This window comes from Cervus elaphus, chromosome 32 (assembly GCF_910594005.1).
Source record: "Cervus elaphus chromosome 32, mCerEla1.1, whole genome shotgun sequence".
Taxonomy (NCBI): domain Eukaryota; kingdom Metazoa; phylum Chordata; class Mammalia; order Artiodactyla; family Cervidae; genus Cervus; species Cervus elaphus.
In genome coordinates, this window is record NC_057846.1 from 32098770 (window position 1) to 32160026 (window position 61257).

Genomic DNA, 61257 nt, shown 5'->3' on the forward strand with positions numbered 1-61257 from the left:
TGCTTTTCCGGGCGCCTGATGACCTTAGCTAGCGATCAGAAGTTGTTTTGTGAAGTTTGCTCTGCCCTCAGTTATTCTTTTGATGAATTTGTAGGAGAGAAAGTGGTCTCCCCGTCCTACTCCTCCGCCATCTTGGCTCCTCCCTCTCTACATGGAAACAATCTAAATGTCCTTAAACATGTGAATGAATAAAGAAGATGTGGTACATACAAACAATGGAATGTTACTTAGCCATAAGAAATAAATGAAATAATGCCATATTTTCAGCAACATGGATGGACCTAGAGATTATCATACTAAGTGAAGTCAGAAGGAGACAGACAAATGCCATATGATATCACTTACATGGGGAAACTAAAATATGACACAAATGAACTTATCTACAAAACATACAGACGCACAGACATAGAGAACAAACTTGTAGTTGCCGAGGTGGGGGTGGGTGGGTAGGGAGAGGGGTGGATTGGGAGTTTGGGGTTGGGAGATGCAAACTATTATATAGAGAATGGACAGACAAGGCCCTACTGTATAGCACAGGGAACTCAATATAATGACAAAATATAAAGACAAAAAAGACAAAATATAATGGTAAAGAATATGAAAAAGAATGTATATAAAAGTATAACTTAAACGCTTTGCTTCATAGGCAAAAATTAACACAACACTGTAAATCAACTACAATAAAATAAAAAATAAAAAGCAGTTATTTTAATAGGAAGTTATCATTTACCACAAATTGTTACAGAAGTTAAAACAGTACACAGTGAAATATATAAACAGTTTTTATTGAGATGTTTCAGCTTCCTTATGTCAAGTTAGTCAGTTTGTAAAGACGTTAACAATTCCTGTAGGAAAAGAGACTTGAAATTAGAGAATATGCGTTACATTAAAACAAAGCAAAAACACAGAGATGGTTGAGCTACACAGAAGTGAGCAGAGATTGCAGGATTGGGGGGCGGGGGACATAAATTTTAGGGGTAATGTTAACTAACCCTAATTACACCTCATTTCACCCCAAGTAGTATTGAGCCCCTTTTGGAAGTCTACCAAAAACTGAATTTCTTGATTACATGTATGTTTCAGTTTGGTGTGAACAACTTGAGACTAAACAGAATCAGCAATCAAAAAAGTTACTGAGCATTCATTTGGTCTACATAATAACATCATTTTCCAATAACAAAAAGCTCTTTAAGTTAACTTTCACTCTGCCAGGAGTTTTTGGTAAGGGCATTCTGTGACTGGATCTCACCACCTGTTTTCCTCAAAGACACTTCCCAGACATACCTGTTCATCATAAGCCTCATTGACAAAAGTCTCACTATTCATTAGATTCTCCTCTTCTTGGTCATTTTCTTTATGGCAGGTCAAATTTCTTGATGATGCTGTACTGTTTCTAGAAATCAGAAAAAGTCAAAAGAGTTATTCCTTAAGGTAGAAGCTGGGAATGGGGCATGGTTCGAAGACGTTAACTTGTCCCCTATGAAAAGTTATTGTTATGGGAACGAGGTTGTGTTTTTATTGTCTCTATAACAAAGAACTGACCTAGAATGGCCAACACTTGAGTCAGTTATGATTTGTTACTAGGCAATCACTGAACTTCCAAAATGTATCTTCTCAGTTGAGAGAAAACTAGGAAATTAGTCAGTGAGAATTGGAAAACAGGTAAGTAGCAACTGGACATAGATGAGTTAAGAAAGCAGGTTAATGTAGAAGATAGACCCGATTGACAGTCAAAAGCACAAAGGAAGCACCTCAGTTCATCTTAACATTAACCAGTGTTACTTTAGGCAAAGATATACCATTTCTCCTGGCCTTTTATCCAGTCTGTAAAGTGAAGGCTGTCCAGAGGAGATGTTACTTTAAAGGGTTTTAGTTATCTCCATAATGTTTCTAGATATGTATTCTGTACTGTTGCAGGTACTGTGTGTTAGTCACTCAGTAAAGTCTGACTCTGTGCAACTACATGGACTGTAGCCCATCAGGCTCCTCTTCTGTCCGTGGGATTCCCAGGCAAGATTACTAGAGTGGGTTGCCATTCCCTTCTCCACGGGATCTTCCCGACCCAGAATTGAACCTGGGTTGCCTGAATTGCTGGCTGATTCTTTACCATCTGAACCACCAGGGAAGCCCCAGTGTTTCTTGATATATAGGCTGCTTAATATCCCTTCCCAATATGTTTCATCAGTTCCCTTCAGTTACTATATCTTCCTAAAGCTTATTTTGTCATCATTCTTAATCATTTGGGTCATTCTTTTTTGTTTCTTTTGTCTCTTTAATCCAGTGACTCTTGCTCTTAGATAAAACTTTATGCTTTTGCCTTAAATCTCTCTTATGAGCTTATCACACTTCTTGTCATGGGCTATGTTTTGTCCCCCGAAAATTCATATATTGACATCTAACCCCTAGTACCTCCAAATGTGACCATTTTAGGAATAGGGTCCTCAAAGTGGTAATTTATGTTAAAAGGAGGTCATTAGGGTGGGGTCCTAATCCAACAGGACTAGTGTCCTTATAAGAAGAGGAAGATTAGGGCATCAACATGTACAGAGGGAAGACTACATGAAGACACAGGAGAAGTCTGTATCTACAATCCAAGGAGAAAAGCAACCCTCTGCCTCAGAAGAAGCCAACCATACTGACACATTGATTTCAGACCTCCAGCTCCAGGACTGTGAGAAAATAAATTTCTGTTGTCTAAGACACCCACTAGGGGGTGTTTGTTATAGCAGCACTAGCAAACTAATACACCCAAGAAATTTTCCCTCCAAACAGTCATTGGCACTGACTCTGCCTCACTGGGGGCTTCCCAGGTGGCGCTAGTGGTAAAGAACTTGCTTGCCAATGCAGGAGATACAGGTTTGATCCCTGGGTAAGGAAGATCCCTTGGAGAAGGAAATGGCAACCCACTCCAGTATTCTTGTCTGGGAAATCCTATGGACAGAGGAGACTGGTGGGCTACAGTCCATGGGGTCACAAAGGGTCAGACACAACTTAACGATTCAGCATGCATGCACACACACTTCCTCATTAGAGAGGACTCTCCTCACTTTATCCCTGAGACTATGCCCCTGACTGCCCCTTACATTACAGTTTGCTACAGGTCTCACACAAAGATGGTCCCAATTATGATTTTTCTAGGTCATCTAACAGATAAGGCTGCTTCATTGCACAAATCTTTTCTCAGAGAACAAATTTCTACAGTGGATTCATACCTCTGATCTCATTAATCTTGTTTTAGTTTTATTTAACAAGCTGCCTTTAGAATAAAATTCTCCCACGAGGACAAAAGTGGCTGCTCACCGCTTTAACTTGTGTTCTCTTCTGAAATATACAAATGCTCCCAGAATGACCAGAACAACCAGTAGGGCTATGGTTAGGCTGAGGGCGATGTGGCCAGGGGCAGGTCCCTGGGCTGCTTCTTCACAGAAGTCTCCGCCGTAGCCCATCAGACAGTTGCATTTTCTCAGCTCTCCTTGCATCGTACAGATTCCCCTCCCATTGCAGAAATCGCTGCTACAGAGCAGAAGTTTTTCCCTGTGTGAATCCTTGGGCTGACCTCCTTCCTTGGTTTCTGGAGCCTTGCTCTCTAGAGCAGGAATCGGAGGGGTTAGCATCTTTCTGACAGGGTAATTCATTCCTTCTGGACCTGGAGATCTAGTCTTGGTGGACCTGGCACCCTGGAGCGGTTGGACAGCTTTTGGTGTTGGTCTCTTTCCAGACTCTGACGTCTTAGGTGTTGGTGTTGAATGGGTTGTATCTGGAGAAGTACCTGCAAAAACAGTAGGTGTGAGTACGAGTGTATATGCAGGTTTGTTATTGCCAATTAGTAACTATTTCAGAAGAACAAGAATTCCAGTGAACTTAACTGGATAAGTTTGAATTTTTGAAATCACAATCACTACCATTACTTTGGGCTTCCCTGGTGGCTCAGATGATAAAAAATCCACCTGCAATGCAGGAGACTTGGGTTCGATCTCTGGGTTGGGACGATCCCCTGGAGGAGGGCATGACAATCCACTTCAGTATTCTTACCTGGAGAATCCCCATGGACAGAGGGGCCTAAGAGGCTACAGTCCACGGGGTCGCAAAGAGTTGGACATGACTAAGCGACTAAGTACAGCACAGCACCATACTTTTGACAAAACAAAAAACTATCAAAAGCTGATTTAAAAAATACATATCTAAAGGCACTTAAAATATTTGGTTTCAGGACCGGTGTAGTCTATCATACCAATCCATTTTCAAATGATGGTATGCAGAATTTTAGCCAAGGTAGATGCCACCAGTTTCAAAAGTGTTCTCTCTATAAGGATGAGTGTAGTAGATCAAAATAGTATATATCTAGACTATAAGGATTAAGTTTATCTGTAAATATTTCACATTTTTTTGAGTCCAAGTAAACTGTAGGTTTAGCAAGATGTACAAGTTGCAAATATTGAACCAAATTTGGTGGCAGTGTGGGAGGGACACTCATAAAGCAGGGAGCAGACAACAGGGTTCTATCCAAAGAGCAATCCAAGAGCTAAGTTTATGTTTAAGGCATTTCACCATGTTCTCTGTCATTGTTGACACACGTGTTACTCCTCAAATGGAAGACCAAAGTACCAGGAGTGAAAAGAGAAGAATTAGCAATAAAAATGCGTCTTGCTTCTGTCCTAAGCTGGCCTCACAGGAGCATTTCCAATCCTGGGCATTTGGGGTCCTTGATAGCAGGTTACATCCAAGGGAATTCAGCTTAATTTTATATACCCAGTACCATTTCCCTCAAAAAAGTTTTATATGTAGTCAGGGTGAAATCATCAAGAAGCAAAGTCAGCTCTTGGGCCCAGCACATCAGGAATGGGAGGGCAAAAGAAGGTTAGGTTAGATTTTAAACCAGAAACCTAACCTAACCTCAAGGTGGTAAAGGTGATAAATTTCTCACTCATTTACCCCCATCCTTGAGTCATTGCCAACACAGGACTAGCAACAAAAGCACCCTTAATTGCTGAAAAATAGAATCAACGATGGGAATCAAAATCCCTTATCTTTCCCATTTAAGATGAAGTGTTTAGAGGTAATAAACAGTCTTCCAGCCAGTCAGGTTTTATAGAAATAAGAATTTACATTGAGAAGTCAGTGAGAACTCTTCACTGTAAGGCTTCTTTTCTTTTTCTCTTCCTTTGCTGGTTATGACTAAGCCCACTGTCTCTTTGATTCTACCGTGAAGGGGACTTAGATACCAATGGAGCTATAGCTGATGATTCTAGCAGAATTAGGTATTATGATTACTCATCTGTCTGGCCATGAAAACACCTTCCCATGAAGGCATGATTTGGAACAATATTTCTATAACAACCTCCTACAGCTAGCATTTAAGAATTAACTTGACAGTGTTATAATAATGTGACAGCTTTCTATATGTCCTCTTTAATTCCTTAATAACTCTGAGCTAGAATATGCTCTTTCCACATTCAAAAGGGGGAACCAGGAGAAGTCAACTAGTTTGCCAACCTCTTACTTTCCAGGTGATGCTATTGTGATCAGTTTCCATGGGCTGAATCGGATCTGGGTTGGATGAGTGCTCTTTCAGGCAACATACACTGTCGAGCCCCATGGAGTGAACTATCATATGGCCTACTCTAAAATCGAATCGAGGGGACATTAGCTTTTTACAAAGAGTCCCCATAATCTAGATACAATTGCCCATAGTTAGTTTCATATTGTTCAGTTTAAGGAGTACACAGTGAGAAGGAAGTAACAGTTTAAAGGATAAAATCTTGAGGAACACTGTGGAATTAAATATTATTAAAGGTAAATCACCAAGGTGACCAATGGTGGGTCTTGGGTAGGAGTTACTCACAGTCCATTTCATCAGATCCATCCAGACAGTCAGCATGACCATCACAAACCTGTGTGGCGGAAATGCATTTCTGACCATCCTTACAGGACTGTGATGGTGCAGAGCATTGGACAGCTTCAAGGCACTTCTTTATGTCATCCAAGTAGTACCCACTGGGACATTTACAAGTCTGTCCTTCTGGCTTTGGTAAACAGATATGGCTACATCCTCCGTTGTCTTTTGAGCAATGGTTACTACCTGTGGATCCCCACCCCCCAAAAAATATTGATTTAGACTATTTCAGAAGGCTCTTCTGTAAACTTTTTGCAAATAGACTATCAGGTAGAGGACCCATTTTTTTTCCCCTAGAGTAGATGGCTTTTCAGTTTAATTCCTTTTAGACAACTGAGAACCAAGTGATTGGTGATTCTTCTTCATGGATAAGGATGGCTTTAGAATATCAGGAGTTCACATCTGTAACTGTAATTAAGCTAAACATGAGTTTATATTGATGTCTCCAACTCTAATCTATTACTATATGGATCATTCTAGCTTCCTTTGCTTGCTTATCTGTAAATTCTCAATAGTGAGAAAACTGTCTCCTATCACCTGCTATCTATTTACTTCATTGCTCAATTCCAGTAAACATATATAGTGGTATCAGAATTGTTAGTCTGTACCCCAGTGGGAAACAAATTTATCAATGAGAGTACAGGGCTTATATACAGTTTGTTTTGCTTCAGTGTTAGAGACTCCACTCATTTCCAGAGTTACTTTGCTTAGCACCTTTTCTATCTTTTCAGTAACGTCATTTCATACATTTGTAGAACAATTAGATTGTTTTGTCACAGTTTGTGTTCCATCCTAGAATCCCCTGACCTTCTAAATGATTTCTTAAAATTTGCATGTCTTAAGGTTTACTCTTTGTGCTGTGAAGTTCCATGGGTAAATGCATAATTTAATGTATCCACAATTACATAATCATACAGAATGCAAGCCTTAAAAATATCCTCTGTGCTTCACCTATTCAACTTCCCTTTTCCCCCCTCCTTCCTGGAAAACACTGATCTTTTTTTACAGGGTCTATAATTACACTATTCCAGAATGTCACATAAGTATATAGCCTTTTCAGACTGGCTTCTTTCACTTTGTATTATGCACTTAAATTTAATCCATGTTTCCTGGTTTGAGAGCTTGTTTCTTTTTTGTGGCTGGCTAATATTCCATTTGTACCACAGCTTGTCTGTCCATTCATACCACAGCTTGTTTATCCATTCACTTATTTAGGAACATCCTGATTGTCTTCAGTTTTTTGTGATTGTGAATAAATTTGCAATAAACATACACATGCACAAAACAAAACAAGCCAATAGTTCATATAAAGGGGCAGTTTAAGAAAAATTGAGGTAAACTTGGCTCATCGAAAATCTCCTATAAGTTCTCCTTTCCCTTCACATCATGTAGCCAAGATCTTAACCAGAAGGGCCTTAGAAATAAAGCTCTCTTTAGATGAGAGCTCAAAGGCTGTGGTCTCTCTCATCCCTCTAAGAGTCACAGATACAGAGAACAGATTGGTGGGCGCAAGAGGTGGGGGTTGGACGGTGGGGAACAAGAGTCTGATTAAGTCAGCCACGTATATCTTCCCATAGTTCTCCAAGGCTTCTATCTCAAGCTTTGACTTCTGGTGAGGCTTTATCTCTTGGCATATTCCAGGAATTCTGGAATAGATTATGGATATAATGAAGATAAAGTGTACTTCAGAAATGACAGGGACCCTCAATTAGGCATTTGTGTCTATAAGAAAGATAGAGAAACACATGCAAGCACCCTCAAGTTGATATTTGAAAGATAAGTTAACATCAAAAGTAGATGTAAGTGACAATGAGTAGAATGAAGACCAGTTTCACTCTAGAACTGAAAGGGGATTTTGGTTATATCGCAGCTGTAATTCAGTCTTCAATAAGAGAACTTAAAATAGGACCCAAGTATACCAAACCCAAGCCCAATATCCTTACCACCATGTGTCTCCTAGCTACGCAACAGGACTAGCTATTAACAGAAGCAGACCATACATAACTGCATGAAGATAACAGAGTTATATAGATCTACAGGAATGTGTCAGAGAAATATTTTAATGGGAAACACAGAGATATTCCAAGGAGATACTATAGGATGGAACAACTCCTTCACAAGGAAATTCAGTAGACTTCAGTGTTGTTATAATCACTGCAAGGTTGCTTACCCTGTTGGCTAAGTTTACTATAAACTTTTAAATCCACAATCTTCTGGTCTACTTGGAACCACCGGTTTTCTGAAAGTTCTGCTTTGCTGTACCAAACTTTACTGATCTGGGCTAAAACAAAAGGCAGTGGACAATCATTAACAAAAGTGAAATTTATCTTACAATTTCCTGGGCAAAGAACACTGCTCAGTATGAAAACTGTCACTCATCTGCAAAAACTCCAGTTTAATAACAAGAGTTTTACAGAAGAGACATGCATTTTTCTAAACCTAGTTCCTGGGAAGAAACTTAAAGATCAGTAAAAGCAGTTTTATGCTTTTGCTGAAAATAAAGTCCAGTGAACTTATGTCCAGCATGTTCATATACATCTGCATACACAGTGAGAAAAGTAGGATATGATACATGAAAATTCGGCTCAAGCAATTGATGGGTAATGATTTTAGGCATTCTTCCAGAACAGCATTTCTAAAAATGGCTTATTTGTAACAAGAGTCACCAGGGGATCTTAAATGGCAAAGGTCTCACCACATACCTAACAGTTTAGCATCTTTGCGGTAGGATCTGATAACTTATTTTTGCAGTTCTCATGAGGCCAGCCCAACTGGTCAAGGGACCAGCACTGGGAAATACAAAAAGACAGATTTACTTTAAACAGCCTTTTCCAGTTTTACCAGACCTAGACTCTAGTCAGAAATAACATACTAGAAAGAGTACTGTGGTTTAGACAATCTCTTTGAATACTAGAAATATCCAGCAAGTATAGAATGCTCTAGAAGTCACCTAATACTTTCATGTGTACTCAGTCGATCGGGATAGGTACACTTCCCTCATGTTACAGGTAAGGTATTATAGCTACTAACTGACAAAGCCACCTGGTCCCAATTCCTGGCCCAGTTCTCTCTGTGCCATACCCTGGTGTCCTCCAAAGCCAAAAGCCTCCTACAAAAGCCAGAAATTTCAGGCAGAATGAGATAAAGCACATTCACATGTAAAGAAAAACCAAATAAGTAAAAGCTCCCCCAAATCACAGAGTCACTGTTGACATTTATACATGTTAAATTAGGGAAACTGCTTAGCTATTCCTCCGCAAGAAACACATTGCCAAAGATCAGTACTAAGCAGTAGCACATTCACTTTAGATATCCAGGCATAAATTCAGCTCACAAAGACAATCGGATGTAGAATTAAGACCTACCATCATCGACGGTGGTCCAGAACATCATGCCTTGGCCATATGTAAACAGGTTAAGGCCCTGAATTCCTCTGCGGTCTACTCTGTATCTAGAGCCGTCTTGTTGAATACTTTCTATGAGTCCTCTCCCTAGAAGGAGAGGTTCAGTTAATTTCTGTTTGGAGCCCAAACAGCTGTACTCCATCCTGGGGCTCTTTATGTCCTGTCCTGCCTCCCCTCCAGAAGGATACATGCATTTCCTGAAAACTAGTTCTTATTCATTCTAAGAGTACTACACAAAGATTTGCTCATGCATATTTGTTAGGTTCTTGATTTCGCCCCTTCACCAAGAGGCAACTGCATGACTCTCTGGGCTAATATATGCTGCCCAGGATGGGGACTGATTGTATTTGTTTAGAAAGTGGTGCAGAAAATGTAAACTCAGACCTAAAAGCCATTTGAAGTTACAGCTGAAGACCAGAAACCATCACTATTTCTCTGGCCAAGGTCCCTCACCCTCACACTTAGGGTGGAGAAGATAACTGCTCACCAGGATCGGCCCAGTACAGACGAGTCCCTGCATCTGAAAAGCTCAGGCCCACAGGGACCTGGGGTTTCCGCCAGAGCACCTTCCTCCTGCTGCCGTCCATGGAGGCGCATTCGATGCTGGAGCCATGCCTACCATCATCCTGGGGACCCAGGTCCACAAAACACATGACTGCAGTCGGCGGGTGGAGCACGACAGAGGTCGGGCGGTGGAGACTTCCGCTGAGCAAGACGGTGGAGTACTGGCCTCGGGGGGAGGCTATGTTGATGTGAGCATTCTCACTGCCAATCCAGTATATGTTTCCACTCAACCAGTCCACAGCAAGGTCAGTCACCGTGCCCGCCACGGATATGATTTTCCTCCAAGAGAGCTTTCCAGAGTCTTTGAGCCTCAGTAGCCAGATATCACCCGTATTCCACTCTGTCAGGTAGAGCACCTTCTCCTGGACGACGTAGTCCATTGATGCAAGCTGGTTGACATTGGTAAAGGGAAGAATCCTATGTCCTGGTAAAGTTGCTTGTCCTCGTGAAGCATCTAGATTTTTCAGATAGATCTGTGGGGAAAAGTTAATGGAATGACACCAGTTGAGACTTGTCAAATTCTTCATCTTGAATTTGAATTCATGTTCAGATACATACATTCAGATTTTCACACAGTCTATTGCCTAAAAGCAAATTGCATTTCTCTCCCTTCCTGGAGTTTCAGGCCCTTAAAATTCCTTGAATTCATATGCTTGAAATATTTACTCCTCTGTGAAAGGCCTCCCCCCTTAACTTTTTAAATTTATTTTTACTGAGATAAAACTGACATACAATACTCCGTAAGTTTAAGTTGTACAATGTGTGAATTTGATACACTTATATATATGAAAGGCCCTCCTCTTTAAATGAGACTTCAGTCTGAATATCTTACTGAAACTGAAGTTGGTCTTCCAACCCCAAAATTTGCTTTGTCATTTTAAAATGCCAAAGTCATCAAGTCCTCTGGATATGAGAAGTTAGGGGTGACTTGCTTGTTAGTACCTTTTCTCCTCCTATGATTTAAGAAAAGTGTCCTCACAAAATGTACTTACCTCTCAGGCTAGAACCCAGACAAGTTGCTTGTATTTGGAATCACTCTCCATCATCAGCTAGGTGCCTGGACAATTTGACTGAGTTAAACACTATGTCAGATCCCTAGCCTCACTATGTTCTGAGGTGCTAAGTGTTTCTTAAGGAATCTGAGTATGAGTGGTCTTCATTTCATAGCTACTTTTTTTTTTTTTTTTGGTCATCATAGCTCCCAATACATAGTGAATATTCAAATTTAAATTGTATTTGAAGAATATTCCAAAGGGAAGAAATTCAAGGAATTCAAATTACCCAAAGTCTGAAATAGACTGTGGCCCAAGCATGTGACAGAATAGCATAATACCTGCATGATAACTGTGGGCAACCCAAGGAACAGAAATGCAGATTCCTTGAGGGGAACACAGTTGACACCATCTTCTGCAAGCAGGAGTCCAGCTGGACAGCGACAGCTTCCCTTAGATTGTGGGCTCAGAAGGCACAAGTGAGAACATCCAGTATCCAGACAAGGATTTGAAGACCTGGGCTGTAGCACTTCATGCATTACCTGGAAGAAAACACCTAGATGTCACTACATGTTGTTGCATCCTTAAAAACAGCAAGTAACTCAACCCTGCCTTTCAATCACTATAGATGGAAGTCCCTGCAGTTTGTCCTTGGGCAGCTCATACACATAGCCTTCCCAGGGAGGATCAGAGGATATTCTGAAGCATCGACTATAGACCTTTAGTCCGTAAGGCTGTTCCAAACGCTTGATGAGGACAGCCCGGTTCTTGCCAGTCATCTTTTTCATGCGTTGTACTGTTCTCGTCTTCATTTCAGACCAGAAGACTTCATCCTCGAACACAGCCACTGAGAAGGGGCTCTTGATTTGTGTTAGCTGCAACATCTAAAATGGTGATGGTGAGGTTCCTGGGATGAGTTTTACACAAGGCACACGACATTTCACACAAGCCTATTACCAAAAGAACACTTACGCTAATACCAGTACCATCTAGGTTGGCAGAGCCAATGCAGTGAAATTTGTCATCAGACCAGAATATCTTCCAACTCAATTGGTCGAGAACTATGCTAGTTGGCCAGCCAAGACCTTGACTGAGGAGTAGTTTTCTGCTGCTCCCATCCATTCCAGCTTGTTCTATTTGAGGCTGTCCTCCAATTTCAGACCAGTACATTAGCCTATGTGGATAAAAGTCAGCTTTAAGATAAAGAATTAGCTCGCAGAAAATAACACCAGTTCATTCCTCAAAACTCTGATTTACAGCCCAATTATTTCTTTCCTTCAAACTTGGTCTATGCCTTAAACATAATTTGTGAAGTAGTAAAAGAAGGTTTTCTTTGAAATTTTATGGTGATTGTTCATTATTTAGGGATATAATATCTATTATGACCACTGTATAAGAAGTCTAAAAAATACATTAGACCCTAGCCTGGAAAACATCCAGGGAAACTGCCAGTCTTTTCTGGGCTAGAAAGTCCACTAGTTCCATGGGCAATGGGTGCTTCAGATCACATTCTTGGTCATAACCCATTAGATCCGTTGGAAAACTCCTGCCAGTCTCCTGAGGACCATGTTACCAGATTCCTGGTTGGAGGTATTGAAAAGATGAGAAAAAAAGAGGGAAGATATCTGACCTAGGTCACCTCTGGATCCTGAGTTTTGCTCTATCTTATTCTTACATTTGATACACACATGGCCATCCCAATTAGGGCTTTGCCTGGACAAGTAGGAAATGCTGCCTCTAAGCTCCTGGCCCTTTGCAGAGAGAAAGGGCTCTGGACAGAAGAGCTCAACCCCCACACCCAACTCCTCTGCCCCCATCACCACCCCCAAATCATATTACTATAAATTAAACACCAGCTCTAGTTCCATTCTCCCCCTCCTGCCATTTTAAAGCCATACAAATTCTCGACTCAGAGGTACCTCTGTTTTAGCCAAAGAAAGTATAGGTGGGCTACCATGTGAGCAAGCCTACATCTCACTTTTCTAAAATAAAGGTCTTTTTGCAGGAGCTTTCACAACTACTATGTGTATGGTTGACTCACATCATAAGATCCAAAGTCAAGTCAAATAAGATTTCTATTCACTCATTCTGTGTTGAGGGAACACAACCAAAGGAGAACTAAAGAGGAACAGACCTGACAGACTTGACCAGGCATTGTGACACCCGGACTCACCCATTTAGGGGATCTAAAGCCAAAGACCGTGGTTGGTTCAAATCATTGTCCAGGACAACCGTGTACTCAGATTTTCCTTTCCAAATTGCCGTCAACTGAATTGCCAAAATCTGACCAGCTGTCCCATCTGTCCAATAGAGATTCCTCCCGATCCAGTCAACCGCTATGCAGTCTGCCTTTATCCCTGAGGAGAGGAAACTATTCATCATGTGTACTTAAATTACAGCTTTTCAGAACGTTGAAGTTCACAGGCCTCAGACTTGCATGCCACGTTAGTTCATTTTCCAACTGATATATGCATCTCTATCAGAGCAGTCTTTTAAATGCTCCAAAATACTATTTGCAGAACAAGATGACCATTATGAGTAATGGTCACTGGCTGATAGTTTGACTGACTCTGTATCAACAGAGATGGCAACTTCTCATTTCTAGCTAACTATTGGTGATAGCAAGACTTGACCACTTGTAGTTAAGGAGATATAAACCAATGTTTAGAAAGTTCATGGCCACTCATCCTATCTTTCATGCTATGTGTAATTAGTAAGGGCAAGATGAGAGCCTCTTATAAGGGGACAAACCTTTCACCATAGTCCCTTTCTTCTTCATGTCCATGCTTATCCACTGAATACTTTGGGCCCCGAGATCAGTCCAGAAGACTTTCTGATCCACTAAGTCATAGTCAATAGAGAAAATAATCAGGTTCTTGTCTGTAGTTGCCAGAATATCTTCTTTCAAGCTCCGCATCCCATAGAGGAGTAGCTTAAACTGGATTGCCACAAGCAGGACTGGTTCAGTACCTGTCAAAAAAGAACTGCTTTCAACATGGTCTTAAGGAGTTTGAATTGTGAGCCCAACACTGGCTAAGGAATCAGAGGACAAAGTAGTTTTTGCTTTCTCATTGACAGGGCTGTGGTACCAGCTCACTGGCATCTAAGTAGTTCTTCCCTTGATGTAATGGTTAAGCTAAAACATGGTTTGAAGACACTTAGAATAAAGGCATAATTAGCCTAAATTGAAAACCACATTTATAAGTAAATATTTGGTGTTAGGTGGACAGGAAAGAAGGGCTTGTCTGGTCTTTAGATATTTATTCGAACTTCAGGTAAGGCTGACCCATGGTTACAGAGGTTTAATTTATGGGTTTGTTATAATAATGCCTTATTTGTAGATACTTTCAGACTCAAATTCAAGGTATAAAATACAAAGTATAAACAGGAGGCTTTGGAACTGTGCTTGTCTTGTTCTGAAGACAAATAAAGCAGGCAGGAACACTTAAGGCCTGAGAAAGAGATTTGCATTGGTATTCCTGGATGTCCTAGGACCTCAAGCTCTCAACCTACAGTTGAGATATTCCCAGCTCCACTTACCTGTTGCTTTACAGGTATGGCCATCAGGCTCCAGTGAGTAGCCAGGATGACAGGTGCAGGTGTAGGAGCCTTTCGTGTTGACACAGGTCTGACTGCAAGGGTGACCACCCAGCCTCCGGCATTCATCCACATCCTCGCAGATCTGGCCACTGCTTTTCAGCTCAAAGCCTCGCTCACAAGCACATACCTGACAGAGGTTGGAAAACATGAAGACTTTCTAAAGGCAAGGTACACAGTTGATAAAAAAGACCTCAGCCTTGATATAAAAAGCACATGGCGATATGCTCCATGTCAGCAACTCAAACTGTGCTTTGAACCAACTTCATTCTGAATGCAGTCACTCTCTCCATCTCCTGCCGCTCACCCCACACCCTTGCCACCCCCAGGGGTCCTAGGTTAACAAAGGTGTCCAGTTCAGCCCAGGCCACCTAGGACCCCATCAGAATCTGTAAGTGAAGAGACCCCTAGACTTCACTGAACTGGCTGTCTGCCAACAGGACCAGACATCAGCATGGTTTTCTTCCCCTTGCCTGTCAGAATCAAGTTCACCATGTTCAGCCAACCAATAATGCCAGACCAGAACACGGACAGTTCTTGACTGAAGGGCAAGTCATATTCTAAATACTCACACAGAAAGGACTTCCTCACAGGCAGGTACTTCGTTTCCTGAGCTGCGGCATGGCGGGGAGTTACCTGACTCTTGGGACAAATCCCCCCAAACCTACTGCCTCACCGTGAATGTCGCAGTAGGGGACTTTCTGGAGCTGGGTGGCAGGGTTCCAGAAGACGGGAGAGGGGAAAGAGACTAGACAGGACTCAGCAGAAAGCCTCCAGCACGGGGACGTGGGAGGAGGGCTCCGGGCAGCTCCCCCGTGGACGACCCGGCGTGGGGAGCAGACAGCCCGGCTGAGGGTGACCGCCTCGCCCCACACCGCGTCTCCCAGCAGCCGGAGCAGAGAAGCAGAAAGCACTCACAGGTCCGTGTGGGGACGGGTAGCAGGCGTGGAAACACTGTCCCTGGAGGCAGGCGGACGACGAGCACTGCCCGCCCTCGTCGGCGCCATCGGCACAGTCTGGCTTCCCGTCACACACCAGGCTGAGGTCCAGGCAGGCGGAGGGCTGACACTGGAACTCGGAGCTCCCACACTTCTCCGGGGGGCCTGGAGAACGACCTTCTGCCTTTAGAGTCAAACCCTCCGCCGCACACCCCTCCCACAGCAAGGCTCTCTCGCCTACAATCCAGACACCTCCATCCCGGCAGAGGGATGGATTTCGGGCCCCGTAGCATTTGCCCAGTGAGCTGGGTTCCCCCGCAGCCGCGCCCCTCCGAGGCCGGCGGCCCCCGCGCCCTGCGCTTACATCCCGTCTCGTCGCTGCCGTCCCCACAGTCACGCTGCCCATCACAGCGCCAGGGCTCGGGCACGCACTGCTCCCCGCTGGCACACGGCCACTGCCTGGAGCCACAGCGCAGCTCCTTGGGGTCACAGTCCTGAGGAGACAGTGAGCGACTCCGTCAACAACACCCAGGTTCAGGGCCCAGGAAGGGGCGTGGGTTATGAGAGAACCCTCAAGTCCCCTCTGCAGTGAGGCCAGAGATGTGGGTGATAAGCAACGCCTTCCTCAGCTGGAGTTTAGCCGAGGAATTGTGGGTGATACCAACGTGGATGGGAAAGTGGGAAGGAGATGCCTTATTCTGTAAACTGACCAGCCAGGAAGTCTTAATTCATTTAACCTACCGCTTGTTTAAAAACAACTAGATACAATATGATGATCGTGTACCTAGTTTGTTTCACTTTTTCTATTTCATATTCAATGGCCCCATTTCATTTAGTTTATGTTTTTCAATTTCTCTTTTCTCTTTTTTTTTAAACATTCTTTCTCAAGACTTTATCAAGCATAGTAGAAAAGCTTTTGTATACATATATATATATAGTATGTATAAAAGTGAAAGTGCTAGTTGCTCAGTCTGGTTGTGTCTGACTCTTTGTGACCCCATGGACTGTAGCCCGCCAGGCTCCTCTGTCCATGGAATTTTCCAGGCAAGAATACTGGAGTGGGTTGCCATTTCCTTCTCCAGGGGATCTTCCTGACCCAGGGATCGAATTTGAGTCTTCTGCATTGCAGGCAGATTCTTTACTGTCTGAGCCATTTTATATATATATATAAATATATTTTAGAAAATATATATTTTATATATATATATATTTTAGAAAACTTATGAATTTTTGCCTAACTAAAAAATTCATGACATTTTGATTCCACTTGTTTGACTTAATATGAATAGAATGCTGTATTTCTAATGGAAAAAACAGATATGCAACAAGCAACAAAGATTAACTATATAGCACAGGGAACTGTAGTCAATATCTTATAATAACCTATAATGGAAAATAATCTCAAAAATAATATATGGGTATATGTATAACTGAATCACCTTGCTTTGCATCTGAAACACTGTAAGTCAACCATACTTCAATAAAATATATATATTAAGAAAAAACTATATAAAAAAAAACCCATGACTGATTCACATTGATATATGGCAGAAACCAATACAACACTGTAAAGCAATCATCCTCCAATTAAAAATAAAAAAATTTTTGAAAAGCATAAGCAAAAGAATCTGCTCTAGAAACTCTTCTTTGAATTCCCACCATTTCTAACGCACACTCCAGCATTTGTACCTATTCTGACTGGGATTCTCAGAACTGGTGCAGGGAGAAGGATATTTCAGATCTGTGCCCCTATGATACAGCAGCACCTTGAGATACAGTTTCAGCCCAGCAGACACTACCCATTCTATTGATGAGAAAACAGAACATCACAGCAGAGCTGCTTTCTTAAGGTCAAATGTGAGCAATAGGTTCAAAATTGGGCTGCATCTCGCACAATGCAGAAGCAACGGTGTATGTCATGGGAACTGGTTAGGCAGAGCTTCAAAGCATCTCTCTAAACAAGACAGTCAAACTATGACCATCAAGACCTAACATTTGCAAAGCTCCTCCAATAAAGATCTTACAAGTTTGACTTTCAACCAGAGGATCTTAACACTTTGGAGACTTTGATGCAGTTACAAGTGGCTTTCTGGGCAAAGATTGTGGGAGACCTCTGTTCGTACATTTTCCCAAGTTTTCTAGTGAGGAAGTACATGTTACTGTTGTGATTAGAAGTCTACTGTGTTTTTTTTTTTTTTTGAACGGAAGTGTGGGCTACCTTCTCGTCAGTTCCATCTTTGCAGTCTAAGTCATGGTCACATATCCACTCTGCCAACACACACTCCCCGCTCCTCGGGCACTTCACCTCCCCTGATGGGCATGGCAGGGGCCAGGCAGGACAGCCCTCTTCATCCGAGTGGTCCAGGCAATCCCGGTTCCCATCGCAACGCAGGGAAGAAGATACACATTGGCCATTCTCACATTTAAATTCAGATGGGCTGCATTTTTCGTGAACTGAAAAACAAAGCTTTAGGTAACAACTCAGCCAGATGGAGAAGAAGCAATCTGATGGCAAATAAAATGGTTTGAAGACTCCCAGTCTTCTCCTGTCACCTTAGGAATTAAGCCCCAGCTTAATTAGGGCAGGAAGGTGGGTTAGGGCAGGAAGGTGGTTCATACAGACTGTTAGGGCAGAAAAGGTCTATCAGCTAGCCCAGAAAATCCTCCTTTCCTGGAGGACGAGAGCTGGGGGACAGGGACGGGAAGACACGTAGGAGGATGCTCGGACAGGCAGGGGAGCGAGATTCCTGCCTGGGACCCTAATGTGAGTTGCCTGCAACACACCTTTCCAACCGGGGCTGAAAAGGCACCATTTTGACCTTAAGTTTCCATTCTCAGACTAAAAGAAGTATCCTTTTGGTAATCCTTTTTGTTGTCCGCCAAGTCGTGTCTGATTCTTTGTGACCCCCATGGATTGTAATCCACCAGGTTCCTCTGTCCATGGAATTTTCCAGGCAAGAATACTAGAGTGGGTTGCCATTTCCTCCTCTCAGGGATCCCCCCAACCCAAGGATCAAACCTGCATCTCCTGCATTGGCAGGCTGATTCTTTACCACTAAGCCATCAGGGATGTCTTGCAGTCATTTAGGACCATGTTTTTCATGGTTTTTTTTTTTAACTTTCTAGTGATTTTTCTATTTAAAATGACTCCAAATGTAGTGCTGAAGTGCTGTTTGGTGCTCCTAAGGGTAAGGAGTCTACAGTGTATCTTATGGGAAAATATACATGCATTCAATAAGCTCTGTTCAGCATGAGTTTCGGTACTGCCAGGTATTACTGAGTCAACAATACATGTTAAGTCATCTTTAAACAGAAACACATATTTTAAAAAGGTTCTATATTGATCAGTTGACAAAAATCTGACCAGAGACTCTAAGAAACCTCACCCTGTATATTTTCCAGGAGCAGTGATCCAATATCCTCTAATTCAGTGTTCATGGCAGCTTTATAGAATGTAACTCCCACAAATAAGGAGAACTGACTACAATGTAGTTGGAAAAACTCCAAATAACTTCCATGGAACTTACTACATCCTTGTTCGTCTTTTCCATCAGAACAGTCGGGGTGGCCATCACACAGCCAGCTCTTGGGGATACAGCGGGTCTTGTTGTCACAGCGCAGAGAGCAGTCTTCAACGGGCTTCCAGCAGCCCAGCTCATCGGAGCCGTCCAAGCACTGCTGGGCTCCGTCACAGTGATATTTCTCCTCGATGCACTTGTTTCCATCCATACACTGGAAGACCCCTTCCATGGAACAAGTCAAAAGCAAGGCCCATATATGTTCATCAAACTGAAGTTTTATTACTGGATTAAACTCACCCTCATTCTGGAGTTCGAGGGGTAGTTAGACTGATCTTATTTGAGTTGTGTGTGCATGCTAAGTTGCTTCAGTCATATCTGCCTCTTTGTGACCCTATGGACTGCAGCCCGCCTGTCTTCTCAATCCATGAGATTCTCCAGGCAAGAATACTGGAGTGAGTTGCCATACACTCCTCCAAGGGATCTTCTCAACCCAGGGATTGATTGAACCCACGTCTCTTATGTCTCCTGCATTGGCAGGGGGATTCTTTACTACTAGTGCCACCTAGAAAGCCCGTTGAGTTCTAGATATACATATTTTTAAATTTTTTATTTATTTGACTGTGCCGGGTTTTAGTTGTAGCACATTGGATCTTTAATCTTTGTTGAGGCAAGAGGAATCTTTAACTGCATCATGCTAATTCTCAGTTGTGGCATGTGGGATCTAGTTCCCTGACCAGAGATTGAACCCGAATCTTCTGCATTGGAAGGTGGAGGCTTAACCACTGGACCACCAGAGAAGTCCCCTGACTTCTATATCTTAACTGATCCATAAGTGAGCTTTAATAAAGTGCTAGGGTTAATTAAGCTGAACTAGGTCCTTGAAATACTAAGGCTTCATATTGGTTTGGTTACTTTAACAACTTGTTAAAATATGACCAAGTCAGTTATAAGTGGTCCATTTAGGTCACTCTGTGCCAATATAAAGGCAGCTATTGGAGTACTTAGGCAAATTTGAGGAAGCAAGGAAACATAGTCAAATTATACCTGGTAAAACACTGGGACTTAAATGTGATAAAATGAGCAATCAGACAGTCTGTGTCTGACAGGCTATGTAATCTATGAAAATTTATAGGGAAAGCAAGTGTGATTATAATGAACACTCCGGCAATTCATCGCATGCACCCGAGGCAGAATTAGCACACCTGGGACAAGAGACCAGGAGGTGGTGACACACCTGGTCTGTTGCAGAAGCGGGAGCAGTTCTCTTCATCCGAGCCGTCCCCGCAGTCCTGCTTGCCATCACAGAGGTACCCCCGGGAGATGCACTCCAGCCCATCCCGACAGGGCACAGAGGATCGGGTGCAGAGGACAGGGGCTGGCGGGGGTGGGGGAGGAGGGCTGGGGGCTGCCTCTCCTTTGACCTCAGGATCTAGAATCACCAATGTGTCAGCAGGTCAGTCCATCAGGTGTCAGCAGTGGAGACAGGCTTCTACCACCCGGCTCCCCAAAAACCCGCGTCATGGCCAGGTAGCTATGTCTGTCTACCTTGTAGAAAGAAAGAGTAAAGACCCTGGATCTTTAGACCATGTATGTGGTGTGTTGGCCCATTATCTCATGGTTTTGAGTTGGGGGAAATTGTTTTTTCCTTTCAGGCCTATAAATTTAATTTTTTCCACTACCCGATGCTATATTCTAGGCATGCAGAATAAAGTAAGTTTCTGAAGAAGGGACTTCAGTTTCACAGTGAGATGTCTGAGTTAGGCACTTCCAGAAGTTACCAGTTAGTATTCTTCAGCACCTGTCACAGAAACCTAACGGGTATGCTAGAAGAATAATCAAAACTGGATTTTTTTTTAAACCAAGAGTTAACCTCCTGTTAACATATTTTACCACCTAGGAAACATATGCCTACATCTAATACTTCTTAACCTTGAAAAATCAAGTCAAACCAGTGAATCAGAAAACAATAGTTAAGACTGCAGGGGGAGATGAAAGACCTCTAGGGGGCAGGTACATGGGAGAAGGAACATGTCTGGGCATCTCTGTTTCTACTCTTCCTTGGAGTTTTCAGCTGCTTCCGCCAAGGAAGCTCCCTAAATCCTGTGATAAGACTTTTTCTTCTGCCTCAAGATCTGAAATCAGATTTTTTGGCAAGGTTTATATGAAAATAGTTAAACCAGCTTTAAGCAGATTAATCTGAATGATCAAGGCACAGCTTTAACAGAAGAGCTGCTTCCCCTGGTAACCAGGACCCAGAGCAGCTTCACAGAAGATCCCCTGCAAGATGTCACTGCTATGAGAAAGGGGATTCCTCAGTTTAATTAAAAAAAAAAAAAAAGCCAGCTTGGGAAGCCAGCTTGGGAAACTGGTTTGCATGCATCGGTGCTCTGTTGTGTCCCATTCTTTGCGACCCCATGGACTGTAGCCCACCACGCTCCACTGTTCGTGGAATTTTCCAGGCCACAATACAAGAATGGATTGTCATTTCTTTCTCCAAGGGATCCTCCCGACTCAGGAATTAAACTTGGGTCTCACAAATTGGTAGGCAGATTCTTTATTGCTGTGCCCCCTGGGAAGCCCGGGAAACCTGTTTAGAGCAAGTTAAATAGATCTCTTTACTGCCAAACTAAGAGCTTCAACATGCTAACGTGAAAGATGATTCCCAAAAGGGGCTAGGGTGTGCACCCTCCTTGGGGTATTACTCGGGAACTGGTGTTGTTTAGCAACTTTGAGAAATGTGTTAGATTCTTACTTGAACAAGCTTCAGTACAAGGACAAGTTCGGCAGAAGGCGTGCTGAACACTGAGGAGAGCAGGGTAACATGGATCTCTAAGAAAACCCCCCAGGGGAAGACTTGCCTGGAACCTCCAGGTTCTCGGCCAAGATGATCATCTTCTGGATGTAGGCCTCTTTTGACACTGGGAAAGGCTCTGGCTTCCTCCTGTTCCACAGCACGAGAGCGGTTCTGTTCAGAGTCAGCAGGTAGGGCTCATGGGCCGCAATCATGCCATCACTCCAAGTCTCATTCAAAGTGTAGGTTCTATTTTTTAGGAGACTCAGACTTTGCAACCCTAAGAAAGAGTCAAGTCTTTATAAGCTGATACAGAACAAGTAACCTGTGACAGCAAGGAGGCAAGGGCACCATTGGATTGAAAGTTTCAATGACCTCGCACTGAAAATATGCACAGATTTGTCTATGAAGTTTTGTAAGTTTTAGTTCTATAGTTAAAGATAATCCAAAGAAGTGTTTAAAGCTCCAGAAAAGTGAGGGGTACTGCATGGAAACATCAGATGTGACTTGACCACCAGTCCTACAACCCCAGTCATTAGCACAGTGCCATCAGGTCATCCTTGAGACTTCTGGGTGAGGAGATTATCATATTCAGCTACAAAGGTGTAATATGTACCTGCTGTCAAGTTATAACCAAAGTATCTGTATTTTGTTTATAATGGAAGTTTCATTCCATTACTTCTACTTACAGAAGTAGAAACAAATAGCTTTTTGCAATGTTAAAAATTAAGTACACTATTTCTGAAGTTTTCTATCTCTTCAATCATAAATTTAGACTCATAGATGAGAATAGTTTGAGATCAGTGACTTGTGCCCAAGCTTTAACTATGAAAATCAGAGTTTGACGCTATATCTAATTAGTTCTAAAAATGGTGTCATTACTACTAAAAAGAAGACTCTCATTCAGCCCCTCAAGCCTCTTCCAACCTCACTGGTTATGCAGCACTTACCTAACCCTTTGGTGGTCCAGAGGATGCTGGAAGAGCCGAGATCTAAGGTCACGTGGGTGTCTGCCGTCCAAGTGCCTCTCCAGACTGTCTGTATGCTTTTGCCCTCAAGGGTCATACTTTGCAAGGGTTCCCCACTCTCCACCCAGTAGAGCAGCCTCCTCGGCCAGTCGAGAAGGAGATGCAGTATAACGCTGCCCGTTTTGTACAGGGTATGGGTGTCTGGGCCAGCAAGTCTCGTCCTCTGAATAGCACTCCTGTCACAGGGCAGCCAGTACAAGTTCCCAGTTGGAATGTCCACATTTGCTGAGCAGACTGTAAGGAGGACAAGTCGCTCCCATTAGGAAGGACATTCAAATGTGTTCTCATTCTGTCTTAAACTCTGGGCCAGGGATGAAGTCAGACAGCTGCAGGATGCAAAGATCATGCCCTAGAAACCTACACACCTTGTTTGCATGAGGGTCCCATCATGCCTACTCTGGTTTCTTGTCTGTCAGTATGAGCTCCCCTGATCCTTGACAACCTCTAGGCAAGGTAGACACTTACTGCATTTTATAAGTTGGATAGCTAGGTGGAAGACTGGCAACTTCCTAAGAACACACTGGCCCCATGGGGTAGTGTTTCTCTGGACCTCACTGGGCTCTGCCCTCTGCAGAAAATACATGCTTTCCTCTGGAGTCAGATGTAACCACAAAAATCCCACATGCGAGCATCACAGAATGCCCTCAGAGTGACTCTACACCAGTTCTTAAAAACGTGCACTCTTTCCTAAAGTGGAATTTTGAAGCCCTCCCATTTTTGATTCAGAACTTAATTTGTTTTTTCTAGCCTCAAGTTTCAGTCTGAAGACAAGATTAACACACCCAAGAGAAAACAACACAGATGTCAGTACAGTTCAGTTCAATTCAGTCGCTCAGGCATGTCCGGCTGTTTGCGACCCCATGGCCTCTAGCACGCCAGGCACCCCTGTCCATCGCCAACTCCCAGAGTTTACTCAAACTCATGTCCATTGAGTTGGAATCCATGTTCCTGAGATACTCTTCAGATCAGTGGCTGATGTCTTGATCCTTATAGAACTGGAATTGCTTCAGGCAATGTTTCTTTCCTTTGTTTAGGACACCCAGTTTATGTTACAGAATTGCTTGGTGTGTGGGGGGACACATACTGGTGTCACAGGCACTGAGGTGTAGTAAAGGGCTTCCCAGGTGGCACAGTGGTAAAGAATCCACCTGCCGATGAGGAGACACAAGAGACGTGTACACGCTGATATAAAAATAAGGTGAAAGCTGCAGACCCAAGAGTTGTAAGGAGGCCCTGAGATCCTGCAAACTGGCCTTGGGAGCAGAGGTCAAGCTGATTACTACCCAGAAAAGGCCTGCCTGGCTTTGTCAAGCTTTCCAGTTAACTGTGTAGGAAAAACATCTGTGTGTCTCCTTTGTGTATTTATGTGCTCAGCCACTCAGTCATGTCTGACTCTTTGTGACCCCACAGCCTGTGGCCTGCCAGGCTCCTCTGTCCATGGGATTTCCAAGGCAAGAATACGGGAGTGGGTTGCCATCTGGGGGGTCTTCCCAGGAGATCTTTACAACCCAGGGATGGCACTCACGTCTCTTGTGCCTCCTGCATTGGCAGGTGCATTCTTTAACACTGTGCCACCTTTACTATACCTCAATACTTGTAATACCAGACATGTGCTTCTTCCCCACCCCACCCCCCCCACCAAGCAATTCTGCAACAAAAACTGGGTGTCCTAAACAAAGAAAATAAAAATTGTCTGATGTCATTCCAGTTCCGTAAGGATTAAGACATCAGCCACTGATCTGAAGGGTGTCTTGGGAACATGGATTCCAATACAGCACTTCATATAGTAAAGCAGTTCCTTGGCACTTAGAATACCCACAGTACAGGCATTCAGAAATCAGATTACTCACCCTGGAACTCACCTCTCAGTTTTCTTTTATAAAGCAGATATTTTCATTTAGGCTGAGTACAGGGAGCTAAGGGTGGGGTATGCCATGTAGGAGTGTGGGAGGGGAGAGAAAGTATATATTATCAAATTAAAAAAATATCTTGCTGGTTCTCTCTGAAATCTGCATTGCAAATTGCTTCTAAATTAGTGTAAGAAAAATCTGCAATGCAAAGTTGAAGTATTTAAGGTCTGTTTCCATCCTATCCAGATGTAAGGCCAGAAAAGTAGAATTTTAAAACCCTTATCGCTGACCTCAGTATTTCCCAAATCATGGTAGCCTTTTAAGAGTCTACACACCCTTCATAAGAACAAGGGTAAATCACAGACACTTAATATTTAAATTAGTTAAGAACCACTCTTTGGTATTAAGCTTGATTCAGATCAGAGACAGGTAGGGGTTTGGAGATGTTTGGGAGCCTACTTAAATCTAGAGCCAGAGAATAAAGGAAAAAATTCAAAATAACCAACCCAAGCTACCTGTATGTTCTGTCCAAATCTCTTGCTTGTCCCCCAGGTAGCCAGTTGAGCGAAACAGATGTCCCTGGCTATCTGTCCAGTAGATGAGGTTTCTTTTCCAGTCAATATCCAGCAAGTAGATGTTCCTTGGATGCTCTTGAACTAGGCTTCTCTCTATAGCAGTTCCCATAAAACCAACTTTCAACAAGTAGAGACGTTTGCCAGAGGAAAACACTAGTTTTAACTCTACCGAAGAAAAAGAGAGATGTACTGTTGGAGCATTTGTCAGGGACCCCCACGTTCCCCTCTGAAATAACACTGCTCTCTCAAGTTGAGTTTCCCCAAGAATTCTAGGATCTTATAAAGTTTGCTTCTGAAGCACATATACACAACATGAATGCCTTGGCTTCCTTAGAGAGGGAAGTCATTTGGGCAAATGAAAGCGCTGCTCAGCTTCCCCAAGGCACCAAGTCCTCTAAATTTCTGCAAAAAGATTAACATAGAATCCTGAGGATTAGGGCCTCAGCGTTGCTGTTTGATTCAGTAAGGTCATCAAATCCTTGCCTGTAGCACACACATTTCAACACAAAGAATTTTAAGCTAGGCTGCCTATCTAAAGAAAAGTTACCTGGGTGCTTAACTGTGTATATAAGGTTCAGAAACATTTTAAGCTAAAGACTTGTGTTTGGCGCAACGGCTTATTACACCATAATCATGCTCCATGGCTACCTATTGTGAATTGCCTTCTACAAAGGCAGTTAGAGCATCAACATATTTATATCATTTATTCTTCTTACAACCTCACTGTTCTATAGGAAAAATTCAAGGAGTTGGGCAGTGATGTTCAACCAATTATGTAGCCCTTATAGTTTCAGAGATGGAACAGTGACATGAGGAATTATGTTAACAATGTTAACGTAGACACTCTGCTTACAAGCATGAGTCAGTACATACTATAGTCATAAGACTGTAGAGGGTTTCTTTCTTATACCAACTTAGTCATTAGTCTTTCATGTAAAACTGAGTAGTATAAGCTATTTTTTCTTGTTTTAAAAGTTACTGAACCCAAATATCCATTGATAGATGAATGGATAAACAAAATGTAGTATCTACATACAATGGAATATTATCCCACCTTAAAAAGGAAATTCTGTCACGTGTTATAACATAGACAAACTTTGAAGATATGATGTTAAGTCAAAAAAGCCAGTCACAAAATGACAAATACTGTACCATTTTACTTAGATGTGGTACCTGGAGTAGTCAGATTCACAGAGACAGGAAGTAGAATGGTGATTGCCAGGGGTAGGGGGAGAGGGGAATGAGGAGTTATTGTTTAACAGGAATAGAATTTCAGTTTGGGGAGATGAAAAAGTTCTGGAGACCAAGGGGGGCTGATGGTTGCCCAAAAATATGAATATACTTAATGCCACTGAATACTACACTTACAAATAAAGTGGTACAATTTGTTATGTCTATTTTAACACAATAAAAAACCTAATCAAGGTCTTTAGACAACAAAACTTGTGCTTTCAGGACAAAAGTGATTAATTCAAAAATAGAAGTGATATTATTTCCAGACCTACCACAGAATGTGGCTTCTTGAGCCAAACCCACTTCACCCAGCATCCTTACCACTACACGTGCCGGAAGGTAAAAGAAACATCCCCTCTGGACAAACACACTTATAGCCCTTGGGATGGACGGGGGACAGGAGACACAAGTGGCTGCAAGAACCTGGAACATATGCTGGGTATTTACCTGTTTTAAAGTAAAAACAGATGGATTTATCCAAACCAATTCAAAACTTAAGACTCAAAGGAGTGAAGGCATTTTTGCTTTAAAAGGAATCCCAATATATTTGTCACCCTCTAAGTTAGGCATGCTGACTTTAAGCTCCTGGGGTCCCCTGTCTTTCAGATGGTGACAATGACCTCTCTACAGTAAGCTCAGGCTAAGAAAGCTTCAACTAACAGTATCTTCCCCCTCCAAGTTAAGGCAAAATAACTGTCTAGCTTGCTGATAGGAAGTAAATAGTGGTTGCAGTTCTCCACTTTGATTAGTTACTTGGACCAAGAAGAAGTATAATCTGAGTTGAAGCTGACAATTTCAGATTAACAAGCTTTTAACTCCTAGTCAACAAACATGTGACTTCCCCCTATAAGCAGGATGCCAAGCTTGGTTCAATTTTCTGTTATCAATTGACGTGTCAGTGAGAAAGCTACTCTGGTCCTTTGGTGAACAGCGCAACCCCCGTTTTGTGTATTAAAACTCAGATGTTTTGTGTATTAAAACTCTGGTTGCTAAAAAACAAACAAACAAAAAAAAAACTCTGGTTGCTATGTTAGATAAAAGCCAGGTATGTGCCTGGAACAAATTTTCCAGCAGATAGTTTCATTCTGTTCATCTTACTCAAAAGTCCTGGGTTACGTCTGGAACGATACCCAGAACATTTCCCCGGCCCCAAAATAGCAAGTTCCAACAACAGATGGAGGTAGTAATTTAGGGGGGGTTTCCATTTAGTGCGAGTTCTGATTCATAAGTGTTTTGAAAGCAAGTGATGAGACTTACTTTTAGGCTGTTGGGATTGGTGGAGTACCAAGAAGGCAGATATGGAAGCGTTTAGCAGCACCACTCTCTCCTTTGTGGTGTGGGGTGAAGTGTGAAACAGCTGTAGTTTATTTGCCCAGAAGAAAGAGTTCTCAAATACGGCCAGTCCCACTGGATCATCCTCTTCCCGGAAGACCTTCGGAAAGGTGTGCCTCCCAGAGCCGTCCACATTCACCGTCTCTATGGACTGAAAGGGTGACAGGGTCTCTTGAGAGCGAGGCAGCAAGAGGGGTGACCACCTCAGTGCACCTCAGTTTCTTGGACACCAATTAAACATGTTTTGATATCAATTTGATAGAGATGAAGTGATCTTGGGATCCGCAGAGGCTAATGCCAAAGGCAGAGGATTGAGCTGCTTCTTATATCAATTAGGGTCATAAATCTTGTGCAAGTAGCTACTATAACATAGTGTCTGCATCAGACATTGTACCAAATCCTTCTACTACATTCCCCAACCACCTCCCGAGGCAGGCATTCTCTCTCTTTCCAGAGAGGGCAAGAAGAGCTCAAACAGGCACCCTAGGTAACCAGAAATCACAGCTGGAAGAAATAGGCTTAAATATATGACTCCCAAGCCTGTGCTTTCAGCCCCCATGTCCAACTGGTCTTTTAGTTTGATGGTTTCAAAAATAAGATAACATGACCTGTAATATGAAAACCTAGAAATGTGGGCAGAAGACACTAAGGTACTTAAGTAACTGCATGTTTGTTTGTTTTTTTGCCACCTTAAAACATTTTATATCCCAGGTACCATACAGAACATGACCTAGACAACCAGGAGATTCCAATGCTGGGTTTGACTGTAGAGAGCTTAAGAAAGTCACACAGAGTCTCCCAACCTGCGCTGATACAGTCCAATTCCATCTGAAGACGCCGTGCTTTTCTCGGTTTTCACAGCCAGAAGCTACTTCACTGAGTTAATGCAACACATAAGAGAGCTCTGTCCTCAAAAGAACCCTTGACCCCTACTAAACAGGTTTACCTTTTCCTCCTGACCCATCCATGGTACCTCTTTATATTCACTGATCCAGTAGAGTCTGCTAGCCACTTGGTCCAGCGTCAGCCCTGTGGGCTCCTCCATGTTGACCACCGCCAGCACCTTCCTATCAGAGCCATCCATCCCTGCCATTTCGATAGTCCTCAGGCCTTTCCCACCTCGATTTACCCAATACAAGTACCTGAGAACAGCAGAGACACAAGGGTTAGAGAATCCACTCCAGGGCATGTATACGATTCTAACCAGCCAGGCTGCCCCGGTGGCTCACACAGACCTCTTATCATTCCACTGGTCAGAATGCTGGAGATTTCTGCTCTCAGACTCAGTAGACTTTGAAAAGTTTGGCTCTATGGTATTCAATTTAGACTTCAAAATAAAGAATTTTTTGGAGCAAATGAGACCTAGGTCGAAAAGGTTGACCTGTTCTCTTATCAACTTAAATACCTAAGACAACCAATGATTTGGGATATATTCCGAAGAAAGCGCGACTTACTTCTTTGCAGGAAACACGATGAGTTGCTCTGGCACAAGATCCTTTTCCAAGATTCTGACGTAGCCTCTGCCATCACTTAAACCAGCACAGATGACCCTGGCAAAGCTGCTAGCCCAATACAACTGCCCCGTGAACCAGTCCAAAGAGATACTGTTGATGGTTTTAAGTTCTGGGGATTACAAGAGACAGTGTTATGTTTCTGTGTTCTCCTACACCCGTCTCACCTTGAAAAAAGAGACTCCAACAAAATTTTTCCGCACCTTCTGATCTCAAGCCAACAGGACACAGGGAATGAATGAGAGCTTCTGCTGTGTGAGGTATTCCCAATATACAGTGGGCAGTAAGGAAAGACAAAGGTCTTAGGAGAAGTATAACCAAGACATCCAGGAGAATGTGACCTCAGTTTGGGACAATGTTCACTATCTAAGTTTTTGATATTTTTTTCTGGGAATGCTGTGATGAATGCTACCTCTTAACTGCCAGCAGAGGATTTCTGTGCATCCAGGACTCTGCTAAGCACTTCTTCCCCTTAATCCCCATACTTACCCAATGAGACTGTTACCCAATGCTGTTATCTTCATCTTTTACATGGTGGTTCAAAGGAGTTAACAACCTGCTCAGGATCATACGCCAAGTGATGGAGCTGAGACTAACCTTGGCCTGAGCCCACATCTCTATACCTTGCATACTGCTTAACAATCTCATCTCAGGTTATGCTCTACGAAACTCCTACAGAATCAAGCTACATAGACTTAAATGAAGATATTATGTACTCTCATGATTCATGACAAGTGAGTCACAGAAGATGTCCGGATGAACATATATTTCTCACACAACGTTTAAGTAGCTTAAAGAAGCTAGGGCTCTTAATATCAAGAAATATACCTGGATAGAGAGGAGCAGGGTTTGGCTTCCCAAGCACAAACACATTTAAGATTTCATCCACCCAGAAGTACATGCTTCTCTCTAGATCATATGCAACAGAAGTAGGCCTTGATTTTACAGGTACCAGTGTCTCATAGATGCCTGTTCCTCGATCCAGGATACCAAGTTCTCTATCTGCTGCAATAAGAATTTTAACAGCAGCATCTGCAATAGAAGTAGAAGGTGACTCATGACTATGAAACTTTCTTTCACACCATTCTCCTTAACTAAAGATGTTGGCTAGTGGCCCATACCAAAACCTACTTATGTCTAAAGTCTGGACTAAGGTGGATCTAGAGGAGACCTGGTTGACCACCTGAAGCCTCAATTCCTCCTCTGAACTCTAGCACATTGAAATGAATCTTTGGAACTTTTCTGCCTGATTTCAGATTCAGCCCCTCACCCCTAGACAGAGGTCCTCTCTCCAGGCCTTATAGACAACAGTCAAATATAATAAAGTGACCCATCGTGGAAGTGGTACAGGACAAAGTAAGATCATCAATTGCACCTACAAGATCATCTACAGCACCTAGCTGTAGATCCTACAAAAAAACTAAATCATTTTAAAGACAAGCATGTGTGCTAACTCACTTCAGTCATGTCTGACTCTTTGTGACCCAGGGGAATGTAGCCCACCAGGCTCCTCTGTCCATGGGATTCTCCAGGCAAGAATACTGGAGTGGGTTGCCATGCCCTCCCCCAGGGGGGTTTTCCAACCCAGAGATGGAACCCATGTCCCATGTCTCTTGTGTCTCCTCCTCTTTACCACTAGTGCCACCTGGAAAGCCCAATCATTTTAAAGACACATGATAGCAACTGACACTCAAAACTGATCAACTAACATTATAATAGCAGTTCTCTATGGAAAGAGTGGCGTCATCTCTAATACCAGGCCCTGAAGTGAATTGTCTATATCACTCTTACCTAAATGCTGCCAAGGATAGGACAGGGGCTCTGCTTTGCTTCCGGTACTGAAACTCACCTGTAACACGACAGTCAGTGCCATTGTGGAGCTGGTAACCTCGAACACACCCACAGGAGTAAGAGCCGCGTGTGTTATGACATAGCTGGCCACAGGGGCTGTATGCCATTGAGCACTCATCCACATCTGATGACAGAGAGTTGGAAATTAGCGAAGACTGAGGAACGATCTCAAGTATTTTTGTTCTTTGGGGCCACTTTTCAGATGCTCATGGAGCATGCATTAAGTGGAGACGACTGTGTGGGTCCTGGGATAGAAAATCCCCATGTCCATAGGATTCCCCTGTATGTGAGTGCCTTGCAGCAGAACCATCAATACAGGGACCCTAGATGTGCGTCCCTGTTACTCTAGCAGCATTCCCAGGGACATGACCCATCTCAAGCCAACCAGAGCCCAATTTAGAATGAGCTGCAAGGATGTGCAGAAATCCAAACCCATGTGCATTGCTAATGGGAATGTCAAATGGCGCAGCCTCTGTGGAAAAGTTTGATGGTTTCTCAAAAAGTTAAACACAGAATTTACCATGGGACATAGCAGTTCCCCTAGTGTTGTATACCCAAGAATATTGAAAGCAGGGACTCAGTGAACGCTTGCACACCATTGTTTACAACAGCATTGTCCACAGTAGCCAAAGGGTGGAAATGACCCAACTGTGCATCAACATATGCATGGATAAACAAAATGTGACACACGGTCGTCTCTTGGTATCCACAGGGATTGGTTCCAGGACCCCCAGAGAATACCAAAATCCATGTCTCTTGTATAAAATAGTTTGGTATTGGCATATAACCTATGCACATGCTCTCATATACTTTAAGTCATCTCTGGAGTACTCATAATCCCTAATACAATGTAAATAGTTGCTAGCAGACAGCAAATTCAAGTTTTGCTTTTGGAACTTTCTAGAATCCCACTCCCCACACCACCCCCACCCCAGTATCTTCAACCCGCAGTTGGTTGAATCTGCAGATGCGGAGCCTGCATATACAAAGAACAAACTGTATGCATACAATGGAATATTATTTGGCCTTTAAAAAGGAGGGAAATACCTTTTCAACATGAATGCACCTTAAAGACAAGCTAAGTGAAGTTAGCAGGAAACAAAATGACAAACACTGTATGATCCCACTTATACATAGTACTGAAAGAAAGTGAAGGTGAAGTTGCTCAGTCATATCTGACTCTTTGCAACCCCATGGACTGTAGTGTACCAGGCTCCTCTGTCCATGGGATTTTCTAGGCAAGAATACTGGAGTGGGTTGCCATTTCCTTCTCCAGGGGATCTTCCTGACCCAGGGATCGAAACCAGGTCTCCCACATTGCAGGCAGACACTTTACCATCTGAGCCACCAGGGAAGCCCAATACATAGTACTAGAACAGATAAATTCATAGGTAGAAAATCAATCAAGTTTACCAGGGAAGGGGGGGACAGAGTTATTGCTTAATGGGTACAGGGTTTCTGTCTGGGATGATGAAAAAGCTCTGGAAACAGTGTGATGGTTGCACAACACTGTGAATGTACATCAAAATGCACATTGAAAATGATGAAAATGGTAAATGTTAAGTTAGTTTAATAAGAACTTGTAAAGATGAGCCAAATGAATTCTGACCTCCACAGCTCTGGCCATCGGGCTGTAAGCGCCATCCGCCTGCACATGAACACCGGACACCCCAGGGTGTGTCCCCACACTGCCCCTCGCAGCCCCCGTTGGCCAGAGAGCAGTTTCTCCCTGGTAGAGACAGCACAGTGGTCAGTACAGATGAACATGGTCAAGATCAAATGCTTTATAAACCATGCTGTGTCACAACCTTCCATACTTGTGTGAGGAGGAGATGCCTGGCTAAAGATAACCTTTGACCCGCCCCCCCTTCCCTAGGAAGATGAGCTAGGAAAGTGGAGGCTTTATGGGGAGACCAGAGGAAGAGAGAAAGTTAGGAATCACAGAGCTGGGGAAAGGTGGACCGTCTGGACTGTTCCAAGTGTTGGTGTGCGGTTCACTCATGGAGGGACCAGTGACCTCTCTTCTATTTTCTCTAGAATCTGTAGACAGCTGGGACCATTAGTTCAGGAAGTGATATAATAATTTATTAATCCCAATGAATTATCTATACAGGAACAGAAGCCTGTATTTTGGGTCCTACTGTTTATGCTTTTAGTATCTCTTAAGTGCAAAGCTTCTTTCACGGCCTTTAACAGTACTAAAAGAGCTTTCACCATAGTGTCTAAGATCAATTTGGGGGGAAATGAGAGACAGATGACAAAATGACTGGGGACAGATGCCCGTCTCCCTCTGCCTCAACTGGAACCTTTCAGTTCTTTTTTTTAAATTAAATTATTTTTAATTGAAGGATAATTGCTTTACAGTATTGTGTTGACTTCTGCCAATCAACATGGACCAGCCATAGGTATACCTATATCCTCTTCCTCTTGAACCTCCTCCCCATCCCACCCCGCCTCCCCATCCCACCCCTCCAGGTTGATAGAGCCCCAGTTTGAGTTTCCTGAGTCATAGAGCAAATTCCCACTGGCTGTCTATTTTACATGTGGGAATGTTACTCCTCATACATCCCACCCTCTCCTCCCCTCTACCCACAACTGTGTCCGTAAGTCTGTTCTCTGTGTCTGTGTCTGCATTGCTGCTGCTGCTGCTAAGTCACTTCAGTCGTGTCCGACTCTGTGTGACCCCATAGACAGCAGCCCACCAGGCTCCCCCGTCCCTGGGATTCTCCAGGCAAGAACACTGGAGTGGGTTGCCATTTCCTTCTCCAATGTATGAAAGTGAAAAGTGAAAGTGAAGTCACTCAGTCGTGTCCAACTCCTAGCGACCCCATGGACTGCAGCCTACCAGGCTCCTCTGTCCATGGGATTTTCCAGGCAAGAGTACTGGAGTGGGGTGCCATTGCCTTCTCTGATGTGTCTCCATTGCTGCCCTGCAAATAGGTTCATCATTCCTCAGTTCTTTGGCTAAATCTTTGGAGAATTTGCCCTTTTGTCTTGAACAAATGATTTGCTTCTTTGTGGCAAAGTTTATGTTTCTTATTCCAGAATTTTAGGAGCCCTGTAGTTTGGGGGCTATTTAGCTAATCTAGTTCCATAAAGCTACAACATGAGAATGGCCCTCAATTTTTACAGTTCAGGTAACATTTCCTCGCATTCAGGAGACCAAAGCCAAGGGCTGGGACTTGTAAGGGATCCATCATTGAAGGATAACTGCTTCTAAAGGAGTTTGAGCCCAAGAGTTATCTCAGAGAGTAGACCCCATGATAACTGAGGTGCTGGCTTGTTTCATCTTACTCTCCTCTCTCCCATGTTAAGCAGAGCAATTGACTTCTTACCACACGTGATGGGTTCATCAGTACCATCTGTGCAGTCCACTTGCCCATCACACATCAGGGATTCTAGAATGCATTTCCCCTCATCACATCCAACCATGCCTTCTGGACAGGAAGCTGTGTAGGAAGTTAAGTATTCTTTTCATTAATATTTGGAGTGGTAGTAAAAATAGACAAGTCTTACAGCCAGGAAGGGAGGTGGCACTATTTCTATAACCCAAGGCAAGTCTAGGCTGGAAATGAAGTTATCTTTTTAAGCAGAGTTTTCAGGAACTGGGACTTAAGACTTGATAGCAACAGTGTTAAGACATCAGGGCACTGGATTGAAATTCTATTAAACTTGAACTGAGCTAGCATTAAATAGTTCTAATTGAAATCATATTAAAGTCAGATAACATTAGCCCTAAAAAAAAATACTCTCTTAAGAAACCAGGTTATAAATTACTATAAAAATGTTAGAATCTGAACACATTTACTATTACAGATTTAACTGTAGGGAAGAGTGAAAGGTACTGAAGTTCATTTAAAAAATTGGAAGTTCTGCTACACTGTGCATTGAGGGTAAAAAAAAAAAAAAAGGAATGTAGCAGTCATCATGTTTCGGGGAGGCTTTCTATTTTTTAGTGACGAATGTTCTCTTTCCATATTCACCACACAAGGATGTAGGCATCTGTTAGGAGATTGCCTCCGGATACTGGCTCTCAGGTGTTCTGCAAGTTGGCCAGACTTGATCAGCGGAAACAGTCTAGGCTGTGCCGCGAGTGTCCACTGCAGTTGCTATTTAAGCACTGCTTTATGTTTCCATGGATAAGGAAATCTTGGTTATTGCTAGGAAACACCCCAAGTTTAGATATAAGATGGGAGTCTCAGTCATAGGGATTAAAGCACCGCTTGCAGAAAGGAGCCCATCCAACCTCCCTTTTAACGAAAGGTGGGGCAGGCCGAGACTCACCACAGCCCTGCTCGTCTGAGGAGTCCCCACAGTGGTCCTCGCCGTCACACCGCCAGCTGTCCGGGATACACAGCCCGTTCCTGCACTGCCACTGGCCACTCAGACAGCGATGCTGGGGGCAGAGCGCATCCCCGAACCGCCTTCCACAGTCCTCATTGACATCGCAGGGGTCCCAGGCATCTTGGCACTGCGGATCTTCTGGACACCGGGTTTTGGGATATGGACATGCCGTCCTTCTCTCTAAAAGGCAGGAGTTGGTTGGGTGAGGTAGAACCCCCTGTCACAGCCTTGTTATTTAGGGATTTACGATTTGCTCATGAATTTAGTCCATAGAAAACCAAGAATGGGAGGGGACGGGAGCTGTCAGAGAAGTGGCCATAATTTTGTGTTCTGAAGTTTCACCCCAAAATAGGTTTTAAGTCAATAAAGCTAATCATCTGTTTTTTAAAGACTTTTTTCTTAAGGTGGTCCATTTTTAAAGTCTTTATTGAATCTGTTACAACATTGTTTCTGTCTTATGTTTTGGTTTTTTGGCTGCGAGGCATGTGGGATCTTAGCTACCCAACGGGGATTGAACCCGCAGCCCCTGCATTGGAAGGTGAAGTCTTAACCACTGGACTGCCAGGAAGTCCCAAGCTAGTAATCTTCTTAATTTTAGGTAGTTTTGAAAAATAGAGAAGTGAGTGAAAACAGTCACCTGCAATATGGGAGACAATGTAAAGTCTGGGTTTAGCATATAGGCAGAAAGCTACTTTGTGACGAACTTCACTTAAGACAGTTGCCGCTCATCAATGCAGCTAATAAACAGAATGCAACCGAAGATAAAAAGATAAGCTGTACACACCGCAGTTAGCCTCATCAGAGCCATCTAAGCAGTCGCCAACACCATCACAAAGCCAGTGGGAGGAAATACATCTTCCGTCATCACACTGCCAGGCCTGCGGGTGTCCACGACACACCTCCTCTGTGGGTCAGCGGCGGTGCCCGGGGAGAGGAACAAAGGAAGAAGTGCTCATCAGGGCACTAGCAGCTTTTAAATTTGGATTTCCTATCAGGTATTTTCATTAGCAAAGGAAAAATTCATTCCTGATTTGTCCCTGGAGTGAACCCTAAACTGGCCCATCCTTTCCATGTTACTTTTGACGACATCACTCAGTAGCCCTGCCTTAGGGGCAGTCAGTCAGCAGATCAATAGACATCGCCTCATATATACAGATACACATATACCTATACATATATGGCTGAGTCCTTTTACTGTTCACTTGAAGCTATCACAACATTGTGAATCGTCTATACCCCAGTACAAAATAAAAAGTTTAAAAAATAAAAACTATCGTCTCCTCCCCATTATTCTTCTAGAACACCACTGTCCACTAAAACTTTCTGTGACAATGAAAGCATTTTACATCTCTGCTGTCACAAATGGCAGTCACCAGTCACATGCGGCCATTGAGCTCTTGAAATGCGGCCAGTACAATCCAGAAATTGAACTTTATTTGTATTTATTTAAATAAATTTAAATCCTCACATGTGGTTAGTTGCCCTTAAATTAGTTCAGTTTTCTAGGTTTACTACTCTGATTTCTTTTGACGTTTGAGACTCTATTAAGACCTCAGGCAACCTGGGAACTGGGGTTGGGGGCTTAATTAGACCTTCAAGTGTTTCCGCCAAAGTCTGACTATAGGCCGAAGCAAGTCAACTTGAGGAGCTGGGCTGAAGTGTCTGGGGGCTCGAGCCCAAGGCATTTCTGCAAGTCTGAAATTTTACCCTAACCTGTAATAGTACACGTTTTGATATCCAAGGTTTCATGTTAAATCACAGTAGGTGACCACCCCAGGAATGTGCGTGAGGGGAGCACTCACCCAGTCCTGTGGGGGTTTTCCTCTTTTAATGAGGAACGTCCCCTCCCATAGTCACTGCATCCCCAGGTGCCAGGCACCAAGTGATGGGCTTTCCTCACACAAGCCCTCCAGCCTTCCTTCTGGGGTTTTAAGTTCTCTCAGCAAAGTCTGGGGACTCAAAATTTATTTCAGGGGGACATTTACCAAATGGCTAACTGACTTCTGTTGGTTTTATAGTTTTTGTCCCCAACTTGAAAACTGTTTTTCAGTCACATAAAAGCTCTAAGCGTATAAAAGTTGAAGTAGTTTATTGTATATAAAACTGTGGTCTGCAGGGGTTTTCTATCAAGGAATCCCTGTATTATTCCAGTTTGAGTAACACTGTCTCAGATGTTTAGGTCTGAATTGAAGATGAGGAGCCAGACTCTTGCTGGATTTTTCCATCCCAAATCTCCCTCCACATGTTTGCACAGCAGGGTTGCCAACACTTGAAGACACATCCCTGGCCTTCCCCACCAAAAGCCTGCAACAACTCAGAGTTCCCAGGGTTTTAGATTACTTCCCAAGAGGGTGAAAACCAGGAGAACTGTCAACAAGGCATGTAGCACTATGGACCAGGTGTGGGTGAATGCATTATATACAACACAGCTGGGAGGCTGCTTACCGCACTGCTCGTCCACCCCATCCGGGCACTCCCACTCTCCATTGCAGAGCCAGGCCACAGGAATGCACCTCCCACCACATGCAGCTTGCCTCGTCTCATGACACTGCATTTCATCTGCATTGGATGACCAAGAAGCAAAGCCATCAGAGTTCCCAGCTTCCTTGGGTCCAGGAGACCTTTTTGTGATAAGCTGAAGTCATTGTTCTCTTTGGAAGACCTTCCTTCGACTACTACCGAGGAGAACACTAGTGAGTTCAGTACCCTAAAAACCCATGAGATTTCACCAGTGATGACCCTTGGGGACCCTTCTTTCTGATGCTGTGGAATGCTGTCATTCACCTCCTCATTGTCCTGTTAGAATGGCTCAGACTTGCACTTGTGCTTTGACAAGATATGACTACTTCCTCCAGATCTGATTTGGTCTTGAAAACTCAGAGTATGAAGAGTTGCAAGTTTAGAGGTTTGGGTTCAAAGCACTTGACCATACTTTACTTTTAGACATGTGTAAATATAACTTCAAGGGAAGTTAGGGTTTGGGGGTCCTGCATGGCATCTTTATAAGAAAGCCTCTAGCAGCCTGGTTACATACACTTAAGTTTTCAGTTATTTTCAGGACACTGATTTATATTGTTGGTTTTATTCACGTCATGAACTTGAGTTTATCAACTCTGAATGATTAATGGTCAAATATAATTCTGTTATGGATTCAGTGCTCAGAGGAAAACACTGGAAAGGCCTGACCATATTTAGTTTACTTTTTTTGTCCTAACTTTCAAAGAGAAAAAGCCAATCCTTGGTTCCAAGAAAATATAAACTACATGGCCCACTCAGTAGAAGTTTCTGCAAGACACAGTGAAGACCCAGCAGTCCTACCCCAGGGACAATGTGTACACATGGATAGAAAGTTGTGTGCAAAGCCATGTGATGGGAGTTGACAGTGGAAGCCCACTGCATAGACTTCACCTTCTTTGGTAAGGACCAGACCTCAGCCTTACTTATATCCATCTAAAGTAGTGCTTTTTTGCACACTTACTCAATGTTTGATTTTTAAGTGCTGGCTTATAAATTGCATTATAACTGAAAGACTCAGAAGGTACTGGTTATTACTGAATAGCTCACAACTTTGCCAGCTACTCACATACTATCCAGGCGATCCCATTTAACTGGACCAAAGCCATCCATCTGAGAGCAGATAAGGTCAGCAACCCCTAAGATGTATCCCAGGCTCAGTTGTCAGGCTACTCACTTGGAGTTTTGGTTAGAATACTCACTAACAACATCATCCTGGGAGACTTACTGCCTCAGTTTTTCTTGTCTATAAAGTGAGGATAGTGAATAAGTAGTTCTAAGAGGAAAACTCAAGGATTAAATGAGCACAAAATCACTTGGCATAAACCCAGCAAATAAATGCTCCTGGGTTTTTTTGCCACCTCTTCTAGCAGATTCTTCCAGAAGGATCCCAGTTAGGATTGCAGTCAACCCTCAGAGACTTGCACTGTTAGGCAAGTCCCACCTAGAACACCATTCTGCCCTGGGGATTCTCAGCCTGACGACCCAGTGTGCACATGGATTCTACACATCATCTGTAGATGAGTCTCAAACATGACTTTTCAAATTTAGGTACATGCTTGCTGTGAATAAATTTAAACTTTACTAATCTAATTACATATTAAATTTACAGTAGCATTCTCATAGTCTGTCAATATACAAAGTATATTGTGTACAATATACAGAGCAGATCACACACTGTTCTACAACAGACATCATGAAGATGTCTTCACACCAGAAGGCTTCGGGAAACACTGCTTAGTGAAAAATGCAAGTAACTTTAAATCCCATTTCAGGAGTGGGGCAGACAGACCACACACAGGTAAGGGCTTCCTGCCACAACAGAGACCCTCCACCAAGTTAGGGGGAAACCCTGAGCGTTAGAATCGCTCCTGGAAGACAAACAACTCAGAGATGAAGGGCCATCTCCTGCAAACCAGTTCACAGTACCTTGACCAAGAAAGTGTCTGCGTACTTTAACAAATGATTTCAAGGCTGCCTCCATCCTTGAGGGCCAATCAGGAGCACCTGTCAGGAGAGATGCACTCCTGCAGGCCAGGTGGTCTGACAAACGCTGGGCAGCTCCTGCACCGGCTAAGTCACCAGCCACCGACCCTACGGGAGCTGAGAGTGTCTCAATCACCCTGGGACCCGACTCAGCTCTCCTCTGCCTTGCGGCACGCCAGCACCTAAGTGGTATTAACAAGTGCCCCTCCAAGTTGCTTGCTGACCGCACCTTAGGACCAGGCTCCGTCGCCCCCGCGTCTGTTGGTAGAGAGAAGCGTCTCCTCCCAAGGTCTCGGGCCTCCAAGAGGCTAAATTTGCAGCCTGGTTAAACCTTGGCGGCGGGCGCATCAGAGACCCGGGCTAGAAAGCCAACCCCAGTCCCCGGGACGCTCGGGGAAGAAAGAACCTAGGAGGGAGGGTGTGCCAAGCACTCAGGTGCGGAGGGAGCTTCCTTACCCTGCGGCTTGAGGGCCAGAGAGGACAAGACAGCCAATTGGTCCGCTGAGCCAACCCACCCAGCGGGGCTTGTTAAGGAGTTAAGGACTGAGAAACAGGGGCCCCTCCAGGTGGTCCAGCCTCGCCCTCCCGGATAAAAGGTCACCGCAGGACCGGGGAGACGCCGCGCACCTAGCGAGGACGCCCCAAGCTCTCCTCTGCCCCCGCCCCTCAGCTTCCCTCCCCGGGGGCCCCACTCACCGGTGGCGGAGTCCCCGAGGCCGCCCAGAGCGGCCAGCACGGGAAGCAAAAGCAGAAGGAGCGTCTGGCGTCCCATGGCCGCGAGGGGACAGCGCGGGACCCGGGCGCGCGGCGCGCTGCGCGTAGATGCCGCGGGCGGGCGGAGCGCCCCGGGCGCCCAGGAGGCTTTAACTCGCGCTCCCGCCCCGCAAGGGGAACGCCGGCGCCTGAGGGCGGGGTGTGCGGGGAGTTGGCGTCTCCAGATCCCCGAGAAGAGCAGCAGGGACGCAGTGGGGCTGCAGACTGAGCCGGGGCGCCTCGCATCCGTCTCCCCCGGAGGTGCTCGGGGACCGTGAGTGCCTGGCACCCTCGCGCCCCTCCTGCAGCAGGACAGCAGACGCTCCGCTGATTCAAGGTCCCTGTCACACTTAAGGTCAAGGTAGGGATGGTCGACCATACTTAAGGCTTTTCAAACTTTGGTTTTTAAAAATTAAGTAGAGTTGATTTACAAGATTGTGTTGATTTCTGCGGTACAGAGAAGTGGTTCAGTTATATATACGTTTTTATAGTCTTTTCCATTACGGTTTATCAGAGGATATTGAATATAGTTCTCTGTGCTACACAGTAGGACCTTGTTGTTTGTGCATTTTATATATAATAGTTTGCATCTGCTAACTCCAAACTCCCACTCCATCGTGCCCCCACCCCTCTTCCCCTTAGCAACCAAGTCTGTTCTCCATGTGAGCCTGTTTGTTTCCCAGATATCATTTGTGTGATATTTCAGATTCCACATGTAAGTGATATCATATGGTATTTGCCTTTTCCTTTCTTATTTCATTTAGTGGGATAATCTCTAGTTCCATCCATGTTGCTGCAAATTTTACTGAACCAAACTTGGGTCTGCTTGCCCCAGGGCAGTAAAGTCCATCTAATTTCAAACATCTGGTTGTGGTAAAGGACCTTAGAGCCTTTATTACAGGGCCAAGCAAGCCTTCCAGGGCAGCTAGTGCTTAAAAGACCCAAACTCCCAAAGGCTTTCAGGGAAAGGGTTTTAAAGACAGAGTGAGGGAGGGGGTTGTGGGGGGTGTTATCAGCTCCTGGACATTCTTCTGATTGGCTGATGGTAAGGTAATCAGGAGTCAACATCACTAACCTGGGTGCAACCGGTCTGGCATCTGCTTGCTTATGGGAAACATATGAATAGTTAACTTTTCCCACCTGATGGCCCTTTCAGTATCTGCAAAACTCCTCCCAGGACATGGCTCAGAATAGTCTCTATAGCCCTTGAGAAACTACGGGTCCTAGATTTTGTCTAATGGTTAAACTATTATTATTTTGTCTTGCTTCATTGTTTTTCCTTTTTTTCTGAATTTTTTCACTTCTTTGATTAAATTTATTCTTTGACTAAAGTCTTTTTTTGCAGACAAAAAGCAAGCTGAGGACATGAAGGTAGGGGTAGTTGCCCTGGGAAGGCCCCATAGGATCCTGCTGGACTGTGCAAATGTCATTATTTTGTTCTTTTTTTATGGCTGAATCATATTCCATCATATATATGTACCTCATTTTCTTTATCCATTCATTTGTTGAACATTTGGTTGTTTCCATGTCTTGGCTATTGTGAATAGTGCTACTATGAACATAGGAGTGTATGTATCTTTTTGAATTGTAGTCGTATCTGGATATATGCCTAGGAGTAGGATTGTTGAATCATATGACAACTCTCGTTTTTTGAGGAACCTCCATACTGTTTGCCATAAATGGCTGCATCAACTTACATTCCCACCAACAGTGTAGGAGGGTAACCTTTTCTCCACACCCTCTCCAGCATTTGTTATTTGTGGACTTTTTTTTTTTTAAGATTTATTTTTTTATTTTTGACGGTGCTGGGTCTTCATTGCTGCTCGTGGGCTTTCTCTATTTGTGGAGATCGGGGGCCACTTTCCATTTGTGGCGTGCGGGCTTCTCACTGCAGTGACTTCTCTTGTTGCAGACCGCGGGCTCTAGGGCGCGTGGGCTTCAGCAGTTGAGGAACATGGGCTCAGTAGTTGCAGCTCCCGGCTTCTAGAGCACAGGCTCAGTAGTTGTGGCTCATGGTCATGTAGTTGCTCCTTGGCATGTGGGATCTTCCCAGAGCAGGGATCAAACCTATGACCCTTGCATTGGCTGGCAGATTCTCAACCATAGGACCACCAGGGAAACCCTTGCATTGGCTGGCAGATTCTCAACCATGGGACCACCAGGGAAGCCCTATTTGTGGACTTTTTAATGATGGCCATCCTGACTGGTGTGAGGTGATACCTTTTTGTAGTTCTTTTTTTGAAATTCAAACTATCTTTTTTTTAACACTTTAAAAATACATTTCAAATTTATTTTCATGCTACGTGAATGATTTTGGAATTGTATTTCTTGCCAAGGTATATGTTGTGTATAGCCAAATGGAAAATATATCTGAAAAGGGGGAGAAGAGGAGCTTTCACACAAACTGACTGTCCAAGTGATTGCTGAAATAAACTTGAGGAATCAAATGAGTAATAAAAAACAGTGTGTTCATTGTGTTAAAAAACACTGTAACGATAAGAAAGATAACAAAAAGCCTAAGTATCTGTGTATCAAACAAGATGGCACTGGGGCTGTGGGATTCCCATACAGGGCTGGGAAGGTGGCCCCCTCTTCTTGGGAAACAGGCCTGGCTTTCTTGGAGCCGGTCCTGGACCCTGGGTGACATGTCAGCCTCCAGGACTTAGAAGGCTCTGAGCTAAGGCATCTAGGCCTGGTTGGGCCGTAGTCAGGCCTCGTAAGGCCCCAGTAAGGGCAAGAGGCTAAGAAGGTTGAGTTTGTATATGTCAGAGGAGCAGGATGACTCCAGCAGACTCTGCATCCTTCATTCAGTCACTGCCCCCACACTCTTGGGGTGTCAGACTGATCTGGCCTCTGGCTCTGTCCAAGCAGCCACTCTGCCTTTCAGAACAATCAATAAAGAAAATGCTTGCCACCATGTGGTGGGAGTAGGAACAAGAGGGTCTTGGCAGATACACACTGATAGATGAGGAAGACTGTGAACAAGTTCCTGGGGGTTTTCAGGATCAGGAGCACCTCCTTGGGAGCCCAGTCAAGAGAAGAGTTTATCACAGGGTGTCATCATTGTAGTTTTGTTTTGCATTTCTCTAATTAGCAGTGTTGAGCACCTTTTCATGTGTCTGTTGGCCATCTGTATGTCTTCTTTGGAGGAATGTCTATTTAGTTCTGCCCATTTTCAATTAGGCTATTTGGTTTTTGTTGTTGTTGAGTTGTATGAGCCATTTGTATATTTTGGAAATTAAGCCCTTGTCAGTCCATTGTTTGCAAATATTTAATCCCAGTCCATAGGTTGTCTTTTCATTTTGTTTATGGTTTCCTTTGCTAGGCAAAAACTTGTAAGTTTGATTAGATCCCATTTATTTTTGCTTTTATTTCTATTGCCTTGGAAGACTGACCTAAGAAAACATTGGTATAATTTATGTCAGAGGTTTTACCTTTGTTCTCTGCTAAGAGTTTTATAATGGCATGTCTGATGTTTAAATCTTTAAGGCATTTTGAGTTTATTTTTGTGTATGTGTATTCTCACTTCATTGATTTTCATTGACTGTCCAACTTTCCCAACACCCCTTGCTAGAAAGACTTTCTCCCATTGTATATTCTTGTCTCCTTTGTTGAAGATTAATTGACCATAGGTGTGTGGGTTTATTTCTGGCCTTTCTGTTCCATTCATTCATGTGTCTGTTTTTATGCCAATATCACACTGTTTTGATTACTGTAGCTTTTTACTATTGTCTGAAGTCTGGGAGGATTATGCCTGCTGCATTATTCTTTCCCCTCAGGATTGCTTTGGCCGTTCTGGGTCTTTTATGGTTCCATATAAATTTTAGGATTATTTGTTCTAGTTCTGTGAAAATGTCATGGGTAATTTGATAGGGGTCACATTAGGTCTGTAGATTGCTTTGGGTGGTATGACCATTTTAACAATAGTCTTCCAAATCCAAGAGCATGAGATATCTTTCCATTTATTTGAATCATCTTTAATTTCCTTTGTTCATGTTTTATAGTTCTCAACGTGTTAGAACTTTCACCTCTTAAGTTTTTTGGGGGGGGAGGGGGAGTGGGTTGGTATGATTTTTATGTGTCCAGAAAACACCTGGAAACCTCCTAAATAAGCAGGCTCTGCTCCTGCAGGTCCAGGGAAGAGCCTGAGAATCTAACAGACTCTTAGGTGATGGGTTTGTTGGTCGCCCTCAGACCTCACTTTGAAAAAGCAGGGGTTTGAGGGCCACAAACTGAGGGCATCACTGTGACTGCAAACCTCTGGGCTCTTGGCCTGCTTGGACCCCTTGCTGCCTCCTGTCTTCCCACTTGGGCAGTGAGGCCTTCTTGACCCGGGTCTGTAATGACAGCTGAGACAGCCGTCCTCTTTAGCTGGCGATCAGCAAGCTGTTAATACCGAGTAACAGCACAAAAGTCCTGAAAAACACTCTTCCCCTTTTGGCCTCTGTCACAGCCAGAAGGAAAATGCTTTAATAAACAGCTGGGGGACTTCCCTGGTGGTGCAGTGACTAAGACTTCGCCTTTCAAGGCAGAGGGTGTGGGTTCAATCCTTGGATGGGGACCTAAGATCCCACATGCCTCAGGGCCCAAAAAATCAAAAGATAAAACAGAAACAATATTGTAACAGATTCAACAAAGACTTTAAAAATGGTCCACATCCAAAAAAGTTAGATATGGACGTGTATCAAATTTAATGAATCTGAATCAGAGTCACACATAATCCCTGTAGGATGGTAGACTTAGAGGACTGGAAGAATTCAGAGGTCATTTTACCCAAATGCTGCCATTTAGGAATGAGATGGTGGATAAAAATTAGACTGTGTGACATATGCCAGAGAGGCTCAGACTGCCCTCCCACCCCCTTCCTCAGCTCAGCTGTGACATTCCTTCTTTCCAGTCCACCAGGAGAAGTGTCAGATTCTTGGAGAGAACACGATGGGGTTTGAATTTAGATGGAAACTGGCAGGGAACAGTTACAGTGTCTGGGAATGAAAGGCAGCAGTAAAACACCAGGAAAAAAATAGAAAATCGAATTGCAAAGTGCCTTCTTAGGTTTTATTTGCAACACAGTCCTCCAACAGCTTTCTTTTAAATCATACCTCCTCTTCATTTTCGCTGCTGGTCCCATCAAACCACACTTTGAAGACATCGGAATGCCATATGCTATGGAACTTTAAAGTCATTGTAGGCTCTGATTACATAAGCCAATTAAAAGGACCCTTCTGCTTTTAACAAAAATCTAAGATGTATCAATTTCTGCTGAAATGTTGCTGCTTTGGAACAAGATTATTTGAGATGCTTAATAATGTTCGGTGACACAGAGGTACAAGAATAGAGACCAGTTTTCCTCACTGGTCCTCAAAGAGGCTTTGAAGCTAGTGGTAAGGTACTTGGGATGGGGGTATGAAAGACCTTGGTTCCAGTCTTAGCTAAACAAGACCATATGCACACAGAGGATAGCAGCTTTATTGATGGTATGGGTTAAACGCTGATGCTCTGATACAGCCAACATCAGCTCTTAACCCATACCATCTGAGGACACCACAGACACAGGTGATAGAAATAAGTGATTTAAATAAGGTTCCTCTTTATCTTTGGGCTTCCCTGGTGGCTCAACTGTAAAGAATCCCCCTGCCAATGCAGAGATCAATCCCTGGGTTGGGAAGATCCCCTGGAGAAGAAAATGGCAACCCATTCCAGTATTCTTGCCTGGGAAACCCCATGAACAGAGAAGCCTCCACAGGGGTCATGAAAGAGTCAGACACGACTTAGCCACTAAGCAGGTTATCTTTAAATCATTATATTCTCTCTATCAAACGTTTCATGCAAGTCCTATGTGACAAGCATGAAAATTCACACCTTCATTGAATTCATTTAACAAATTCTCAAACACCTCCTCTGTTCCAAGCACTATTCAAGCACTGAGGATACATCACGGAACAAAAGCAATAAGTTTTACATTCCAGAAATGATTCGGAGGGGCAGTGGTATATGTAGTTTGACCCAAAAGCAGAACAACAGGCCTAATGATGAAAGCAATCTAGCTTGTGCTCTATCTTCTAGACTCAACACATAGGTTGAGAAAAGCATTCTCCCTGGAGGTACAAATCAAAGAGGTACAGTATTTCCCTCTACCTATCAATATTTTCTATATCATATTAAAATAGAATTTTAAACATGATTAATTTAGGCAGAATAATAAATTGATTACATGTTAACATAAATGACATATTTTTATGAAAAATAATCACACTTCCCAAACTACAAAAAAAATTAGAGTGGTGGCAGGATTTTACATTTTTGCAAATCTTTTTAATGAGACTGATAGAAGACAGCTGTATTTTCATATGTGGTTTTGCATTCAATCTGTTATGATGTTTTGGTTGCTGTATATGAGGAAAATCTGGCCTCACACTGATACGTGTTGGCCACAGAAATATTTCACAGGCCTTTTCAAATCATTGTAAATATTCTTCTTTGATACTGTTATGGGTTCAATAGTGTTTCCCCCCAGAAAGGAAGTCCTAACTCCCAGGACTTCAGAATGTTGACCTTACTTGGAAATAGGTTCTCTACAGATTTCATCAAGTTCAGATGAGGGCATTAGAGTGGCTCCTAATACATTATGACTGGTGTGTTGGTAAGAGGAAATTTCAGACACAGACATACAGAGAAGGAAAACACTGTGAAGAGAAAAAGACATGGGGAGAATGTTACGAGATGGTATTTGAGGCAGAGATGGGAATTAGGCCGCCACAAGCCGAGAACCATCTGGGGCCACCAGAGGCTAGGAGAGGCAGGGGAGAATTCTTCCCCTAGAGCAGTGGTCCCCAGCCAGTTTGACGCCAGGGACCGGTTTCATGGAAGGCAATTTTTCCACACACTAGGTTTTCAGGGAATGGTTTTGAGATGATTCAAGCACATTACATTTATTGTGCACTTTAGTTCCCTTGTTATTACATCAGCTCCACCTCAGATCATCAGGCACGAGATCCTGAAGTTTGAATACGACTGATGGAGCCTTCAGAGAGAGCACGTACCTGCTTAATTTCAGACTTCTGGCTTCCACAATGTGACATAATACATTTGTGTTCTTCTAAGCCATCTAGTTTGTGGGTTATATCAGCTCTATGAAAGTAATGTAGATACCAACACTTAAGAAATAATTTCTCAAAGGTTAGCTGTCATGTGAAATCTGAAACCATATCAACAAGCATTTCATACTGTCCTCATTAAAATCTATTGGCCTGTTTTGTACTTTGAGTGGATCTTCTAACCATGCAAAACTGTAACTTCATACGTTGCTCATTTGAAAAATATTGGTTCATTAAGTTACGCCGATGTTCCAAATGTTGACACCTCCCACTGTACAATATTTTGAAAACTGAACCTGTTAAATTAATTTCTGATGACTTTTGTAGTGATGTTAACTATCGGGAAACCATCAAGCTCATGATGATGGATTCAAGTTTTCAAAAATTCTAATTTTCCCTTGAAAGCTCAAATTCTATCATTGGGGGAAAAAAGCTGTCATTTTCCTTAAAGTGACACATACACACTCTTTGTTTTTTGAGAAACATGTGTGCCAAGCACACAAATCTGAATAACCAGATGTCTATCAGTCATTCTTTCCAGTAAAAATGATATTCTGTGAAAAGAGTGGCTAGGTACGCTTGCAACTGCACAAGATTTTTTCCTCCTCAAATCTTGACATTCAGCAGAAGGGCTTGTGCAAACGTCCCATGTAGTAAGTACTATGTACCGTGCTGTGTTGATGTAGTAGCAATGTTAAAAAGCTATGCACATCAGGGTTAAAATTTAATAAAGTTAATAATTTTTACTATATCATTAAATACATTCTTAAGTGAAACGGGTATATTTTAACACAGTATTGACTGGGGGTTATCTGTAGAAACTAATGCCTGTGGCCGGTGATTTGCTATGTAAGCAAATATTGAACTGTCTCCAATTAATAACGTTCAGGTAACAAAAGACGTATTAATATTTCTCTAGTCAATCAGTTGTTAAAACTTAAAGTGCGTAGTGGTGAAAGGTATGACCACTAGTACGGGTTAATGCTACCACCTTGATGCATACTAAGGAGTCAGTAGTTTTACCCACCATTAGTTTTTTTTGTTAGTTTTTTTGTTTGTTTTACCATCAGTGCAAATGTCAGCACACCAAAAAGGTGCATCGTACTTTGGTTTTATTTTGGAAACAGTTTTGACCTTGCAGACCTGTAAACTATACTTTTAGACTAGAGAGGTTTTTGCTTTGTTTTTCGCTTTTTGACCTTGCAGACTTGCATCAAGTGTTAGGCAGGATGTGAAGCATCTGGAACTGCCATCCTTTGCTGGTGAGGATGTAAAATAGAACAACCAGCTTAGGAAAACAGACTGTTTCCTGTGAAATTAAACATCTACTTAATATATGACTCAGCAATCCCTCTTCCGGATATTAAACCAAGAGAAAGGATGTGTCCGTAAAAAGACTTTCACATTAATACACATTAATTTTGTAGCCACTTTTTTCACTGTGGCCCCCAACTGTAGTAACACAGATGTTCATTAAAACATGAGTAGTTCAGCAATGTGTGGGGTATAGCCAAACAGCTGGATACTATTCAATGATAAAAAAAGGACAACTACTGATAGGTCCAATAACATGGATAAATCTCAGAAACATTGTGTTAAGCAAAGTAGACAAACCCAAAAGAGTACATATGGTATGATTCCATTTATATGATGGTCTAGAACAGACAAAAGTAAGCTACAGTTTTAGAGTTCAGGTTACTGGTTGCCTGAGACTGGTGAGATTAACTGAAAAAATATGCAAGGAAACTTTTGGAGTTGATGGAAATATTTTATATCCTGCATGAGATGGTGGTTGCACAGCTATATTGATTTGTTGAAACTCATTTAATTGTCCACTTAAAGGCATTTTATTGTCAACTACACTTGAAGAGATGGTTTTTTATTTTTTTAAAGAATTAGACTCAGTTGACATTTTTTTTAACTTGAATCCTAGCTCACCTTTAAAAGATAAATAATTTGAAAACTACTAAGACAGTCTATAAAAAAATTACACATCAGAGAAAAATATGGAAATAATGCCAATTTGTCTTATGAGATTACTGTAATTTTAATTCTTCATAATAGACAAGCATTACATATGAAAAGGTAAAAGCCTAAAAAATTAAGTAGTAATAGAATTAGATGAAATTATGTCAAGTAGTTTAAAAGAACATAATACTAAATAGCTAGTAGGGTTTATTTTGGTAATGCAAAGTTGATTCACCATTAAGAAGTTTATTAATTACCTTAAATATTAAAGGATTAATACTATATTATCCATATCATTTGTAAATATATGCTCAAAATCTCAATGAAATTCAGCAGCCATTCATAAATTATTACAAGTAAAATAGGAATAGAGAAATCTTCACAAGTAGTATAAGACTGAATGAAAACAACAGCCAGCATTGTAATAAACAATGAAATGCTAACGCACAATTCCATGATTATTCTACATTGTCTTAGAAATCCTAGCTAATGCAGCAAGATAAAATAAGCAGTATAATAAAAAGTATTAGAAAATAAAGGAAATATTTGCTATATCCATAAAACTTAATAAATATTAAGTTATGCTGAAACTAGTAAGAGACTTTCCTAGTGGTCCAGTGGTTAAGATTCTGCACTTCCAATGCAGGAGGTACAGGTTCGATCTCTTGTCAGGGAACCAAGACCCCACGTGAGCCCCCACACACAAAAAAGAAATTAATAAGAGAATATGCTAATATGCCTATAAGCAATGTAACAGTTGGTATCTTCTCTCTATGCTACCAAATAAAGCAGTCGAAGTGGAAAAGCAAAAAAAGTAAAAAATGACAGTACAGGATATATACTAAAGCTATAAAAATGTATTGACTTTTATTAATATTAAGAATATATTAGATATAGTATATTTCTATTAGTGAAGTATATATACATACATATTTTGAGATATGAAGACCTTAATTGCATAAACATTTCTTTGATTACATGATAAGCAATATACTCAAAATATTTAAAGATTTTCTTAGGCAGTTTTTAATGGGGTCATGCTACCGTTGCTTCTGATATTATTGCAGTCTTTCTCTTTATACTTCTGTTCCCTAATACCCTTGAGGTTCAAGGCATGAACCTTGTCTTTATAATCTTTGAGCTCCAGCATCTAACACATCTTTGATGTATGATAAACAAAGAATCAATGATTGTGAGTGAGCGAGTGAATGTGTGAGTGAATGACTTCTAAACAGAGGCGCCAACTGTTCTGTTCCCATTGAGGGCACTTGTAATAGCCCGGTGCTCCAGAAGCTGGTGTGCAAATGTGTAACTGACCTTTGGTGTGGCCCAACAAGGCACATCTTGCAGTCTCCTAGTGTGGCTTCCTGATCCAATTGTGATGGTTAATTTTGTGTGTCCACTTGACCAGCCTCAGGGATGCCCTGATAGCTGAGAAACCATTATTTCCAGGTGAGTCCTTGAGAGTGTTTCCAGAAGCGAAGAGATTAGCATTTGAATGAGTAGACTGAGTAAAGAAGATCCACCATCTCCCATGTGGGTGAGCATCCACAGTCCATTGAGGGACCCCATAGAACAAAAAAGCAGAGGAATGTCCATCTTCTCCTGCCCTCCAGCATCAGAAGCCTTGGACTTGGACAGTTACACCAGCAGGCCTCCAGTTCTCAGGCCTTCTTACTTGGACTGAATTATATCACTGACTTTCCTGGTTCTCCAGCTTGTGAATGGCATCTCATAGCATATCTGAACCCCCATAATCACGTGAATCAATTCCCATGATAAACTTTCTCTTACAGATCTAAATCTCTGGAGGAAGGTATGGCAACTCACCCCAGTATTCTTGCCTGAGAATCCCATGAAAAGACCTGACGGGCTACAGTCCACAGGGTCACAATGTCAGACATGACTGCGTGACTTAGCATGCACACACATAGATCTAAATGCATCCTATTGGCCCTGTTTCTCTAGTAGTGGTAATTTAGTTGTTAAGTCGTGTCCAACTCTTGTGCTCTTACCTGATTCTCCAGGTAAGAATACTGAAGTGGGTTGCCATTTCCTTTTCCAGGAGATCTTCCTAACCCAGGAATCGAACTCAGGTCTCCTGCTTTGCAGACAGATTCTTTACCGACTGAGCTATGAAGGAAGGTACCTGTTTCTCTGCAGAACCCTAATACAGCTGTGTCATGAAATGAATGCCATTCTGAATTAGAACTCTGTGTAAAACCAAAATCTAGACTTTAGCCCCTGGGCCTCTAGAGTTCTAGTAGATAAATTTTTTTTTTGCATGTTCAGGATTCTGCCTAGAAAAAAATTTTGTATTTGTTCTCCTACATATATATATATATGCGCTAACAAGATATTTGCATTTCTGGTCATATCCCAAAATTTCAACTCGTATAAACAAAACAAGAGAAGAATCATGTAACATAATTTGCATTGCTGGACACTTAGAGTTGGAATCTATTTATGCAGAAAAACTGAAAGTATTTTCATTCTGAAAGTTTATATTTTCACTGATTTTCTGAAATTCAGTGTCTGGTGAAACTGAACCAATATCTTAGTAACCAGTGTCTTGCATATAAGGATGTGTGCTAAGTCACTTCAGTCATGTCCAACTCTTTGTGACTCTATGGACTGTAGCCTCTGAGGCTCCTCTCTCCATGGGCTTCTCCAGGCAAGAATACTCGAGTAGGTTGCCATTTGTGCATACAGGATATACACAACAAATGTTAAATTGGGTTGAACTTCTGTTGATGATCTGCTGTTGAGGTTTCTTTTTTCCCCCCTTACTCCTGAGTTCTTAATTAATGCCTAAACTTTCTGATCAGATCTGGAAAATAAGTGTTGTCATGAAAACTAAAAGATACTTTATGACTTCAGTTGATTTGAAACTAATCTTTATAAGTCTCATGACTATCATCAGTAATAATAAATCTGCACTTACTATCAGCTCTTTTTGATTTAAAGAGAAAATAATGTTAAGGTGCACCACCCCATTCAGTAGACACTTCCATAATTTTAAGAAGCACCCAGCACTGGAGATTCAAAATAATTTAAGATACACGCCCTACAGTTTACCATCCCCATGACTGCAGTGCGGTGTGATATGTGTGACAGGGGGATGTGTGGATATTCTGAGAAAACAAAGAGGAGACAGAGATGGGCCTGGGAGAGGCATGATCTGGCAGGTTTCATAGAGAGCATGACAATGAGCATATTTCTAAAAGATGTCATCCAGATTAAGAACCTTCCAGGCAGACACTAGAAAAACACAAAGGCCTGGAAGCATGTTCTGAGAAATTGCTGCCTCTGCAGAATGGCTGGAGGGAGGGTTCTCGCCAGGTGATGGATAGCTGTGAAGCTCGGCAAATGGGCAGATCCCAGGGTGTGAAGTGCCATGGGCTGGAGCAAGGAAAGTTCTGGGGAACCTTTGGGACAGTTTGTAGCAGTTGCTGTTCATTTGCTAAGTTTGCCATCCCATGGACCCCAGGCTTCTGTGCACTTCAATATCTCCCTGAGCTTGCTCAAACTCACGTCCACTGAGTCAGTGATGCCATCCACCATCTCATCCTCTGTCGTCCCCTTCTCCTCCCACCCTCAATCTTTCCCAGCATCAGGGTCTTTTCCAATGAGTCAGCTCTTCCCACCAGGTGGCCAAAGTATTGGAACTTCACCTTCAGCATCAGTCCTTCCAATGAGTATTCAGGGTTGATCTCCTTTAGAATGGACTAGTTGGATATCCTTGCAGTCCAAGGGACTCTCAAGAGTCCTCTCCAACACCACAGTTCAAAAGCATCATTTCTTCAGCGCTCAGCCTTCTTTATGGTCCAACTCTCACATCTGTCCATGCCTACTGGAAAAACCATTGCTTTGACTGTATGGACCTTTGTCAGCAAAGCTTTTTAATATGCTGTCTAGGTTTGTCATAAATTTTCTTTTGTAGTAGAGGAGGGACCTAAACTGTTCAAAAGAACAATTTAATAATATTCAAGGTATAGTGGAATTTCTTTCTGTATGTGACTTGTAAAGTGGTCCTGCAGAAAATTTTCAGAGTCCAAAAAACAAAAAGTAAACATGTTATGGAAATGTCATTATAGTAAATTCATAACCTTCTGGGAGGACTGCTGTGAACCTCCTCAAGACTTCCCAGGAGCAGTGATTTAGAGACAACACCTTGGCCATCTTTTCCATAGCATCTTGCAAAGGAGAAGGTGAGGGAGCTGAGGGGAGGAAGAAGGAAGGAGAGAATTAGGACTGCAGCTTGGTTGAGATTGGGCCATCCGAGCTGATAAGTTGGCATTCTAAAGCCAGTTCTAAGTAGGAGTACATGGGCTTCCCTGATAGCTCAGGGTAAAGAATAAAGAATCTGCCTGCAATGCAGGAGATCCCTGGTTCGATTCCTGGGTCAGGAAGATCCACTAGAGAAGGGATAGGCTACAAATCCCAGTGTTCTTGGGCTCTCCTTGTGGCTCAGCTGGTAAAGAATCCACCTGCAATGCAGGAGACCTGGGTTCGATCCCTGGGTTGGGAAGATCCTCTGGAGAAGGAAAAGGCTACCCACTCCAGTATTCTGGTCTGGAGAATTCCATGGACTGTACAGTCCATGGGGTCCCAAAGAATCGGACACGCCTGAGTGACTTTCACTTTCACTTCAAGTAGGAGTACAAAGATTCCAACTAAGGTCAGGCCAAGAGCATCAAGAGGGGACCCAGGTAGAGCTACTCTAGGAGTTCCAATCAGATGGGGGCAGTGGTCCAGCAATTGAAGACAAAAGAACCCATACATGCCGCAGGCTTCTCTTCACTGGCCCCAGGAGAAGCATGGAGCCACCATAAACAGAATCTGCCAGGAAAGAAATGGTCTGGAGGCCAGAACCAGCGACCACATTTATTTCAAAACCCACTGGCCATAGATTTCTTTTCTTTAATGTTTTTTTCATTGTGGTGAAATATGGTCACATAATACAAAACATACTATTTTAACTCTATTCTACTATACAGTTCAGTGGGGCCATAGACTGCTTAATGATATCAATGTTCATAATTAGGACCTCTAAATATTTTGAGTTATCAAAGATATTTTTGAAATATTGTGCAATGGTATGGAACAGGAGTGAGAAGGCCTGACTATTACTATAAAGCAATACTGTGTGGATTTTTTGCCACTTGGTATCTGGGCCCCTTCCCTGCAGCACCTGAATTTCCTTGTGGAGAATTACTTCCTCGCTGTTGTGGTCTTGGTGGGAGCCCAGTCCCCACCTCCTACTGGTACCCAAGGACAGATTGTTTTTCTGTCCTCCCCAGCCCGGCAGGGAGTGGGCACCTAGCTTGGCTGATTCATCTCCCCTGGGTCTTGAAATTTGGAGCCGGAAATATTCTTGACCTTGAGGGAAGGCATTCAGTCTTTGTCCGTTACATGAAATAATGTATTTTTTTAATAGATGCACCTGCACAAATTCCTTCTATGCTTAGTTTGTTCAGTAATTTTATTGTGAAAAGGAGTTAGATTCTGTTAAGTGACTCTTCTTCACCTATCAAGATGATCATGTGATTTTGATCCTTTACTATGTTCATATTGCAGAAGGAAATGGCAACCCACTCCAGTATTCTTCCCTGGGAAATCCCATGGACAGAGGAGCCTGGTGGGCTACTGCCCATGGGTTGCAAGAGTCCGACACGGCTTAGCGACTAAACTACCACCACCATTCTATTAATATGGTACATTATGTTGATCTACTTTTCAGATGTTAGACCAGTTTTGGAGTCAGTCTCAGCCTGTGATGCTATGGACTGGACATGCCAGGGGCACTCACCTGGGCTATGTGACTGGCAGCCCCCAAGGACAGTTCCCAGACCACAGCCAAAGTGTGGCTGGACCAGCCCTTGTGGTTTTTATTCTGATTGCAGGAAGCACCTCAAAACAACCACCGGAGAGAGAACTTGGAAAAAACAAGGCTTATTTCTCACAGGTCCTAGAGGCACTGCGAGGTCTCAAGAGAGCAAGTGTGGACCTGGGTTTTGCCTTTATTGAGGTTGGCAGTGGCAGGGCCTACTGTTTTGAGGCTTCATTTTCATTGGTTAATTTTAAATATAAGAGCAGGAATTAAAGCACAGGAATGGAAAAGTAGACAAGTGGTCAGTCGTTTAAGTCACTGAGCACTTTCTGAAAAGCGGAGCTGCACGGGTGGGGTGGCCTGGTCTTTGTGTGGTTACGTATTTGGCAATGTGTTTTGTGGAGATAGCATTCTTCCAAGTGGATGCCTGGCAATCAAAAAGCTTAATGTTAGGCTCTCAGAGTACAATAAAAAAAAAATAATTGTCAGGAGTTTACATTACAAGCAACCGTGCATTCCTGGGATAAATTCATCCCACTTGGTCATAAATATAAATTTGCATTAAAGAAATATAGTGTGGTTAATGGACTGTACCCCCTCCATTGACTAATGAGGGCATGAGTGTATAGTCAGCACAGTATATACATATAAACAATAACCATACTATGACTGTTGTGAATGCTGGGTGCTGATAGAAGTTCAAAAATGTGCAATTAATAATAATAATAACAAATGATATAGTAAATTGTGATGAAGCTTAATACTTTAAAAACTGATACTAAAATGATTTATTTGGTGTTGTGTGTGTGCACACTCAGTCATGTCCAACTCTGCAACCCCATGGTCTATAGCCCACCAGGCTGCTCTGTCCATGGGATTTCCCAGGCAAGGATACTGTAAGTGGGTTGCCATTTCCTTCTCCAGGGGATCTTCTGGACCCAGGGATTGAACCCGAGGACTCTTGCATTTCCTGCATTGGCAAGTGGGTTTTTTATCAGCTGATTTGGTGTTAGGTACATTTTATTTTCTAACTTTGGAATTTGCCAATTTATGTACATTTAAGCACAGTGAATCTCCATCAGTGAGTTGATTCACCAACACCTCACCCCCTGTCATGCTGGGTAGCAGAGAACTATGTGGGTATCCATGTATGTATTAACAGCTAAAAGGAAGAAATATTGAATGATGACTTGCCAGGCGATATCAGCCTGTAAAGATTATAGGAAAGAGGTGAAATTTAAGCAGCAATTTGAAAGGAGAAAGAAGCCTGCTACAGAGGACCATTTATGCAGCAAGCCCAATCTGTGTTAATTTTCATAGCTGTTGATTTGGCAATGTGGCAAACTAAATTACTTTGGAAGAACCCATCTGTTTGAGTATAAATACCAGAGAATCACCTTTTCCGAGCCTCCCTTGCTGGTGTCCATCTGGGCCATCTGATTAACAGATTGCTAATGTACACTGGTGTGACATGAGATGTTTTAGAAGCTGCTATCCTTGTCCCATTCTAAGTGACAACCCACTTCTACACCAGTGATTTGAACCATGTTTCTAGGGGAATCTTCCATTCCGTGGAGTCATTTGATTGCACTTCTTGCCCAAATTTGTGTCACTTAACGTTTTCCATTTAACATGTACTTTCCATTTCTAACGAGCCTCTAAAATGTTGTTGTCACTGGTCAAAATGAGTCATCCTGACTGCTTTTGCTGTTTCTCCAAAGAGTGTACCCCAGGGACTCAGGGTAGAAGACCTTAAAGGGAAAGAGCAAGAAAAAAAATAGCACAGCTATTATTGGCGTGTCACTTACCGTTATTATTCTTCATCTTCCAAAGGGTAGTGGCAAAGGTCAGCATAGAATCAGCACCAGCAGGGACCACCAGCGGAATAGATGAAGACTGCAGGGCTGCAGCCTCTGGTTTGGGGTCAGTCTGTTCACACATTAAGGTTCTAACAAGAAAGATAGCAGCTAGTAACTTTCTTCTGTACTATACTAACCTTTGCCCAGCTTATTCAATCAGGTGCTCGCCAGGCTCTGTTATCCCACGTCTGGTACCTGCTTTTTCTGGCATCTCTGCCCCGCCTCTGTACGCCCACGGGCCCCCCCACCCCATCCCTACCACACACCCTTCTCAGCGGGTTTGCACTATGATCAAAGTGTTGGACAGCTGTTCATTTTTCTGCAGCAGGTTACTCTGGTAAGCCTGCAAGTACTCTTACATTCCTTTCCACCTAATGAAAGATAGATCTTGATTTACTTGGCAATTTTCTTTCTCTGCTGTTTTTCACCCAGTCCTGCAAGATCGTGGCTCAGGGAAAGATACAGTTATCAGACTTTGAAATTAATAAAACTATAAAATATGGTTTTATTAGCTATCCAATTTTGAAAGTGTGACTTCAAACTTCATTTACCAGATGTTTTTTCTTCCTCCCGTCCCATCCTTTCTTTTCTTTTTCCCTTTCTTTCTTTTTGTTGTTGGGGGAGTAGAATGAAGAATCTCATTCCTTGCCTCAGATCTACCGGAAAGAAATATACATAATAAGAAGGTCGCAGATAATATGTCTATTCCTTAAAGCAGCAGTCCCCAACCTTTTCGGCACCAGAGACAGGTTTCGTGGAAGACAATTTTTCCACGGACCAGGGCGGGGTGGGGGGTTATCTTGGGATGATTCAAGTGTATTACATTTATTGAGCACTTTATTTCTATTATTATGACATCAGTTCACCTCAGATCATCAGGCATTAGATACCGGAGGTTGGAGACCCCTGTCTTAAAGCACACCCTGGGCCACTGCCTCTATCCATGGATACCTCCTGGCATATTATACTTACCTTGTTTGTTGAGTGTCTCTATCAAGAAGGTGGGGTGGGGGATGCAGGGTCCAGACATGGAGGCTTAACCTGATATCTTCTCAGATCCGTTTGTTGTCAGTTTTCAAGAGTGTCTTTGGATGTTTGTAACAGTATGGTTTTCAATTTATAGAATGCCGAAGTTTAAAAAGATCTGTAAGAGGTCTGATTTACACTGATTGTATAAATGAACACATAGGCTAAGAAGTTTAATAAATTTCATAGAACAAATTTCTTGCATCAGGGCAAGAAAAGAATGTCTAGACCACTGTTCTCTGTCTTCGTTTCACTGTATCCATTTTTAAGCAGTAATTTTTGTAGTTGTTCTGTAAACAAATACTAATCTTCAGATATAACCAGGGCAAACCTAAACCAGAACCAAATCAAAACAACAAAAACTCACCGTGGTTTTCAATAACCTGGCTTCTGTGGGGGCTGAGGGAACCCACCCCATAAAGAGGCAGCCAGTGAGGAAAGGTGAGCAGGCTGGCTAAAAAGAACATGTTTGTTTCTGTTGGGGTTCTGTTAGCAGACAAAACAGGAGAGAACTTTACTAAAAAACTTAGGGGTTCCTTGGCAGTCTAGTGATTAGGATTTGATGCTTTCACTGCCAGTGGCCTGGATTCAGTCGCTGGTTGGAAAAGTAAGATCCTGCAAACCCCAAGTCACAGAAAAAAACAAAACAAAACAATAAAACAATGAGAAAACCCCTCTAGCCATAGTCACCAAGAATAAAAGAGAGGACACAAATTATCAACATTGAGAGTGAAGGAAGGAGGGGGTCACTGTAGACTAACCCTTTCCCAAATGTGAAAAAGATGTCTTAGGTGAAATAGACAAATTCCTTCAAGGACACAAAGTGTAAGATTCAACAGAAGTTTTCAAAACTAAGGGATGACCGAAAATAAATCAGGCATGTGCAAACTGAATAATATCAGATGAAATGAGGTGCAAAAGCAGTAACTCTGATAACAGTTGTGGGAGAGCCATATGGCTTTGCAAGTGATAAAGAATCATCGGATGTCTCCTTGTCTCCTGTCTACCCCGGGAGGGTCTGCATGGTTTCCTTAGCAACCCAGTCAAACGGGGAGAGCTTGTTCTAGCCTAAGTACTGTGAACAACGGCTGTCACAGGCCATCATTTGGAAGCTGTCATTCATTAAGTGTCAAACTTAGCCAAGATAACTCCTTGTGGCTGAGAAGGACATTCTGATTTTTTTTTTAACTTAAACATGAATGCATCATTCTCTGGAGTTTGTATTCGTGATCTCAGATCTCTTCATGAACACCGAAGAACAGATTGTTGTTTAGTCTCCAAATCATGTCCCGACTCTGCAGCCCCGTGGACTGCAGCACAGCAGGCTTCCCTGTCCTTCAACATTTCCCGGAGCTTGCTCAAACTCATGTCCATTGAATCGGTGATGCCATCCAACCATCTCATCCTCTGTCACCCTCTTCTCTTCCTGCCTTCAATCTTTCCCAGCATCAGGGTCTTTTCCAAGGAGTGAGCTCTTTGCATCAGGTGGCCAAAGTACTGGAGCTTCAGCTTCATCGTTAGTCCTTCCAATGAGTATTCAATGTTGGATAACTTCAAATGATGTGTTAAATCCACAAAAATTACGGCTGTGAAAGACTTCCAGGTCTGTTTTGCCAGTCACAGTAAGCCAATAGAGGGTCCACTGTGATACAGGGCTGGCTTTTTTCCATGTCTGAGTTTCTGCTGCCACCTGCAGTCTCCGTCTGGACAGAGCCTAGAAAAATGCAACTTCTCACACTTGCCAAAATGTCCCTTAAGTACTATATATGTTGCAGATTGCACCATGAATTTACAAATATGAAGGCTCTATGAATACAGTGAGTACCCTGTGCAGGAATTTCAGGCAGACGTGTACATGTTAGGGAAAGCAGTGGGATAATGAACCCATAGGAGGAGCATCTTCCTTTGCCAGTCTCTGAGATGACCTCAGAGTGAGGAATCCTAGGGTTCACACCATCTCCCCAGCCTGGAAATTCAACTTTGGCAGCCCGTCTTCAAAACACAAAAGATCTGGTATAATTGCTGCGTGCGTGCTAAGTCACTTCAGTTGTGTCTGACTCTCTGTGACCCGATAGACTGTAGCCCTCCAGACTCCTCTGTCCATGGACTTCTCCAGGCAAGAATACTGGAGTGGGTTTCCATGCCCTCCTCCAGGGTATCTTCCTGACCCAGGGATCAAATCCACATCTCTTATGTCCCCTGCATTGGCAGGCGGGTTCTTGACCACTAGCGTCACCTGGGAAGCCCCAGTTGCTGCAGAGCAGAGATGCCCAACTTAAAAAAAATAATCTCTATTGTCAAAAGTACATAAGGTTTAATTGAGGAGAATGATCAAATTATTTCACCACTCGGATCCTCAGCTTTAGGGAACTAAATGAAATAAACCCCTGTAAATGATAATCATTTCAAACTTTTCATTTCAGTGGCCAGGAGATGATAGGCTAGTTGTATTTGCCAGTATTTGACACTGTGAAACTGAGAAAGATTTCTCCACAAATGTGTCTTTCTAGTGACATGATACTTTTGATTTTACTGGTTATAAATAATTGCTGTTGACAGTTTATACTGACAAGTGTTTGAGCTGTTGTGAGTAAAATGTTCATTTTACTGACTTTTTTTTCCTTAGGTGTATATCGTGACTGAAATTTAAGTAGCTCAGAGTATAAATATTATTGGATTGGCAGAAAAGTTTGTTCTGGTTTCTCTGTAACATCATACATAAAAAAGCCGCAGGAGATTGGGAGAAAATAATAGCAAACGAAGCAACAGACAAAGGATTAATCTCAAAAATATACAAGCA

General features: G+C 42.8%; 1 protein-coding gene across 1 annotated transcript; it reads right to left on the bottom strand.

Annotated features, from left to right (window-relative positions):
* Nucleotides 1-712: 712 nt before the first annotated feature.
* On the bottom strand, nucleotides 713-41056 carry LOC122687897 (low-density lipoprotein receptor-related protein 2-like). The gene is made up of 33 exons (XM_043893633.1): nucleotides 40621-41056; nucleotides 37870-37983; nucleotides 36209-36328; nucleotides 35365-35604; nucleotides 34416-34529; nucleotides 32690-32809; nucleotides 31079-31204; nucleotides 30058-30261; nucleotides 29173-29341; nucleotides 28692-28860; nucleotides 27644-27869; nucleotides 26708-26833; nucleotides 25094-25318; nucleotides 22651-22962; nucleotides 21768-21980; nucleotides 20144-20338; nucleotides 18916-19131; nucleotides 17607-17842; nucleotides 15753-15882; nucleotides 15369-15553; nucleotides 14394-14580; nucleotides 13605-13823; nucleotides 13027-13210; nucleotides 11826-12027; nucleotides 11573-11737; nucleotides 11195-11395; nucleotides 9785-10334; nucleotides 9259-9384; nucleotides 8064-8174; nucleotides 5843-6079; nucleotides 3301-3769; nucleotides 1285-1393; nucleotides 713-845 (listed from the first exon to the last, which is right to left on the bottom strand). The coding sequence occupies exons 1-33, from the start codon at nucleotides 41054-41056 to the stop codon at nucleotides 816-818; spliced, it is 6666 nt and encodes a 2221-aa protein (XP_043749568.1). The 3' UTR covers nucleotides 713-815.
* Between the last annotated feature and the right edge of the window lie 20201 nt (nucleotides 41057-61257).

Coding starts and splice junctions, on each gene's coding strand:
- LOC122687897 (XM_043893633.1), bottom strand. CDS start 41,056: ATGGTCGACCATCCCTACCTTGACCTTAAGTGTGACAGGGACCTTGAA. Junction 30,262..31,078: donor CACTGACTGTCGTGTTACAG/GTGAGTTTCAGT, acceptor CTTCTATTGCAG/ATGCTGCTGTTAAAATTCTT. Junction 22,963..25,093: donor GATTTGGACAGAACATACAG/GTAGCTTGGGTT, acceptor TCCTCCTTACAG/TCTGCTCAGCAAATGTGGAC.